Here is a 72089-nt window from a genome sequence, read left to right on the forward strand (position 1 = left end):
TATTTTAAACTTTGACATGAAGCCTGATGAAGATGGTGGGAGGATAGGGTTTTGATTTTAGTGTGAGAATTCAGCCTATTTCTACACTCGTAGAGTAATAACCTACGCTATTTGCTCGTTCACAAGACCTCATCTATCTCTCTCCATCTTCCCTCTTCATTCCTCCTTATAGATTTCTGTTCCTTTCTATTTCAAATATTTTTAAGGAGGAAGGACATATCCCTCACTCATTATCATTAATTTGAAATTTTATTAGCGACTCCTTCCAAACAAAGAAGCAAAGATTAATGCTCTCCTCAATGGCCACTAGAGAAAATATTACTTAGATTGACCTTCTTCTTTTTTTCCTTTCAGTTTGGTCCCCTTTTGAGTACAATCTTGGAGCTCGCCTATATCTCCTTGACTTGTTAATAAGAAGATCATGCAAAATAAAATCAGAATCAAAACTTTAGCTGAAGTCCAGGTCAATTACACGTATTACTTCCCCCCTTATCACCCTGGCATGTCAGTGTCACTCCAGCACAGAAAAAAATGAGACTGGTCTGAATAATGTGATCTTTGCGAAGCTGTTGTGGTGGCAGCTCAAGATCTTGTCTGCTGGTGGAAGATTGCAAGTGGGTAGTTTGATTATTTCTTCAAATCGCTTTACAGGTCTTGAAGTAAGATGCAGAGCTTGGAGTCACCAAGGATAATGCTTTTTCTCTTAATAAATTTTGGCAACTTATCTGTATTTGCTGGACTTCAGAGTTTTTGCTCTGTACACTACAATTTTTTTAACAAAGTAGAAAGCTCAGTTATCCTCAGCTACTCCCTGTCTCGAATACACAAATATTAGAGTTATAAGCTATGTCAGCTCTGCCTTTTAAATATCTTTCACAGTGTTGTCTTCTCATCTTTCTAATTTTAATACCTAAGTTTAGGCCTTTGCCGTCTCTCATCTTTATGTTTTATAGCTGATAATGGATCTTCCTCCTATAAAATCTCCCTCAATTCAGTCCATCCTCCACACTTCAAATAAAAACCAAAAACCAACAAAAAATAAAATTCCTAAACCAAAAACCAAAAATCAAAAACCAACAAGAACGACAAGCAACCAAATCTAGTCATGTCATGGTCACATTGGAAGATTACATTGTCCCCTTAATGGTTGTAGCAGAAGGCACAAACTTCCTGGCATGGCAGATAATACCTTTCAATATCTAATTCTGTGGCCTCATCTTCTACCATCCCTCCCTAGCTCCGTACACTTGAGTAGAGCCAATCTTCTTCCTATTTACAAAGATATGACAGTACCACAGACAGTTTTTCAAGTTTCTAAAAAAAAGAGGGGGACATGTTCCCCCATAACTTCTTCAGTACCTGGGGAATAATAGACGCCACGATAACTGATCAGAGGATGGATAACCCAAGCTAGATGACTTATGTTATCAGCTCCGACTCCATGAATACATTCTTCAGTTCTTTAAGACATACTCAAGCAGAGTGGTCTCTGGTGTAGATTGGCTTTCTATCTCCGATAACTCTGTGCAATGATGTGACTCATTTTATTTTGGCAGGACTGGGAGAAAGTAGAGAGGGAGGGAGGAGGTGGTTGCCTGAGATGAGTGGAAAGGCATAAAATAAATTTCATTGCCTTCTCAATTTCACTCTAGGTTCATCTGAGGACTCAGGAGTCACCATTTTGATCTACAAAAGGTGACATCTAATGAAGAAAATTCTAGGTAAGCGAGTTAGAATAGGGGTTGATGACAGCTTCATTCTTTCTGTCCACCAGTTCAGGAAATCTGACTGAGATCCGCTACAGCTGCAAGGGCCCAAGCTAGTCCAGTTTTGCCACCACCATGAATAACACACTCTTACTGCAAGTGGTGTTCCCTGCTAGGCTGTTGGGGTAAGCTCAGGATATAGAGAGATTCTGACACAAGTTGACTTGAAGAGATCTGGCCACTTGACCACTGGACAGGTCTGCCTTCTAGAAACACAGATGGAAGCTAGTAAAGCAGGCACATGACAAAGCTGGTATTAAAGCAGCTTAACCCTTTATTTAATGAGTGTGTGATCTGATTTTATATTACCTCATTAATCTTTTCAGATTTTAACATGGTTCTACTCTGGATGTGATAAAGGCAAAAGTTGCAGTGAAGGTGGTAAAAATGGAAAGTCTTTTGGGGCTGGAAGAAGAGAGCTTTGGCGATTGCCATGGGCCTAGGGCCAGGCCAGCTCTTCATTAAACCTCATCGTTTCATTTCTCAAGGCCCAGTAAGGAGAGATCCTTTGCTTCTCTTTTCCACTTTTGTGTAAATAGACAACTCAGCAGCAAGTGTGTTGGGAGGGGCACTCACAGGGCGCCCATGAACCCAAAGGGATGGCTTTGGGCTTCCTTGCTTGGCATGTAGTCCCGCTTGTTCTGTTCTCCTTGGAGACAGCACGTAACTGCTTTTTATTCTCTTGTGATGTCACTAGGCGACTTGAAAACCTTTGTTCACTACCCTCTCAGCCCTTCCTGACTGCCTAATTAAACCTCTTTTTCAGTCTTCCTTCATGGGCGCCAGGCCAACCCCTTAGTCACTGCCATTTGTACTTCACTGGACCTGCTCCAAACTGCTTAGGCACAAGGTGGCTCACAACACACGGGCTTCCCCCAAGGGTCACAGACAGACTGAGATCTCAGTGAGAGAAACAAAAGAACAGGACAAAGAAACGAAGGCACGCAGGCTGCCGTTCAGGGCAACAGCTTCCTGGTGAGGGCCTGATCCCTCGTGACACTCCCTTGGCATGGCTTGGCTATTAGTCCGACTGGGATATTGTTCAGAGCTCCCTCCAGGTGAAAAAGCAAGCCTTGCTTCAGGCTGAGGAGGTGCCATTAAGCCATTTTCCTATTGCCTTTCAGATCAGCTTTGAACTATAAATAAACCAAGTACCCAGGAGGAGCCACAATGCTTGCTGTAAGGTTATTTGCATCCCTGTCTCTATCTGAACTCCCCTTATGCCAACTCTCTCTTTTAGAAACCCCACAAGGTTGGCAGGTCCACCACTCCTGCTGCCAATGTCAGTGCATTAGCACTTAGCTTAAGTGAACACATGTGCCAGGCAGGCTCACAGCTTCCTCCTCCCCTCTTTCCTAATGGAAACACTTCAGATAAAGAATGACACCGCTAATATATTGCATAGACTTATGTATTGATCCTATTTTAGACTACTAGCTCTTGAAAATAGCAACTATATTAGCTAAGATGTTGTAGAGTGACCAGCACAGGCATATAATGATGATGGCGACAATGAAGATAATGATGATAAAATAATAATAATAATGATAGTAGTGGTAATAATAATAATTTAGTGCTTAGTGAATGCTCCTACTGTTGGTCAGGCACCAGGACAGTGCATTCTATATTATACATTGTACATATTGTTTCTAGTCTTCACAATAACCCTGAGAGTTATTTCTAATCTTTAGATGGAAAAAGGGAGGTTTGGAGCAGCAAAATTACTTGTCCAAAGGCCTACAGGGGGCAAGTAGGACAGTCTGTGTGACTCCATTGTCAAGTGGACTTTCTTCTCTTCCCAAGTTACCTCTGTGTTTAACTTCGTGTGACGAGGAAAGCCAGAAGGGTGTAATTTTTAAATTCATTCAAAAAGTGTTAAAGCAGTCTTACTTCTCTTCAACTTCACTGGAAAGCCATAGAGACAATATATTTCAAAATATGAGAAGCTAAGGCCACCTTTCAGTAGATTAAGGGTGATTTTTTCACAGTCATGACAGCCTAAAATTAGAATGTTTGATATTCTCTCAGCTCCATTGTCAAAAGTATTTACTCTCCATTCATCCCTTTTCTTGTAAGCTCTAGAAGTGTCACTGGTAATATAAAGAAGATAACATTCCAAAGCTTTACATAAGTTTAAAACTCCATTTCCTTCTCTTTCACAATTTTTTTCAATGTGGAAAAACTGAGTTATTTTCTTAGTTTCTTTGACTTCAAGGATCTGGAGAATCTGGGGTCTTTTTGTGGTAAAATCAAAAGAGAAGGAAGAGATTGTAAACATTTATATGATCTGTGTGAACTTGTAAAAAATTATTCACATTTTGACCATAGATGGAATGAACCTGGATATGACAAGAGCAGATTATTAACCCAGTTATCTATCCAAGATTTTTTAATCAATATGCTCTCCATTGGACCCCTTTCCATTTTGCCATCTTGTTTCACCAGTAAAATATTAGACTTGCTAATTTCCAAGACTTGGTAAGATGGTTGGCTTCTACAGAAGTCAGGGAACCCAAACAATATCATGTCTAAAGAGGAAATATTGGCCAGGAAAGGAGATTTTCTAAATGCTACCTTCCAAAAACTAGACTATTGACCATGAGGTCACTCATTTGATTTTGTGATTGGAAATATCAGTGTTTGATATCTAACAGTGTGGTTCTGAAAGGGAATAACTAAGATTTATTAAACATCTTTACTAATTGCTTACTATGTGCCAGTCATTCTTCTAAATGCTTGAGATACATTTGCTTCTATTGAATGCTGACAACGATTCTATGAATAGTTATTTTCATCATCCTACTTTATATATAGTGAGACTGAGTCAGAGAGGAGTTAAATCACGCAGCCAGAGTTACAATAGTTGAGGAAAGGTCAAGCTGGGATTTGAACCTGGGTGTTTGGGCTCCGAAACCTCTGCTTCCGACGCTCTTCCACGCTGCAAGTACCCATGGGGCACAGACTGTGAGTTCAGGTTATGGCAATGGTCTCAGGTCTAGTGAAGTGCAGGTGTGGCGCTAACTCCAGTCTTCCTCTGTGTGTGGCAGGAAGGTGCCTGATCTCAGGATACCCTGAATTCACAGCCCTGGACCCTGAGCTCCTTGAAAATCTCATCAGCGTCGTCCCATGGGATTGTTTGCCTGGCCTACTGGGCAGAACCATCCTGACCCTACTAGGAATCCAAGATGATGGGACCTCCTCCAAATCTGTAGTTTTCTCAAATCTTCTTCTTTCAATAGAATTTAATAGGATTAAAGATTGCTGATTTGCTTAAGCCTGATTCAAAAGAAACTGAATTCTGAGCTCGCAGATTCTAGCAATGGACTTCCACGGGGCATGGAGCCATTTTTCCCCAATCCCCTTTTTCCCCTTATATAATCACACCAGATGACTAACAAATCCTGGGAGCAGGTGGTACCCTTTAAATCGGAAGTGGCATGATCCTAGCACACGACCTTCCCTCCCCCAAATCACCTTCTCCTTGTTCCAAGTCACTAACAGCAACTGTTTTTAAAAAAGAATCTTTTTGAATTTTTTCCTTCACTGATCAAAAAGGAACCTTCTGATGGCCTTCTGCATATTTTAGCCTTTGACAACAGTCTTAACGTCTTTTTTGAAGCTTTTGTGCACTATTTTTTTTAAACAGCTACCTACTAAGGATGGACCAATCTCACTATCAAATGAGGAAAACTTACTCATGATACACTCACAAAGCATGTTGCCTTGAGAACCTGCAAAGAAATTACGGGAGGCTTAATCAAGTCTGTGGTGCCTTGATAGCCATGGATGAAAAGGGCTGGAGAAGCACAGGCCATCATTTATAATTTAGCAGCATTATTTTATTATGATCACCTCTGTTTTCCTAGGTTTGTCTCACATCCTCCTTGGCATTTTAAACAAAAAGATACTTTCCTCCAATTCTCCTTCTGTTTTTTACCAGGTCATGTTATGTCTTGTCACATCAAGTCATGTTTGATGTGACGTGACACGGGGTGCCATGTAACTCAACCCAATCAATAGAGGCATCGAGAACAGGCCTGGTGGATCTTTGCTGCAAACCTGGGGTCCGGGGCTGCTGACTGCTCTTTGTCACCCCACAGTTCTTTCGGTAACCAGCAAGGACAGGGTCAGCAATGTCCTCATAAAATGTGACAATGTTCTATTTGTCGTTTGCATTTTCACTGCTACTGATTACCTAGTCAGAGAAGCTGTGGGTAAAATATTTTTCATTTGGATATTCTCCAACTAGACAGCTATATATTGTCCACCTAAGACTGGCTACCTAATTTGTGGGACCCAGTGTAAAATTAAAAAGCACATCCCCTTTTTCAAAGTTATTAAGAATTTCAGTTTCAAGATGGCCACATCAGAACATTTAATCAAGTGTGGAGCCCTATTGAGCACAAGACCCTGTGTCACACAGGGTACGTGCCTCACACACACAAGAGTCTCTTGGTCTTGGGATCACATTCAGGGGTCTTCTTGTCTTTAGAAAGTGTACCCTGCATGATGGTGCACATTTCTGATGATGGCCTATCGTGCCAGACACAAGAGGGAGAAGAGGAATGTCATTATAACTGCATTCAGGGATATTTCAATCGGGGCTGATTGCTCCTTCTCCTTAAAGCACAGCAATTTGCCGTGCAGATTCTGTAGTGGTGGGAACGGCACCCACTGCTATTTCCTACCTCTGTCTACCTCTCCTCCTTGCAATGGTTCCTTTATTCTCTTTCTTCTGTTTTGGTTTGGATCTTAATGCTTTGGGCAAAGATTGCTTTCTTTACATTTTGCATTGCAGCCTTTATCCCGAGCCTAATCTACCTGCTTTATTTTGTTTTATTGGTCTTCTGCAAAATGGCAGCAGCATACTGCACAATTAACTGGTGTAGTTTATAGACTCAAAGAACTGAGCTTTCAGTTGTATGCATGTGTGTTTACATTTACATCTATACCCAAACACATTTTGCAAACTGTAAATGAACTAGAACAAATGCATTTGGTATACAGTTTTGATGTTTGTTGAAACCTCTAAAAGTGCAGTGTGTGTGAAACTGGAAACAAATAAGAGAGAGAATGGGGACAAGAGAGATCTTTTTGACAAAATATTTTCCTATTCAAACAGCTTGGCGTAATAGACCCAAATCTCTATCTTAAAGCATATTAAGTAAAATTGTTTTAAAATTGTAAAAGATTCAGTCCATGCATGAGGTCGTGGGTCCTCTTGGAATTGCCAGCATTTTAACACCAGTTGGCACCAGAGGCCGTACTCTGAGGTGCCTTTGACGCAGCCACCCTGCCTTTTGGGATCTAAAAAAGAAATTACCCAATTAAGATGTAATGGCCCTCCAGCCTTCCCAGGCTGAGAATGAGAGGAGGCATATTTACAATCACAGAGCACCATAAAATTTTATCCAGTTGTATCAAATCAGCAGGGCTAAATTAGCCAGCACTGTCCTGATGCGAGGACCACGTATCCACATGCAGACGAGGGTGGCGGGATGTATGACCAGGGAGGTCAACCTGTCAGGGAGATTTAGGAAGATGCTCACTGGACGTGGGGTTGGGATGAAGAAGTATTGGGGTGTAATAGAGTTTACCCAAGATACATGTTATAGAGATGCAGAGTTTACCCAAGAGGTTATTATTTCTCTCCAAAGAGATCCCACTCATTGAAAGCAAGGTTTTTTTTTTTTTAAAAGCATCAGCTAGGCGGCATAGATATTTTTACACATTTTCTAGTAAAATTAACACATACTAATTTTTAAAGATTCACTTTGAGTAGTTCTAGGATGACTTGGTTTTAATCATCTTTTAATTTTACCATGCTTCCCTAGAAAATTTCATTTTTTTCAAAACATGAACATCATTTCTGTTTAGGAATGCTGGAGGTGTGGATTTGCTCCTCTCAGCAGAGTCTTCTGTTCCTTCAAAGGTCAGGGATGATGTGGAAGGATGGCCTAATTCTTCCTCAGAATCTCTTTTTCTCATTCTTCTTCTGCCTTCCCCTTTTGCTTTAACAAGATCAGGGAAATGGTAAACAGAAAGGACTCCAAGCCTCTAAAAAGGCGACATTCAGTCTTTTGCTTTTGAAGAAGACAGGAGCGCATTTGGTGTGGATGCAGTACATTCACTAATCCAAGCCTGCACCACGCTTCCGTTTACTGTTCAGAAGGTACAGAGGCCTCGCTCCACTGAGACAGACGGCAGCAGCGTCTGAAAGGGGAGGGAGAAGAGAAGCGTGGCCAGATGATTGTGCCCGACAGAAACACAGTGAGTGTAAATGTGAGTGTGTGTGAGTGAGTGCGTGTGAGTGAGTATACGAGAGTGGGAGTGTGTGAGTGGGTGTGTAAATGATTTGTGATAGAGTGTGTGAATGTGAGCGTGAGCAAGTGTGTGTGTGAGTGTGTGTGTCGGGGCAGGGGGAGAGGGGAAGAAGAACAATGTGGGAGAGAAGAGAAGGGCACACAAGCAGCAGAAGTAGTCGCTCAGACACTCTGATGGGCCTCAACTTCTCTGTAAGACTGTTGATGTCTTGGCAATCTGCATTTTAAAATCAAGATTCTCTAAACCTCCATCATCCAATGCAGTAGGCACACTCACTCTATGTGGCTATTGAGCACTTGCAATGTGGCTAGTCCAAACGGAGATGTGCTCTTCTGTATACAACGAGCACCAGATTTCAAAGACTTAGTATGATAAAGAGAATGTAGACTATTTCATTAATGTTTATATCGCTAACGTTAAACTGAAAATAGTTTGGCTATATTGGATTGAATGAAATATATTCTTAAAATTAATTTCACTTTCACTCTGAGAAACACTTAAGCGACATATGTGGCTTGCATTATTTCCTGTTGGAAAGTGCTTCTCTAAGTCTTTCAGCCCCTGACATGAGTATGTGGGTGGGTCCGTGGAGGAGGGGGTGAGACTTGGAGCGAGGGTGGTAAGTTCCCATCCACATATGTATAATTCTTTGATCTTAGCATCCTAATCACCCCGAAACTTCTCACTCGATTACCCCAAACCCAGGAAGATATGACACATTCCAGAAAGGACTATCTACGGTTGTCAGTTTCTCCATGTCCTGTAATCCTGCAAAGGAAATATATTTACAAGGCACTTATGCCTGGCAGCTCTCTTATCTTTCTTAAAATATGGGTAAGGGACTGGTTCTGTGATTGAGCACAAAATGAGAGTGGCTCTCTCATGCCATCTTCCAAGCAGGTGGTATTAGGCGCCAGGCTATTTATACAGTGAGTCCAGAGCCCAAATAGGGAAAGAAAAAAGAGAGAGAGAGAGGAAAAAACTCTTTACCAAAAAATCCCTGATTTCTCCAGGAGCATACAGAGCAGAAAAAGACATCTGCTGTCAGCAGGAGTTCATTATCTAAATCCTTTGTAATTACTCTAAAGCTACCGTTAAAGATAAAAAGTGATTATGTTATTAATGGTATCTTCTTGTATTTGTGTAACTCTTTATAATTTAAAAAGCATATCCTCAGCTATCATCTGATCTCTTATGATGACTCCCATGACTTAGATGGTTTTATTCCCATTTGCAAATGAGGAAACGGAGGTTGCATGAGCTACTGAAGAATATATAGAGTTAGTAGCAAGCCATGAGCAGAACTCCAGTTTCAAAAGTGATTCTGAGAGTATTTCCCCTCAGTTCCTCTTATACTTATATCTTGGTTGGTCTTGCTTAAAGGTACTTTAAGGTGTTCTTCCCTCCAAACTCTGTAAAATTCATAAGAATGAATAAACTCTTGAGGGGGGGCACACAGATCACTAAAGCCACTTGTCATAGCTGTGTCACCTGAAATCAGTTGGTTTCACCCATGACTGTGGACATGATATAGATTTGATCACCAGAATGGGCTATTTGTGAACAAATTGAGGTTCAGAATGGTAGTCCCCAAGCAGCAAGCATCAGAATCACCTGGAGGACTTGTTAAGACACAGATCACTGGGCTCCATCTCCAGAGTTTCTGGTTCTATAGCTCGGGGTGGGGCTGAGAATTTGCATTTCTAACTACTTCCCAAGTGATGCTGATGCTCCTGGTCCAGGGACTCCCCTTAGAGAACCACTGCTTTAGGGTGTTAACTACATGGCAGAGATTCACAGGGACAGAGGACTAATTTCAGTGACAGGAAGGAGTCAATGAAAATGGGGATGTTTAGAAGTTGAGCTGGGTTTTCTCTGAGGACCCTTTGGGACAGGTACGCCTTACATTAGTGAATTTCTGGGATATAGGCAATTTAGGAAATTGGATCAAGAGGCAGCAGAAGATAGATGACAGCAGAGGAGAGAGAGAGAGAGACAGAGACAGAGAGACAGAAAGGAGAGAGAGAGGACAGACACAGAGAGATAGGCAGAGACAGAGAAAGACACACAGAGAGATGCTGATTTAAAACAAAGAACCTTTGATTGCCAACTTACCAGAGAATAAAAGAGCAAATCAATACCACAGTTTCTTCTTGTACACATATTAAGAATAATCAAACAATAAAAAGGTCATTAGTTAGCTATTTAAATGTTTGCAATGTTTTCCCTATGAATGGAAATGATCATTTATCATCATGGTTGAAGTCACTTAAAATGTCTAAATACACAGTTATCCAAATTGGCAGTGCAGGCAGAATCTCCTGCCTCTCCAGATCATGATCAAGCAGTAGGACTTCAAAACAGTCATTTATGTAAAATTCTGAAATGGAATTACCATTCAAGGAATGTCATTAACTAGAGATCTTTTTCCTATGACGTATCATTGTGTTAAGTAAATAAAGTCGATAACCCCTATGTTCCCCAGCCCCACAGCTCCCCTGAGCAGGGCAGGGGAGAGAGTCTCATTCTTCTCAAATGTCCTCTCCTATCTTCATTACCCCCCTCACTTTCTCATTTGTTTTGTCTATATAATTCTAAGTTAAAAAAAATATAATAATAGAATGACAAGTATTATGTAGCAATGGTCAAAAATTAAATTATCCAAAGTACGTTAACAAAAACCCTTGCTTTAAGAAAATCACTCTCTTATTTCAAATCTGGGACAAATGAAATTTTCAGCCAAATGGTTTTTGAGGCATTAAGTTGTTCATAGTGACAGAGCGAAACAGTTGGATAATTATAAAGCAGCGTGTCGCTTCGGAGAGTAATTTTCCATTTAAGAGAAAGCAAGAAGCCGGTTTTCACAGGAAGTCCTGTCTGCTTTGGTGGTTTGGAGGAAGGAAGGAAAGTGGTGCCTGGCTCCTGGTTGTCATGCATACACCCCTGCATACACATTCCCCACACTTGCACGGTCTCAGCACAATTTTGGAATGGGCTTCTCTTTTGCCCTGCTCAGTTAAAAGTTGGGAGAAGCGTAGCTGTAGAAAGCTATGGCTAGCACATTTTTTTTTTATGGGTAAAATTTATAGAGTAATGTATCTACTTTTAGCATGACTATTGTTAAACCTGGAGATCAAGCAAAGTGACACTGAGTATATTGCTTTATCAATTGGATTCGTTCGAGTGAAAAATGCTGATCAGGCCATGTCTATCCCTTGGGTGCAGAAACCCTACTTCAACTCTTGAATGGTCGATACATAAAAGTCAAATTCATTATAATTTGTTGCCTTTTTTTTCTTGAAGAAGCACACAGTTCTCAGTCCATCAATATCAACTCTTAAATCCACATCGGATGGAGAGGGTACAGCACAGTAATTCAATCTCTTTACACTTAATATGGTCAGGAAGGGAGAATGAAAACAGCCTCTTGTAAAATGATGGAAAAAACAGGATGCAATCACTCTGATAGAGCGGTGCAAAGGAGTCATTTTACACCATCGGTTACCAGGGCAACAAAATACAGTGAGCCCTATACATCTAACAGGTGACATTTTAGCTAAGAAATTGCTTCTTTGGTATTTTTTCTGTCTATGAAAAACAATGTTACCAGCGTTTTCACTTGTCATGTACTATAGGGCAACATATTCCTGCTGACAGACCCATAATGGAAAAATCGAGCAGTTAAATAGTATTACAGTCTAACTTTTTGCATACATGTTAATATGCTCTTTAAAGAGATTTCAGACATTTTCAAACACCCTGGAGATTCAAGGACTAGAACTCTCTGCGTACATCCATGCATTCGACTTGGTTTTTAGATAAGAGAGAAAGTACTTAATTTCCAGAATCTGCTGTGAAGTCCTGGATATACTTTCAAGAAAGGTAATTAATATAATTGTCTCTCATCATGAGGCCCACGAGCTTGCAAACTTAATGTATCATGCCCAAAGCCCTCCCTTAAGGAAAAAGTAAGAAAGTTATGTTTTCATAGCAGAGCAGTCTTTTCTTTTCAGCTTACCCCAAAAGTAATCTGGTACTGAAAAAGCAGAAAATGGGGAAATCAATTTCCTCAAGAAGACCGAAAAGAGTTTTATAGGATGTGAGGTGACTGTTTTCTTCAGTAACTGGAGGAGATGATGATCTTTTCCCCCTAAAAATTCATGCAGGGTGGTCATTGGAAAATACGTGTTCGTCCTCCCTTGGATTTTGTGTTTTGCGCGTTGTTACTGCCCCAAAGCTACTCTAGTTCCTCTAGGCTGAGATCCCAAAGGGAAGTACTCAAATCTGTGCCTGAGTTATCATTTGGCCTTCTCATGATGTTCTTCCAGAACCACTGATGTACAAGAATAGAAATTAAAAGCTAGGATAAAGTTCAAAGAATATAATACAAACTTTCCTCTTTATAGATCAATAAGCCAATGTCCGAGTGTGCAAAGAGGTAGAAATGGGACTAGAACCCAGGTCCCCTAAATGCTGAGGCCAGCGCTTGTCAATTACTGCAATGTCGTTCAAATATTTACTGAGCACCTGCCACATCCCCGCCTTAGGGGTTGCAAAATGGAATAGATCACAGTCCCGGCCTGCCAGGAGTCCACCACCAGATGGGGGTGATGGATAGTTATAAATGCAACAAGCTAAGTGCTCTAGTGAAGATATGACCAAGGCACTGTGGAGAGGCAGAAGTGGGAAAGCTCCTGTTTAAAGCAAAGGCTATCTGTTAATTACGTGGCAATTTGTTAGCTATCATAAATAAACAGCCCCATCATTGGGCTCAATGGGAAGTGACATAGAAGCCAGCACATCTGTGTCAAGGATCAGAAGCATGTTTTTCCTTTTTTTTTTAAAAATATTTTTATTTTTTTCCTTTTTCTCCCCAAAGCCCCCCGGTACATAGTTGCACATTCTTCGCTGTGGGTCCTTCCAGTTGTGGCATGTGGGGACGCTGCCCCAGCGTGGCTTGATGAGCAGTGCCATGTCCGCGCCCAGGATTCGAACCGGCAAAACCCTGGGCCCCTGCAGCAGAGCGCACGAACTTAACCACTCGGCCACGGGGCCAGCCCCATGTTTTTCCTTTTTTTTAATATTTTTTTTATTGTGATATAAAAACACATAAGATTTACCAGCTGTCTTAGTCTCTTTGAGCTGCTATAACAAAAATACCCTAGATTGGGTGGCTTGTAAACAACCGAAATTTATTTCTCATAGTTTTGGAGGCTGGAAGTCTGAGTTCTGGTGAGGGTCTTCTTCCAGGTTTCAGACAGCTTTCTTCTCACTGTGTCCTCACCTGGCAGAAGGAGTGGGAGCTCTCTGGGGTCTCTTTTACAAGCGTACTAATCCCATTCTTGAGGACTCCACTCTAAGGACCTGATCACCTTCCAAAGGGGCCCACCTCCTAATGCCATCGCATTGGGGGTTATGATTTCAACATATGAATTGTGAGGGGACACGTTCAGTCTCTAGCACCATCCCAACTGTTTTTAAGTCTGCAGTTCAGGAGGGTCAAGTATATTCACATTGTTGTGAAATAGATCTCCAGAACTTTTTCATCTAGCAAATCTCACACTCTGTATCCATTAAACAACTCCCTCCTCTCCTCCTCCCTCCCCCAGCCCCTGGTAACTACTATTATACTTTCTGTTGCTATGAATTTGACTACTTTAGATACCTCATATAAGTGGAATCATACAGTATTTGTCTTTTGTGACTGACATTTCACTTAGCACAATGTCCTCAAAGTTCATCCATGTTGGAGCATGTGACAGAATTTTCTTTTTTTTTTTTTTTAGGATTTTATTTTTCTTTTTTCTCCCAAAGCCCCCCAGTACATAGTTGTGTATTTTTAGTTGTGGGCCTTCTAGTTGTGGCATGTGGGATGCTGCCTCAGCATGGCTTGAGGAGCGGTGCTGTGTCTGTGCCCAGGATTCGAACAGGTGAAACCCTCGGCCGCTGAAGCAGAGTGCACGGACTTAACCACTCAGCCACGGGGCTGGCGCCGAATTTTCTTCTTTTTTAAGACTCAATAATATTCTGTTGCAAGTTTGTACATGCATATAGTGGATTGTGTTTGTCCATTCAGTCAATGGACGTTTGGCTTGCTTCTACCTCTTGGCTATTGTGAGTAGCTCTACTATGACCATGGATGTGCAAAGGGGATAGAAATATCTTCACAAGGAGAGAGGCCAGACATAGCAAGGAGAACCTCAGAAAAGAGGAGGAAAAAGAAGAAAAGAAGTGTGAGTGTGTGTGTGTGTGTGTGTGTATAGGGAAGTGAGATAAAATGTCAAACAATGGCCTTAAGAAAATAATTCTCTCACTTCAAATTTGGGATAAATCAAATTATTTGGATTTCATTCATTATGGTCTCACCAAGAAAAGATAAATACTGAAAAATTAAAGTGGCAACATTCAGTAAATTAACGAGTAGTAGGTTGGGACAAGAAAAAAACAGAAGACATTTTCTTATCTTATGGCTTATGTCAAATACTAAAGAATCCCAATAAACAAAAAGGACTAAGAAGGAATAAAATGACTGAGAGAATGTGAAAAGGAAAAAAGTTGTGACCCAATGGGGGAAAAAAAACCAGAGAAAAAAGTGGAACATTTTAGATAAATTCTCAAACATGTTTTGCCCTCTGTGGGCACTGCTGAAGTTACCAGTCTTAGACGCTGAGCATTCTTTGACTAAAATACTGCTGATTATGACATGAGAAATTAGAAATGATAGATAGATAGATAGATAGATATAGATATAGATTACAAAACAGGACAAGAGAAAGTCAATGGATGCATTATGAAGTTAGATATAGAGGAAAGAGAGAGGTTTACTGGACTGGGGCCAAAACCCAGAAACCCAAGGGACAGTTACATATGATTACAAACGGGAGCAGACGTAATAGGCCCAACTAGACAAAGATGCAAATTTTTTTTAAATTAGAAATAATTAAATACAAAAGTAAGAAGGAATATATACTATTTTTTTGCTATATATACGATTTTCCATGCTATCTTTCTATGGTTTTCTGGAATCTCCTTTTCCGTTTCATGTGCATTTAAGTGGCTGACCTAACATGAAAGCTTAAGCCTTCCCTGTGTGGTGAAACGCAGCATGCTGTAGGACAATAGAGGGCTCCTTGTTCACAGCAGCCCTGGGGTTAATGAGAGCCACTCCCTGGGTCCTAAGGCCTCCCTGGAGGTAGTGGCTCCCGGGTCAGCATGGATTCTGTTTAGAATCACACGTTGTTAAAGGAGACGGATGGAATTGACAAGCCCTTGGATAAGCTCCAGAACAATGCGCTGAGTTACAAGAAAGACATAATATATGTATGGCAAATAAATGTAAAGTGATTTTTCCCCAGGGTTATAACAAAGAATCCAGGAGACAAGAATTTGTGTTTCCTGAATTTTAAACCTTGTCAGTCACTTACCTTTTGTTTTTAATACCTGATTTAGAAGGTTTAAGGAATTTCGAAGTTTAAATTAAAAAATTTGGATGATTTCATTAAAATAAACAAAAACAGACGAAGAAACTTTGTTTTAAAACAGCCAATGAGAGATTGTTCCCTAAAAAGGACTTGGAAAGGAAAGATGTAATGCTAAAATAATTGCTATAGTGTTTTAAAATTAAAAGTATCAAAAATAATTTTACATATTTGTATTCGTTTGGCATATACCGTTTTTTTTTAATCCAGCTTTGTTTTTTCATATTAAAATATATTGCTTTCGGGGCTGGCCCCGTGGCCGAGTGGTTGAGTTCGGGCACTCCGCTGAAGGCGGCCCTGTGTTTCATTGGTTCCAGTCCTGGGTGCGGACATGGCACTACTCATCGGGCCACGCTGGGGCGGTGTCCCGCATGCCACGACTGGAAGGACCCACAACGAAGAATATACAACTATGTACTGGGGGGCTTTGGGGAGAAAAAGGAACAAAAATAAAATCTTTAAAAATATATATATATATTGCTTTCATGCGTCATTATGAATTCCTTACAAATATTACTTGTCAGATCTATAATATTCCTATAACTGTGTGGATTATAATTTCTTTAATCCACACTGTATTATAGTTCTCCTATCAAAAATGATGCTGTGGCTAGGTGTGAGGTTTATTGTTTTATTTTGGTTTTCTGATAGCAAATAGAAGCTGTGAATTGCACAGTTAGATCTATCAGTGCTTTTCTTCGGAATGTCCTTCATTGCTTCTAAACTTGGGAAGTTTGCCACATTTTCAGAACTGTAATAAGCATTCACTGTCTTTTCTTCTAGCTTCTTTTTAACAGTTTTGAGGATTTTTTTCTTTTACTCTCCAACCTATCTGTAACTTTTCACGTCTCCTGTGAGGTTTGTGTGTAGATAATCCTTTATTCCTAAATATATAACAAATTTTTAAGAATAGTTTATGGAGTAATCATTTTCCCCCATTGATTTGTGACATCACCTTCCACATATATTAAATACTTGCATATTCGAGGATCTTTTTCCAAGCAAAACAATTGCACTTTGGATAGTCACCAGTCTATTCAAAATGTAAGCAGGAAGAAATTCTGAGTGAGATAACACAGCTTTGTGCATTAGTTAATGAGAATCTTAATTATCACTCATCTAGGTTTTAAATAATTTTTTCTGTTCTTTTTCAAGTAAACAGTAATTTTATGAACCTCCATTTGTGCATTCGTGAACTCTAATGATAAGCCGTGCCTTGTCTCTCAGGTTTATATTTTTTTATTTTAATTTTTTAGGTATAACTCCCATTCCTCTTAGAGTTCTTATGAGTAATTATAGTTAAAATATTCATCACATATTCTGAATATAAAGATTTTATGAAAATGTAATCTATAAAATAGAAACAATAAAATCTGGGATGAAATGTGTGTAAAGATGACCACAGTTCATGTGAACACCAGATTGCCAGTATAGTAGGGAGAGTGGCATATCATTTAATTGATTATTATTCAAAGTTTTTTATGTTTCCCAAATGAAAGCTGTGAGCGAAGTAAAAAGTGCTGTAGTCGTTAGAAAGGAAGATGACGCAAAAAGAAAGAAGCAACTCATAGAATATGACTCAATTCCTATGGAAGTTTGATCATTGATTTCCTGACCTTTCCATTTTGTGGAGAGGGGAAGGTAGAAATATTCATGGAGAAAAATGTGAGAGCAAAAGGTAGGCTGCAATCTTCAAATTGTATGTCAGTAAAAATATATTTTTTGTCAGTATGTCAATAAAAAGATATTTTCAAGCTGGCACTTTAATTCTAGTAAAATTTATGAATGATGCAGCCATTACTTTTATCTTTTATAGCAAATGTATAATTTCAGTTACCCATAACAACAAATATAAAGAATAAATGATGATTATTTAAAATTAGACCAACATTTCTCCTTTCCTGTACCAATTTCTGTCTAATTTCAACTATTTAAAAAGAAATCCCTACCACATTAGAAGACAAATGGAGATGGATTAATCCCTAGTGACTATTTTAATAACCTCCTTAACACTAGTATCCCTAACTCTGTTGCCATTTGCCTTCTTCTAATTGATCCTCTATTCTGCTAATGGAGTGATCTGATTCTCATCAGTCACTATTCCAGTTATTAACAGAATAAAGTCCAAACACCTTGTCTTTCTGTATAACCTGACCATTAACTACTTTTCCACTTTGACCTCGAGCTCCTAGCAGCATTCTGCTTTACCCACTCTGACAACCTTGTGTTCTGTGACAGGTCTTTCCAAACTCTGCACCTTTGCTTATCTTTCTACCTGGCCTGCCATTCTGCAAACCTGTGTTCCTGGAGAATTGCTGATGAGATGTAAAATTTCAAAAAAAAAAAAAGAAAAAAAGCCTCCTAATAGTGCATTAGAAATAGACGTAAGCAAAGAAAAACCAGCCTTGCCAAATAAGCTGAACCCAAAGTACAAGGACAGTGAAAAAAAAGTCAAGTCAGCTTAACCCCAACTGGCATTTACAAGATTAACAGTATGGTTTGCAGTGCACTTGGAAGGAAACCAACCAGCTTTAAGATAATTAAGTGCTACCATCAAGGGAGGACTATGCAGGTGCCAAATAAGGTTGTCTGGGACACCGAATCTCTATCTTACAAATGCCATAAAAATACAAAGAACTTAAAGACTTGGAGCCCTAACAGTGTTTATGATGCCATAATTCTGACTGAAGCAAGACTGAGATAGGAATCTGGATGGAGGAAAGAGAGCAAATGAAATAAGAGATACATGTGACTATATTTTTTAATTTTAGAATGTAAATCCAAACATTTCTTCAGTACTGAAGATCATTTTATTCTCCCTCTGGCTCTTGTCAAGTTAATACGGACAATAAATCCTGTAGCTGCCCAGCCTCATTGCCTTACCTCTTCTGCAAAAAAGACACTATAGACAAGAAAGAAAAAGCTTACTCTTCTGGTATGAGAAATGAAAGCAATCTTGTTGGCATGCCGATGCCCGGCAGGGTTGGGACCACCTAGTACGTACCCATAGTAGAATCAGCTGCTCCTCTCTCATCCTTTAGGCCCAGCTTGAAAGTCTTTGCTCTCTGGAATTTTTAAATTTTTCTTTGATTCTTCCAGACAGGTTTAACTACTTCTTATATTTTTAATGCAGCAGTTTATACAGGCCCACAACATAATTTGCATTACATACTTAGAAAGAAACTATTTGGATTACTTAAGGGTAGGGTCTAGAGCTTCATCTTTTATAATTCCAATGCCTTGAATATAGTCTGTATTAGAAAAATGTTTTTTAAATTGAATTGTCAAATTAAGCTATGAATCTATAAGTTTCTACACTGTGTTCAATCCTCTTTATTCATCAAGTTTATTTCAATGGTTTCATGAAGGCCTTTTTTGCACCACAGCCTGTGACCAATGACCATCTTTCTCTGAACTATCATTGAATTTATTCTTAGTATCTTATAGTTTAGAGCTTAATTATTTCTCTGTCATTCTCACTTCCTTGGTAGATAATTGGATTCTTTAAGATAGTAATTACATTTTATCCTAAGAAATATCTGGCACAATCCTGACATCTGAGAAGTATTCAGGAGATACTGTTAATTAGTGTACTTGGGTCAATATCCTAGTTTTCACTCTATATAGTAATATATGATATATAAATTTCAATAGTAATGGTAACAATAAATGATCTATACATCAAAGTCAGAGATTATGGAATTCTGAATTACTTCCTCTCCTGGCATCCTGGTAAAGAGCAACACTCTGGAATCAGACTGACATTGACATGAGTCACATCTCTGCCCTTGGTTATCAATGGGCCCTTGGATTTAATCTTTTTGAATCTCAGTTTTCTTGGGTATAAATTGAGGATGAAAGGGAGTATTAATGATTTTTGGTTTGTGACCTCTCTTTTTTCATATCTTATTTAAAAGACAATTAAATAAAACAATTATAAACCTATTTTGATGAGCACATAATGTGTAAAGATGTAATTTGTGAAAATAACAGCTCAAAGAAGAAGAGGAAGATAAAGAGCTATATAGCATATTGTATATAATTAAAATTAATTTTGTATTAATCTGAACTCTTAATCTAGATGTTAAAACTAAGTTGTTAATTGCCAATCGTTAAGAAAATAACAAAAAATACAGTAAAAAGAACAAGGGAATTAAAAAGACACACTAGAAAATATTCATTTCACTCAAAAGGAGGCAGTATTGGAGTGACTGAGGAACAAAAAAGATATAAGACATACAGAAAACAAATAGCAAAATGGCAGAAGTCCTTTCTTGTCAGTAATTACTTTAAATATGAATGGATTAAACTCTCTAATTAAAAGGCAGAGATAGGCAGCATGCATTAAAAAGAAATCATCCAATTCTGTGCTCTCTACAAAAGATTTACCTTGGATCCAAAGACACAAATAGGTTTGAAGTGAAAAGATGGAAAAAGATATTCCAGGTAAACAATAACCAAAACTGAGCTGGAGGGCTAATTAATATTAGACAAAACAGACTGTAAGTCAGAAACCACTACAAGGGTCAAAGATTATGATATTATGATAAAAGGGTTAATTCATCACATAACAATTATAAATATATATGCACCTAACAACAGAGCTCCAAAATATATGGAGAAAAACTAACAGAATTAAAAGGAAAAACAGTTCAAGAACAATAGATGAAGACTTCAATATCCCGCTTTCAGTAACGGATAGAACAGCTAGATGGAAGATCAACAAGCCAACAGAAGACTTGAAAACACTGTTAACCCGGTAGAGCCATCAGTCAATTATAAAACACTCCACCCGACAACAGCAAATAAATATTCTTCTCAAACACATGTGGAACTTTCTCAAGGTAGACCATGTGTTAGGCCACAAAACAAGTCTCAATAAATTTAAAAAGATTGAAATAATGCAAATATGTTCTTTGACCACATGAAATAAGATTATAAATTGATAGCAGAAAGAAATTTGAAAAATTCACAAATATATTAAACAACACACTCCTAAAGGACCAGTGAGTCAAAGAAAACATTTCAAGGGAAATTAGAAAATACTTTGAATTGAACAAAAACTAAAACAAAACTAACTAAAACTTACAGGGTGCAATGAAAACACTGCTCAGAGGAAAATGTATAGCTGTAAATGCCTACATTAAAAAAGTATTAAGATGTCAAATCAATAACCTAACCTCCTCTTCATCATGTAATAACTAAATATATGACAGAAGTGTTATTATAATTAAATGGGAAAATCAATCTTCTTTTTCCCCTCACTTCTTTGTTCTGGCAAAATTAGTCAGAATTGGACAAAAACAATGAAGACAGGTTCACACCTCACAACGTATACTAAATTAATTCCATATGACTTGAGGAGTCAAGTACAAAAATGAGAAAGAAAAGTAGAAGATGCAGACAAACCTGGAGTAGGTCTTGCAACAAAAAGAAATATAAAGCAACGGAAAATGCTACACACTTAAAAAGCTGATATATTGTGTCTATACACAGAGTTTTAACTTTTGTATACAAAATGAAGACCATAAAGATACTTAAAGGAATTTTACAACATGTAGTAAAATATACACTACAAATTTGACAAATTAATTTGTTTCAAGATTCCTATGATGTTAAAAAAGAGCTCTTAAAAATCAGGAAGAAAAGAATGTAAGATGCGGTAAAAATTGGTCAACGTATAAAAAAGAAATACAAATTAAAAAAGTTGGACAAAAATATGAAATTATTTAATATGGATTCATTGTTTTATGAAAGGAGTAAGTATAAAGAACCAAAACAGGTTTCTTCCCAAAGGTACCACCAGAAGGACAAGGATCATAGGAAACAAAAAGATAAGTTTCCCCATGTATAGCATCAAAGAGTGATAACTTAAAGGGAATTTCTGGCTTTTAGCATGGTTTTGATCTCAGAGGACATCAGATAGTCTAGAAGAATAGCATGAGAGTCATCACTACGAAGAACTTCAGAGGTGCTAAAGCAAGGCTGGGTCACTGAAAAAACACTCCCTATATTACAGTGACAGATATTGAAAGGCAGCCACAGTGAGGAACTAATACAGACCCACATGTAATATGTCTTCAAGGGAGGGACTCAGTAGAAACCTGGATAAATTAAGGAATGGGAACACAGGAAGAAGAGGGCTTTTGGTGTGTACAGCAGACTCTCATCATCCCCAGGGGATTAGTTCTATAGAAAATGGCGTAATATTTGCATATAACCTGTGCACATCCTTTCGTATACTTTGTCATCTCTAGATTGCTTATAATACTTAACACAATGTAAATGCCATGTAAATAGTTGTTATACTATATTGTTTAGGGAAAAATGACAAGAAAGAGAAGTCTGTACATGTTCAGTACAGATGCAACCATCACAGGCCTTTCAATCTATAGTTGGTTGAACCCGCGGATGTGGAACTGCAGATACTGAGACAGAGTCAGCCACTCTATAGATGTGGGAATCCAAATATGCCTATCTGGGAACTCTTGGTTTCCCAAATTTGTTGCCTCTCTTGCAGACACTGAGCAATGTAAATAATCGTGAAGTCGCAGAACCACTTCTCCCTGACACAGTCTGTGAGAAATAGTGGACAAGGAAACCGTGAAGGTAACCTCTCTAGTGCTCTGTTACTGAAGACCACAGGTACTTACATTTCTCTCTCTCCTCTCACCATTGCACTACTGTGGGATGAATTCCAGAGACAGGCCTAGTATGCTGACTGAGTTTTCTTGTCTTAAAGCAGGAGTAATCCTACTTTCATAATTTGTATTTTTCCCATCCTTAGACTTCACCACTGACCACCAAAATAATAATTAAAATAATCATGTGTCACTTTTCCCTATAAAACTGGCAAGCAGTTTTTAAAAATATATTATATAGATTTGGCAAGTGTGCCTAGAAGCAGGCACTTTCGGTATATTGCTTTTTCAAACGTATGTTTATAAAAGTTTTGTGTTGGATAAAATACATCAAGAACCATATAGAGTCAACCCACAACATTTCCAAAAGGAGGAATTTACTCTAAGACGATAATGACAGCTGCAATAAAGATTGGTGTTAAAGCATTTGTGTTTCAATAATAGCAAAAATACTAAAAAAAACCTGTAATATAATGAAAGTATATTTAAATATGCCCTACAGAAAAGGAGAAAAAGGCTGACTATAAAATTCTTTTCATTTTTTCATATACATGCAATATTTTAAATTGGAAATCCCTCGGTCGTGTTACCTTTTCTCTCTCCCTCCCCAGTGGCAGTTACTATCATGAACTTAGAGTTTCATAATTTAATAAATATGTAACTCATACTAAACAATAACTAGTATATAATATATGCAATTTTAATTACTTTAACTAAATTATGTGTAATTAACCGCTTTGTTATTCAATATTAAATTTTTGAGACAACTATATTGACACATATAGATCTAATTTATTTATTTTTCACTACAGTACTCCATTTGATAAATGTATCACAATTTATTCACCCTTTCCCTTACTGTGAGCCATTTGAATTGTTCCTAAATTTTCACTATAACCATATCATCATAAACAACCTTTGTTATGTGTCAATATTTCTCTGAGAAGACAGTTCACAAACAATTTGGGTCCAGGACCCCTTTACATTCTTTTTTTTTCTTTTAAAGATTGGCATCTGAGGTAACAGCTGTTGCCAATCTTCTTTTATCTTTTCTGCTTTTTCTCCCCAAATCCTCTCAGTATGTAGTTGTACATTTTAGTTGTGGGTCCTTCTGGTTGTGGCACGTGGGACACCGCCTCAGCATGGCCTGATGAGCAGTGCCATGTCCGAGCCCAGGATCTGAACCGGCAAAACCCTGGGCCGCCGAAGCAGAGTGCACAAACTTAACCACTAGGCCATGGGGCCACCCCCCTTTTACATTCTTAAACATTCTGGCTTCTGCACTCACCCTATAGTGATATGTAGCTTTGGTTGAAAGAATTCTTACATCACACAAACCTGTTGTTGGAAAGGGAAATATGTTTCAGTAGCCTTTTAAAATTATTTTAGATACTCTTCTTTGATACTACACCAAACCTCAACAAGTGGTAGTTGCTAAAAACTTTGTTGCAATATGGAATCTGAAACCGTATCAATGAACATTTCATATTCTGTCTTATGAAGATCTATTGGTGTAGCTTGAATGTCGAATTGATCTTTTACCTGTGGCATCATTTTAATGACATCAGGCATTGGTCATTTGGAAAATATTGGTTCACTGAGTTTGCAGACCTTTCAAATGAGGAATTTCATTATACATTGTATATTTCATTACACAATATTAAAAAAAATCACATTTGTTAATGTCACATCAGTCTCATCAGGAAAGATTTTAAATATTAGAAGGTTGTTAAGCTCACAGTAGCTAATACAAGTTTTCCAGAATTCTAATTTTTGCCTAGAAACTTGAATTTTATCATTGGTACAAATATCATCAATTGTTTTCCTTGAAATGACAAACTCACTTTGTTCTTTTTCATGAAAGTGTCTGCCACATACATTCCTGAATAACGGTAGTTTGTCTGTCAGTCATTCTTTCAGGTAAAATTGGTGTCCCATAAATAAAAACAGCTATTTTAGCTCATAACTTAACCACACAAGTGTTGTTCTATGCTCTTCACTATGCAGCAAAAATACTTCATACTTAATTGCAATTTTATCACACAGAATATTAAAAAGATACGCACTCAAGAGTCAAGATTTAAGGAATTTAATACTTTTCACTGATTTATCAAGGACATTCTTTTTGTAAAACTAGCTTTTTGTTTTTTAACTCTAAGTGCCTAGTGATGAAGAATACAGTAACAATTAATTTTGATGCTTCTGCCTTGATTTGTGTTAAGGCATCAGCAAATTTATCTTTCATTGCTTTTACACCATCAGTGCACAAGTCAGCACAGACAAAAAGACAAAGAAAGTCTTATTATTATAAAAGTAACTTTGACTTGCAGACACCCTGGAAAGATCTCAGGGACCCCTAGGGATCTGTGGACCACACTTATAAAACTGCTGAGATAGAGTGAGAACTTGTTCAGCCTTTTTATATTTGCTAGACTAATTTTTTTCTAGCAGACACACTTGAATATTCCCTTTTTCTGTCCATCCTTGAGAACAATTGCATTATCACATTAATAAAATTTTGCCAAGCCCATGGGACTGTACTGTGACTGTGTTGTCTTAATTTCACTTCTATACTCATTAGCTTTTGATAATTTTTTATATCTATCATCCTTTTTGGTGTCTTCTGTGAATTTTGTGTATATAAACCCTTTGTCAGTTTTCCTTTCTTGTGGTTCGTTTTTCTCTTAGTTATCCTGGGTGTTTTGTATACGCTTTTGTTACTTCTAGCCCTTTGCATATTTTACATTTTGAAAATATATCCTCCCAGTATTTTTCAGTGTTTACATTTTTTGTCTCCTCCTTCTATTGGTTTTGGTAAGAGCAATGTTAAAATCCTCCACTATCGTTGGAAATTTGTTTCTTTAATTCAGTCAGCTATTGCTTTATACAGTTCAAAGTCTTGTTGTTAGATGCACATGAGTTACTGATTCTTATATCTTCTTGGAGAAGTGCTTCTTTTTAACAATATGTGGTGCTCCTCTGCACCCCTAATAATACTTGTGGAAAGTATTATTGTTCTACACACCTTCATTTACTTAATATTTGCCATATTTCTTACCCTAATAACATTTAGTGCCTTATACTCTGTCTGATGTTAAATTACCTCTACCGGGCCATATCTTTCATTAATTATTTGCCTGAAATATATTCTTTGTCTTTTACTTTCACTTTTTCTGTGTTCTTATGCTTTCTGTGCTTCTCTTATAAACTGCACATAGCAAAATTTTATATGTGTGCATGTACATGCTCATCCAATCTGGGAATATCAGCATTTTAACTGGTGAGTTAAAAGACATTGACTGTGAAATTGACGTTTTTAGACTTATTTATATCATTTTTATTTAATGCTTCCTATATCCCTTGCATTTTTATGCTTTGCTCATGTATAATGTGCTTTTCAGTAATTTTTTATTTTCTGTATTTTACTTTTCATTCTATTGTCAGCTGTGGTTTAGAAGTTATACAAGATATAGCCATTCCTTTAAAAGTAACCTTAGACATTTTAACACAAATATTTAAGTTAACGTACTGAAGTGGCAGTTAGTCGATATACTTAAATTCTAAACAATACAAGAATTTTAAGGTTTTTTTTCCTCATCCATATGGTCTTAAATGATATTTTCTCCAATGTTTTAGTTCTATCTTGATTAATAACTCTTAAATTATTCAATATTATTATTTTATATGGTCAAAGCTTGTTAGACGTTTAACAGTTTCTCAAAGTTTTAAAAGTTTTTCAACAGTTTCTCCAACAGTCTATCAATGTTAAACAGTTTCTTTGATAACTATTTTTTTCTTGAAACTCGATTCTTCTTTCTGGGTCCAATCACTTTATTTCTGAAATCCATATATTTGTAAATCCTTCCCCAAGTCTGTTGCTAGTAGTGTTTGTCTGAAAGTGATTTCATTTGGTCTTGTCCTTCCTTGATAGTTTAGCTGGAAATAGAACTTGGATTATAGGTTGTTTTCCCTCGTCATCTTTTGGCATAACTTCATTATCTTCTGGATTCTAGTTTAGGTGAAGTTTAGATCTCTGGTTTTTGACTAACTGTTACTCTTTGAAGGGAATCCCTTTTTATGGTATTACCTTTAAATTTTTTTCTCTGTCTGTGTTACAAAGTAGAGTGAGTCTAGGAGCACGTTTAGTTTTCTTACACTAAAGAATAATTTGTGCTGTTTAAATACGCTTCTTCATGACTTTTCTTAACTCTAGAAAATAATCGCTTTATAACTTCTCTCCTATTCTCTCTGTTCTGCCCACTAAGAAACTTCATGAATATATATTGGATTTATTCTATATATTCTTAATGTATGTCAATCTCATTTTAATTTTTTTCATTTTGTCTCTTTTCTGCTTTGCTTCTGGGTAATTTCCTAAGATCTATATTCCTGTTTACAAATTCTTTGTTCAGTTGTGCTTAACCTGAACAAAGTTCAAAGTTTAAATGATTCATTGAAGTTTATTTCATAAACTGTGTTTTTCATTTCTAAAAATAATCTATGCTTTGTCCATAGATCTTGTGGTTGTCTATGTTTTTATCCTCTTTTCATAGCACTAATCTTTTTTTACACATGTTTATTTCATAGGCTCTATTATCTGAAATTTTTAGAGGCCTAATTCTACTGTTTGTTATTGCTTTCTTTTGTTTAAGGTGAATTGTTTTTGCTTATGTTCTGTGATATTAGATAGTGAGCTCATCTTTAGCTGGGTTTCATCAAGTAAGATCTTTCAAGGAGTGTCAACGTGTAGCCTTCCAGGGCAGTTTCATATTTAATTTTTCCACATGGTCCTGGTGTATTACAAGCCTGGGTCACTTTTGGTTCATTAATTTCTTAGACTGTGGATTCCACATTAGGACTTGAATCTCAAAATCACATGATGGTAGGCCCTTGGTTATAAAATCTTTATGGGAGGTTTCTTCCCCTACATGGAACCCTAGCGTGGCAAACTTCTTCAGTGTCTTTCTGAGCCAGCAATCGGAGGAGTTGCTTAGCCTTTCTTTTTTACCAAGAATACATTCCCCAGATTTATGTGAGTTTTCTATTTAAGTTCTCCATCTTTTCTGACCAAGTCCTCATCTCCAGTCCCTTTCTGTGCATAATTAAGTCTTCAGAAACCACACCTGTTTCTCTTCATTGCTTCTAAGACATTGTGCTTATCCCCAAGCTCCTGTTGCCATTTTGGTTTTGGTTCCTGGAGATATTCTTATTTATGAGTTCTACTATGTGTTCATGAAGATGTTTGCTGTATTTATCTGGAATACATATAAATGTTGTTTAATAATTGGGGCTTTTTCATACTATCTAGTATTACCTCTTAAATATGTAAAATTATTGTTACTTTCAGTCAACAACTAATTAGATTTATAAACATTTCTCAAATGTCCATGCTTATCATTGCTTTATTCACTCTATTTCTTTTCTGTTATCCTTTTCTGTAAAGTATAGTAATTATTTCAGGATCTTTTCAGGGTTTGCAGGAAATTTTATTATTTTAGGTATGAAAAACAAATGGTTATTATTTTGCCTTCACTCTTGAATGACACTTTAGCTGCATATTTAATTCTAACTTGACAGTTTATTTTTCCATATGCTTTGAAGATATTACTTCATTGTTTTTGGCATCTCTTTTTATTAATAAAAATCTTCTGTCACTGTAATTGTCATTTTACTATGTAATTGTGAAAGAAAAATCAAGATATAAAACTGCGTTTATAGTGTAATTCTAAGTTTCTGAAAATATATGTGCTAGAATGCTTTGCTATCTAATTACTAAATTCTCATAGTGAGAGTTCAGATAGCAAAGGATACTCATTATCTGAATTCTTTCTGTTCCCAAGATTCACATTATAACTAGTAGATATTTACATAACTTTCTGGAAGCCAATTTAGCAATATGTCAAGGGCCTTCAAAGAGCTTAACCCAATAATTTCATTTGTAAGAGATACAGATAAACTTTTATTTATAAAGCTATTCATTGCAAGATTCCATGTCAAAAAAGGAGATAATATAAAAATCCAAGCTATTTATTAGCCTTCAAAATGATCCTTTTGAAAAATTATTGATTATATGTAGACATATCACAATATATGTAAAGTCACTGTTAAAAAAGTAAAAAAATATATCACAATCACATGAGTTAAGGTCTAAGTGTGTGTATATTTCTATGGATATAGCTCTACAATTTGTTAAGAATGCTTGCTTCTAAACGTTATGGTTGCATGTAATATTTAGTTTCTTTTTAATTTTACAAAATTTTCTTAGTTCTATATAGTGAAGAGACATCACTTTTATAATTTAAAAAAATGAGAAGTTATTCAAATATATGCACATAATAACGCTTGCTACATACTAGCTTAGAATGTAATACTGTTTGCCACATCATTAAATTACAGCAATGGGAATGCAGTTTCTCTACAAATTTTTTTCCTCATATTCAAATGAACGCAGGCTTGCAACAGTGCCTTTATGGTGTTTCCACCAATGCTAGACGTGCGCAGCCCATCGCATGCCCTCTTCACACACGTAGGATCCTGAACCCCTGTCTCATTCTCCCTTGTTCCAAGCCTTCTTGCTTGATCTGTTCTTTGCTCCTCCAGTTACATAACTTGGATGCTACCTTTTACCTTTAATCCATCACCGTCTCCATTATGTTCACGTTCTTGTCCTTCTCAGCTAAGCCGGCCCATCTCTACTTGGATTTTCTTTTCTCTGTATTTCTGGTTCTTCTCCACAAATTACCTAAGGCAATCCCCCCCTGGATTACCAGACTGTCTAGACCATCCCTGTCATTTTATACTCCCATTTTCATCCCTCCTCTCCCACCCACCTCTCTTTTCGGCTGCTATCATTATAGAAGGGTATATTATGCACGAAACCAAGTTATCAACCAAATGGTTTTTTTAATTAAATGCTTTTAACAACTGAAAGGGAAAGTTACTTTATTCGTGTTTCTATATTTTAAAAAAATGTGCAACATCTTAAATTTTGAAAGTGCTCTTTCTTTAGTGAAATATATAAATGAAGTGAAAGATTTCATTTCTGTTAACATTACAAAACTTCTCGTCTTTCTTTTTGCCAAGGTGAACTGATGTAATCCAGGATTTTGTTCTTTTCAAGAGAAGATGAGCAACTTTATAAGAAACCTTAAGGGAAAAGGAAAAAAAGCTTCTTGTATAACAAGTACAGCTTGGGTAACTGATATTTTTACACGAGGATTTTTGGCTCAATATGAGGAAGAGGATTTTATAGCCCCAAATGGCAATCTAAAATACTTCAAACTCATATGAACAAGTTTGAATATTAGGGATTCTGCATGATTTCTTTTTAGAACTAGACAAAATTGAATTTTGATATCTCATTTTTAAAAATTAGTCTATCTTGAGAGAATACCAAACAACTATACGCGCACTATATGTAAATCTGAGTATTTCTATGTTTTCTATTAGAAAACTGCATATTATTTTGATATAAATGATAAGATTAGAGATGCACAATCTGGATTCAAGTTTTGGAACCTAGTTGTTATATGTTCTTAATCTTTCAAGGTGCTTCTTTAGAAGGGGATATTAATGTCTATCTTGGCTTTTGCACATCATTAGTGTGAGGGGAGAAAATCAGATAATGCAAATAAAAATGCATCATAAGCTCTCAATCACTGTATTGATCCGTGACTAATATCCAGACAGGACACCCTTGCTTATGAAACTTTAAGTAACAATAATATACCTCCTCAGTGTTTAACCAATTCTCCTTGGCCAATAAAGTTTTTATGCATCTGGCTATAATATTCAAACATTGATCTTATTACTAGAAATATTCTATTACTTTCTATGGACCAAGAGGATTTTCCTTTAGCTGTCACTTTTGTGCTTTCCAAGCACTAAGATAACTGCAGATAGCAATGCCCCAAGGCACCAGGATTACCCTGGAATTTGCCTAGCAATGATGTTAATAGTCGTGACGATGACAGCTCACCTTTGCTGCATGCTGCCTGTGCTTCGGGCACTGTCCTAAACACTTTTACAGGTATTATTTTAGTTAATATTCAAACTCAATCTATGAGGTTGGAATTATAGTTACCCTCTTTCACAGAGAGCGAACTAAAATTCAGGCGGGTTCATTCGTCCATTTGTTTAAAAAATGTGTGTTGAGTGCCGAGACCGTACCAGATACTGAGCTGGATGGGGGAGAAATAGCAGTAACCCAGATTAAAAGGGTACCTTGCACCCATAGAATTTACATTATGGTGGAGAGAAAGACAAAAAAAAAAAAACAAAGAAATGTGTACATCTCAGAAAGTAATACGTACTTCGCAAAACACTGAAACTGAGTGGCTGCTTAAGAAAGTGGTTAGGGAAGACCCTTCTGAGGAAATGTCCTGGAAGACAAAACCTGAATGACAGGAAGGGCCAAGTCAAGTGAAGAAGGTCAGCAGAGAGTCTACTGGGCTGAGAACAGTAAGTAGAAAGGTCCCAGGATGGAAATAAACTTGAGGTGATGATAATGGTGGAGAGATGTGGACAAAATTAGGATATATTTTGGAATTAGAATTGACAGATTTTCTCCTGGATTGGAGATGGGGGTAAGGGAAAGAGATGAATCAAGGGTGAATAGTTTGATGGTTTGTTAAGATTAATAGATTGCTGATGTGCTAATTTGGGGAAGATGGCAAGGGGTGAGCATGTTTGGAGAAAGATCAACAGATATCATTTTTTTTTACTTTTTAAACATTTGCTTTTATTCTGGTAATATATATATATAACATAAAATTCACAATATTAACTATTTTAGCACACAGTTCAGGGGCATAAAGTACCTTCACATTATTGTGCAGCCATCACCATCATCCATCTCCAGAACTTTTTCATCTTTCCAAACTGAAACTTTGTATCCATTAAACAATAACTTCTCATTCTCCTCCCCCTCCAGCCCCTAGCAACTACATTCTATTTTCTGTTCTATGAATCTGACTATTCTAGGCACCTCATACCGGAATCATATAATATTTGTCCTTTTGCTACTAACTTATTTCACTTAGCCTGATGTCTTCAAAGTTCATCCATGCATCAGAATTTCTTTGTAATAGATTTTATTTCTTAGAGCAGTTTTAGGTTCACAGCAAAGTTGAGCAGAAAGGATAGAGTTCTCATTTACTCCTTCCCTCCCTCTCCCCCTGCCTACCCTACTAACAGCATCTGCCACTAGAGTGGTACATTTGCTACAGTTAATGAACCTGCAATAAGAATTGCCTTTTGACTTGATAATATCAGGAAGAATGAGATACAAGGTGTGTTGTGAAGTTGTGTTGTGCTCAGGATCAGAGATGATATTCAAAGCTTAAGGTCTAAATGAGATTACCCAGAGAGTGTGTTAAGGAAAGAAAGGAACTCAGAGTAAAAAATTTGTGATACTTCTATATCTAGAAGTCTACTAGAAGTGAAGCAGAGACAAAAGAGACAGCAACGAAGACAGAGAAGGAAAGGTGAAGTAGAGTATAGAAGAAAAGCCAGGAGGAGACAAAGTGTCAGGGAAACCAAGAGAAGAAGCCCTTCTAGAAAAGCATCATCAAATGTAGCAAATGACAATGGGAGGTCAGTCAAGTAAAATTTGCAAGAGAAGCTACCATTGAACTTGGGCAATGTGGTCATTATTTGTCACCTTGACAAGAGCAAATTCAGTGGGGTGAGAGGGATGGATGCCCAATTTAACCAGAGGCAAATAGCTAGTAAGTGGAATAGTCTGAATGCCAATGTAGGCAGTCCATCTCTAGAGCCTATGTACTTACCTTATCATAATATAACCTCTCAATAATAGTGTATCATTTAGTGGTGAGCACACTTGATGGTAACGCTCTTTGAGTATCAGTAGCTAGATACAGTGTACAGGATACCTGAACAACCAGAACATAAACAGTCTCTCTGCATATGCTCTGCATTGCCTTGTATACCTCTCTAACAATTGTGTTTGCCATTCTGGAAGAGGTTCCTCCACTCTCCAGTTAATCTCCCCAAGGCCATGGCACCTTTCTGTGCTGCGATGAGCATTCTCTTTCAGTATTTCATTAAGATTCCTGCAGACTTCTCTTACTTTTCTTTTTATTCTACCAGTTGTGATGGAGAGTTTCAGTTGGTTCTCAGTTCCACATATACCCTTTTCTACCACCAGAAGTGGAAGCTTGCAAACTACATTTCCCAGACTCCTTTGCCAGCTGGCTTCCTGCTAGGTTCTTCCAATGGGAGATATTGTGAAAGACTGGAATTGGGAGGGGGAAAGCCACCATTTTCTTTCTTTTGTCAGCACCTGTGGGCAGCACAGAGGCAAGCACCTGTAGGGGGATGTGGGCTCCAGTAGCGTCTGTGGGTTCGAGCATCATTAGCAGGGTTACAGTGGCAGTGGGAGGTGTGGATTCCTGGGATGCAGCTCGGAGGAAAAAGCAGATTCCTAACCTTTTGACAACAGCATCCTTCTCTCTTTTGCTCCTCAGGTTCACTTTCTAACAACTGTGTAGTCAATTTTCTGTATTAAATTCCTCTCCACTGGAAATATCTAGATTGATTTCTATATTCCTTGTACACACTGACTTATGCATCAATATAACAACATAATAGAACACTAAATTTTTTTTAAAAATGAAAAAATTCACATGCTTGCCCCAATGACAAATAAAACTACTGCATTTTCTCACATTTCCTTCCAGGCTTTGTCCATAAGACTGAATACATTTTAGGTGCTGCTCTAAATGTATTCAGCCTTACGGACAAAGGAAAAAAAGTTGAAGTTCAAGTTCTGTTTGCAAAGACTATCTCAATTTCTACAGCACATGAAAGAAGTAGCAGTCGTATAGGTATTATGACCCAGTATGTAGATTTTCCATTACCAGGGACACATCACTTAAGTTAAGGAATTAAAAATAACAAACAATCGGGGCTGGCCCCGTGGCCGAGTGGTCAAGTTCGCGCGCTCCGCTGCAGGCAGCCCAGTGTTTCGTTGGTTCGAATCCTGGGCGCGGACATGGCACTGCTCATCAGACCACGCTGAGGCAGCGTCCCACATGCCACAACTAGAAGGACCCACAACGAAGAATATACAGCTATGCACCGGGGGGCTTTGGGGAGAAAAAAGGAAAAAATAAAATCTTTAAAAAAAAATAACAAACAATCTTTTGCTTCTTTCAGGTTTTAGATTAGGCTGTACCTGCATTTGGATATCTGATATTTCTTTTGCTCAACAAATTGAGAAATTAGGTTAACATTCTCGTTCTTACATTTCTTAACTATAAAATGGGGATGATAACGCCTAGCAATGGGATTGTTTAGAGAATTATGTAAGATATCTGTGTGCCTGGTGACTAGTATAATTAATGTTATCATATTTCCTCAGTTCTAAATTGCTATTGATTTTAAGATGCATAGCTGCATTAAAATGTTTTTAGGACTATGAAGTGCTATGAAGAACTCCAATGCAGTAAATGAATACATAAAATACAAAAGGGGTCATTTAAGTATCATTCAAATATGGAAAAAAAAATAGACCCCGGGGTAGGGGAAGGAATGCATCAGTTACCTTTCTGGAGGCAAATATCTGATTTAATTAACTTAACTTTGCTTACTTTCACCCCGCCTTTTATGGAGGATAAACAATTCTACAGGTTAAAAAATTATTGGGTCCAAAATAGAATGTAGGAAGAGGAGAGAAAGATAATTTAAAACATTTTGGTCATTTTCTTTCTCTGGACCAGCTCTGTCCAATATAGTGATCACTAGTCACATGTAGCTATTAAATATGTGGAAAATGCCTAGTCTGATTGGCTGTAAGTATAAAATAAACACCAATTTTGAACACTTAGTAAGAAAGTAAGAACATAAAATGTTGCAGTAATGTGTTTTGTATTAAGTAATTGCTGAAATGATAATTTATTTTCATTTTCTAATTTTTAAAAATTGTAGTATAATACATGTAACGTAAGCTTTACCATCTTAACCATTTTTCAGTGTACAGTTCAATGGCGTTAAGTACATTCACATGGTTGTGCAACCATCATCATCGCTCATGCACAGAACTCTTTTCATTTTGCAACTGAAGCTCTGTAGTCATCAAACCTCCTGTCTCCCTCACAAGCCCCTGGCAGTCACCATTTTACTTTCTATCGCTATGAATTTGACTACTACAGATTAAAATGATACTATTTTGAGTTTATTGGGTGAAATAAAACATAATTTTAAAATTTACTTTTACTTTTTATTTTTTGAAATGTGCCTGTTAGACAATTTAAAATTACAATCTATTTCTGTTGGGCAACATTATTTGCCATATATGGCTATTTACATTTAAATTAATAAACGTTAAATAAAATTAAAATTTCAGTTCCTCATTTGCACCAGCCAAATTTCATGTTCTCAATAGCCACATGTGGCTAGTGGTTACCATATTGAACAATGCAGGTTAGAATATTTTTATCACGACAATAAGTCCTTTTGGACTGTACTGCTCTAGAAAATCCAACTCAATAAAGAAAGAACCAAAGAAAAACAAGGAAATCTGAAACAAGGTCAGGGTGGTTGCGCAAATAGTTCTTGCAGCCAACAAGGGAAAGTGACAATTAATTTATTATGCAAAGATTAAAGAGTATTGTGAAATTTGAAAACTACATTATTTATTCTAAAACACTATTGCCCAACAGACAGCTTCAGATGTTTCTCCCATGAAATTTTAGACGTTGCCACCAAACGTACAACACACTGCTGTGTACTGTCACAAGTCAGCTAAAACACATGTAAACATACGTCATGTCACGTCATGTCAGTCATTAAGAAGAAGGGTATAATTACACTTTTAAATGTGGCAAAGCATTTTGAAAGTAGCGTATAATTTTCTAGAGCAGGAACCTTTGTGAGCATATCTTTCCCTGAGTGTTTACACAGCCTGACATCTTCAGGTTTGTTCATATCAAGAGCCCCACTGTGAACAAGCCAGCTGCAGACAAAGGAAGCAATTTGTTCTTTAGGTGCCACTTCATGGAGAGAACCAGAAGGAATGGTGAAGTAGGCACAGAGTCACAGACAGAAAATCAAGGCAGGAGAGGGTACCACCAGATTAGAGTGAGCAGCTGAAAGCTTTGTAAGGTCTGCTCATATTAAAGGAATACATTTTTAATAATTGCTTGTGACCAAGATAACAGATATGTAGTTTATCCTATAAAAGTTGGTGCCTTTACACTTTTTTTTTTTACAGCTCTATTGAGGTATTATTGACATACAAAAGAACCGCACATATTTAATGTATGCAATTTTATGAGTTTGGACATATGCATAAACCCATGATACCATCTCCACAAACAAGATAGTAAGCATATCCAACACCTCCCAGAGTTTTCTTGTGTCCTTTTGTCTTTTTCGTGTCATAGTAAGAACACGTAGCATGAGAGCTACCTTCTTAACATGTTTTTAAGTGTACAACACCATACTGTTAACTGTAGGCACGATATTGTACAGCTGATCTCTACAGCTTCTTCATCTTGTACAACTGTAACTTTATACCCACGGAACGACAACGTCACATTTCCCCGCCAGCCCCTAGCAACCACCATTCTATTTTCTGCTTCTATAAGTTTGGCTATTTTTAGATACCTCATATAAGTGGAATCGTGTAGTATTTGTCTTTTTGTGACTGACATTTCACTTAGCATAATGCCTTCCAGGTCCATGTTGTTACAAATAGTAGGATTTCCTCCTTCTTTAAAACTGAATAATATTATATATATGTGTATATATGTATACGTACTATTACATACATATATAACATTTTCTTTATCTCAGATCCCTCTGAGGACACTAATTATACTTCTATTATACTTTCTCTACACTCTCCTTGGGAGTAGAGTATAAATTCTATTTTCCTCAAGTTTTAGTTCTCCTCATATTTCCCATTTGGTCTATTGTTTTTTCTAAAATTTTTGTGATTCTTGATCAGATGCTCACCTTTTCATCTAATATTCTTGATGTGTGTGTATTATTAAGGATGGCATACAGACTTCCTGTTTCTTTCACCCTTAGGACATGGTCATTGAATTAGACAGTCTTGGGTTTGAACCGTGACTCTATTAATTAAAAAAATTTATGTAAATTACTATAACTTTTTTAGAAGAATAAAATCAATTGCATCAGCTCTAAAATGAACCTACAAAGAGAACAAGATTAATTATTATAACCCAAGAATTTGAACTTATATTAATTTTCTGATATGTGGAACTATAGAGTAAGAGAAATTGATTACTGGAGAAATTCAGAGGAATATTTACTATATAAGTTCTTGATAAGTATCAGATTTATTTAGTAGAAATGAAGTGAATAAGTAAAACAATTAACAAACATGTACTGGAATTCAAGCTGGCTATCACAAAACGGAGACAAAACGGGAAGTGAGAACAGCCAGAATTGTGGAATATTTTGTTTCACTGATGGCAGGAGTGAAGTGAGCCGAGAGCTCAGCGGTACTTTTGCCAAGTGGAGTTAAGGTTTAGTAAAGGTCACACCACATATGAACCACTCTTGTTATCCCTGGTAACAGGCCCATCTCTATAGGCTCCTAGCATGTGAATGAGAAAAAAAGACTTGTAAATTAAATAAGCAGTGATTAGTTGGGGAGGCTTTTTTGGGGGAAAGATCTGGGGAGGAATTAGGGAAGAGTTTATGTCACACAATGAAAGTCATGAGAGAAAGAATCTGTCATGTTTATAAGGGTTAACCAGGGACTGCAGACCTGCCAAATGTTGGGTCTGGTGTGTATCTGTTGCTTGAAACACAGGGTTGCACTTCGTTATGGTATAATCTGTTCTATACGTTGGCCCAACTGGCTGAGGGAGTAAGGTCCTGAGAAATGGGAGCACTCGCTCTGCCGGTGGCCTGTAGAGGTTGCCTTGAGTTAGGTACACTTGTAGCTACCCACTGGATGCACTGCTCTTCCTCTCTGCTCCCTTGCCGTGCAGCAGGAAGATTGCCCCTGTCCAGGATGTTGGGAGAGAGAAGGCGTAGATGACAGAGAAAGATAAGAGTCTAGCGTAGAAACCAAAAGTCGCGTAAGACTCTTCAATCTATAGGCAAGAATTAAGAAATACCCTTTCTTTCACAAACAGTATTCTCTTGACCTTCTCTATCAGACGTTAAGATTTTACTAAGCTGTGTTATCACACCCCAAAATTTCTAAGTACTACTTCAACGTTGTTAGTCCTATTTTTGTTCCAAAACAAATGCCCTTCAGCTTGAAGAATGACTTCCGTAAGCATTCTGGTCAGAAACCTGTGGATTTGATATGTAACTGGTTTCACAGCTTAGATCACAGCTTATCCTCACAGAAGCCTGGTTTATAAAAGACCCCTGGAAGCACATTTTCTTATCTATAATGGCCAAAGAGCCATTGATGCTTGTGATGCTTGGAGCATCTCCATGGATACGTCAGTTATTGTAACAATCTGTATAACGATAGGACCCTTTGCAGAGATATTATTATCTGCGACTTAAAGTACATGGGACTATCTTCTGGAATACCTCTCTTTTTTCCCCTTACTTTGTCCTTGGCTTTTCATTTGTTTGTTTGAGGAAGATCAGCCCTGAGCTAACATCCACCACCAATTCTCCTCTTCTTGCTGAGGAAGATTGGCCCTGAGCTAACATCCATGCCCATCTTCCTCCACTTTACAGGTGAGACGCCACCACAGTATGGCTTGACAAGTGGTGCTCAGGTCTGCACCCAGGATCCAAACCAGCGAACCCCAGGCTGCCGAAGTGGAGCATGTGAACCCAACTGTTATGCCACAGGGCAGGCCCCTGTCCTCGGTTTTTTGGGGGGGATGTGAGCTATGGTCATAACTGATATTCCTCCATCTACACTCAATATTCTGGATTATTCTGTTTTTATCAGGTGAATCTGCATTCAACAACCTTCAATGGTTCCCCAGTGTCTACAAAATAAAAACCAAACTCCTTGCTCTGTGTTGAGTGGATGCACAAACCCTTGCTCCCCGAAATACAGCTCTTCAGCTTTTTCCTCTGGGTGCCTTATAGTATTTTCCCTCCTTGCTTGTCCTGGTAAATGTATTTGAGTGGAAGACTCTAATGCATCCCTTCAGTCTACCCACACTTTCAAGCTTATACCTTCTTCCCTAGGCTGTTGTGGTCTCTACTGATCTCTCTTTTTTTTCAACTGAGACATAATTGACATATAACATTATATTCATTTCAAGGGTACAACACAATGATTCAGCATTTGTATATACTGTGGAATGATCACCAGAATAATTCTAGTTAACATCTGTCACCACACATAGTGACAAAATTTCTGTTTCCACTGATCTCTTTTAACATCCTTCCACATAATACCTAATATAAAGAGCTTAAAATAGTGCTTATTAATAAAATGATCACAAACAGCCATGTTTTCTACTTTTCTCCCTTTATGGTTACGTGTTCTCAAGGACCATCTTTAACTCATCTTTGAACCAGCGCAGTACCTAACCCAGTGCCCACTCACAGTAGTTCCTTGACAAACATTTGTTAAACAACTTAAATAGTGCCATGTGTTAATCACTGGCAATTGTTTTTTGTTTTTTTTTTAAGATTTTATTTTTCCTTCTTCTCCCCAAATCCCTTCAGTACATAGTTGTATATTCTAGTTGTGGGTCTTTTTAGTTGTGGCATGTGGGACACCACCTCAGCATGGCCTGATGAGTGCGGCCATGTCTGCGCCCAGGATCCGAACCGGCGAAACCCTGGGATGCCAAAGTGGTGCGCGGGCACTTAACCACTCGGCCACGGGGCTGGCCCCTCACTGGCAATTGTTTACAGATGTTTTTCACTGGCACAATTGGAAAAATATTTACGAGAGCTGTCTGTTCATTGAAGACATAGATAGATACGCCATTGCCATTGGCAAGTAAGTTGCCCTTTGGTACCAATTCAACATATTGGCTGAGTCATAATAACCTTTTTTTTTGTCTCTGTTATTTATATCTCATCTCATTTAGCTTTTGACTTTAGTATCAATTATGTTCTCTTCATATTCTTGTCTCATCCTTTACATTTGATGCCTTTGTTTTTTCCCCAAGAATGGCCTTGTTTCCTCCCAAGGAGGATTTTAGAGAATCGCTCCTTTTTTTGCTGTGTTTCCCATGGCCTCAACACGCTACATCCTTTCAACATTCCCCAATCCTTGTTTTCCCAGTTTTGTTCCCCTCAGGGACTCTCAACTGACTTCCGTTGTCCAGAGGTGAGACCCAGTGAATTGATAAACTTGGGAGAGAATTACCTTCCCATATCTCTCAAAGAGGGATATATCCGCTTTTTTCATAGAAATATCAGGGGATTTAAATAAATCAATGTGTAAGATAATGTACAAACTCTAAATTGAGAGTCATACAAATCTAGGGTTATACAAATAATTAAAATTATACCGTTGAATGTATTCTTTCTTCCTTGGTAGCACATCTTCTGCAGGACCTAACAACACAATTTATCCTTAGCAAGACAAATACTTTAAAAGAGATGCAATGTTTTATCTTGCAATGAAATTCTCTGTTTAGTTTTGTCTTTCTCATAGGGTCAGCCCCAGGCGTTAAAACTGGCATTAGTCAAGGTAGTAATGACAATTACAGAAACTGAGCAAAAGGGAAAAAAAGGCCCTTCCCCAGCCAGATTAATGGGAGAAAGCTTAAACCTCTGAAGGGAAGATTTTGAAAGTGTTTGTGAAAATCCCTCTTACTGGGTCACCATTACTCAAAGAAGGGCCTGCTGAAAATAAGAAATTCACAGCTATCCTGCTGACACGGAGAGAAAGAAAACTTCAAAGTAAACCTTGAAGAAATGATTTTTAAAGTAGTAGAGTTGAGGCTTGACCCAGTAATAGATTTTGAAAGGGTGTTTGGTATCTCTGTGGTAAGTCGGGATGTCCAACAGACAAGGCTCCAGACCCGAATACAACGAGGCTCGAGGCGCCTTCGTGGTGATATTGATTGACTATAAACAAAGACAGACGAAAGTAACTAGAGTAGCAGAGAAAAATGTATTTTGGGGAAAAAAGTTATTATCCTCCTTCCAGATAGCTAATACTACAGCCGTAGAAATTCACTTTACAACAAATGTTTTTTCAGATCCTGCAATGTGCCAGGCACTGGATAAAAGACACATTTCTAAGCCCCAAGGCATTTTCAGGCTAGTTTAGGTTAAAATTTTAGAGAGGTCGGTGGAAGGAGGGAATAATCTATGGCCTCTACACAAAAAACAAACCTGCCACTTTAGCATTATCAATACCCCACCCCCTATCGAGTTGCTCTGAAAAAAGAACTATGCCACACAAAATGACTCGTTTTGTTTCTGCCACAAAATAGGCGGGTAACTTAGAGCAGTTACTTCACTTTCCTGCGTCTTACTTTCTGCTTGGCCAAATACCACCGGGCAGAGTCAGGGGCCACAGGGGGAGGAGGAAGACTGTAAACAAAAATTATTTCTAAATCGTCTTTTAATTCTGTAACTTAAATTTGGTCGGGAATTGATATGCAACACAGCATTAGGATGTGATCTTTGATGATCTCTGTGAACAGAATACGAACTCTCCTTCACGAGAATCAATTTGTATCAAACCTGTTGGTGGAGTTATTGACGACAGGAGGGGGTTTTGCCACAATGTCACTTTCCTTATCACTCACTCCTGGTCTCACGGTTCCTGGCTCTGAGACAGGTGGAAGTAGGGCAGTATCGGTCAGGAGAAAACATAGAGCTGAGGGAAGCCCCTTGTCCTTTGCTTCCCCTTGATGGATATTTTCCAAAGACTAGGATTTAACTGGTTATTTTGGAGTCATCCAATCTGGAGTAAGTCTAGGGAACAGAATACTTAATGGTGGCAGGGGTTTCTCATGATCTGTGTGTATAGGTGCCTTCCAGCCCTGGCAGGGGTCTCCTATCCAAATGCTGTAGCATCTCCTAAACAGACACCAGGTAAAACTAGAGAAAAACCGAAAAACCTACTTGGAATCACTGTCTTAAAGAGGCAACCTTGTCCATTGCAGACATTTGGGATTTCACAGTTTCCCATCAATTCAAAAAAGTTTAAGCACCAAGTATAAGGCAGGTATTGTTCCAGAGCTGAGGTCATGGGCAGTAAAGCAAGACAATTTGATCTTGCGATCTGAAGGGTGAGAGAGGCAGTACACACACATCAGATCCAACAAAAAGTAACTTCAGGGGGCGGCGAGGGCCGTCACAAATCGCAGCTCCACACCTGAGTCTGCTATGGCTGTGGCGACAGCTTCCACGCAAGCTTGCCAGCTTGAGCCAGCTTGAAATAAGCACAGCTTGCTCGTGCCTCCCCTTGGGCTGGAGGCCTGCCCTAGAGCATCTCAGCTGGGATGCCCCTGGGGGCCTGTGGGGCACTTATTCATGGGATTGCCACCCTGATCCATGGGCGATGGAACATAAATGTGCTTCCCATTTCATCTCCATGGAGGAAAGATCTGAGATGCATTTCATGAGGCACTTCAGAGGGTTCTACCGAAGTGAAAATGCATTCTTGTATTTGCTTTCCTTCCCTGTTTCACTCTCCTGTCCCTCAGTCCTGCTCCTTGAGATCCTTCCCAAATAAACTGCCTGAATGCAGGCTTCCGTCTCATATTCTGCTTTATGGGGATATCTAGGCTACTGAACCATACAAAACACTTGTGCTTTTGTGATTTTATCCAGATGTACTCCTTACAGCAATGCAGAAAATACTTGATGCAGGGCAGGCAGAGAGACAGGTGTGGTGAGATGGCTGGAGGAAGACACTTGAGGATTATATTGCAAGGACAAAACTTTTTGGAAGTCAAGTGGTTTATATTAAAAATTCATGTGAATTTTGCATTCTTCACAATATTTTCAAGTACATTTTAATATAAAGTTATTAAGATTGTAACACCTCCATAATAACTAAAGTCCTACAGCAGCTTATTGGCTGGCCTACAGTATTGTCACATCCAAACCTTGCTTGATAGCATTCTAAAATGCAAATCTGATCAAGTCGTTCCTTTGCTTATAACTTTAAAAGGGACAGACCATTTGATGAAGTTCTGATGACGTTTAAACTCCCTAACATGATTTATAAGCTCTTGCATAATTTGGCCCCTGCTTATATCCCCAGCCATTTGCTATCCTCTCCTTGACATTTATCATCCAGCCATAATGAATTCCTTTGAATCCCTTAAGCGCTCTGTGTTCTCTTGCCTCCAGGCATTTGCTCATTCTGTTAAGTCAGTCTGTAGTCCTCACCCCACTGCTCTACAATCTGCTCTCAAACCAGATCTTCATTCCTCAGCTTCCTCTTAGAAAAATGAATCTCTGTCTGGGTCTGAGTTAGATGCTCAGCCATGTGCTCCTTCTGCATCCTCATCTTCCTCCGTGGTAGTACATGTTTCACCCTTTTATTCTTGCCTGTTAGCCTGCATCTCCCATGGAATAGAAGTATAGGGCCACAGGTCACTGCATTGGTCCCTGTTGCCTGGTGCCTTGCAGAGTACCAGGAACAAAGCTAACGACTGTCAAGTTAAGGTCCTCAGAGTCACTGAGTTCAACTATTGTTCCTCACACTTGCTGGCTGTATGACTTTGGGCAACTCTTGCAAGCTCTTTTAGTCTTAGTTTCTTTATCTGTAAATCGTGGGAAATAATAATATCCTGATTATAGGATGATTGAGAAAAATGAGATGATTCATGCCATTTAACACAATGACTGACCCATAGAAAGCACTTAATAAATGACGGCTACTATTATTCTAATAATTATTATTATAATTATTAGGTATTCAATATATACAAATGAAATGACTGAATGAATGCAAAATAAAAATATTTCATACCTTTTCTCATTTGTTAATGAGCAAGTTATTTTTTCATTGTCTATCAATTTCTTAAAATCAGAGCTGAACTGAAGAAGCTATTAAAACGTTTAAGATTCAGCATCCAGGAAATTTTTCTTCACTGCTCCATTGTCACAAAAGCACATACATATGTGGATATGACTGGCACTAGTTTTTTCAGCCTCATTATAACTAGGTAATTAGGATTATAACAAAGGAGAGTGTGGCAGGCTGAGTAACGCCCCCTCCCCTCCTGCCCTCCAAAGATGTCCATGCTGTAAACCCTGGACTCTGTGACTATGTTATTTCACACGATAAAAGGGACTTTACAGATGTGATTAAAGGAGGGATCTTGAAATGGGGAGATTATCCTGTATTATCTAGGTGGGCTCACCAGGATCCTCATAAGAGGCAGGCAGGAGGACAGAGTCAGAGAGAGAAGGTGATGCGATGATAGAAGCAGGTGGCCCAAAGGTGATGTGATATGAGACCAAGAGCCAAAGAACGATGATGGCCTCTAGAAGCTGGAAGGAACGGCTCCTCCCCTGGAGTCTCCAGAAGGAACCAGTCCGGCCAACACCTTGATTTTAGCTCCATAAAACTCCTTTTCTCAATTGAGATATAACTGACATATAGCACTATATTAGTTTCAAGTGTGATAAGACTCATTTTTAGACTCTGACCTCCAGAACTCTAAGAGAATAAATTTGTATTGTTTTAAACTACCAAATTTGAGGTAATTTGTAACAGTGGCAACTGGAAGCAGCTACGGATTTGAAATGTACAGAATATTGACTAGAAAGTGGTTTAACATGGTATTTTTGGATTTCTGAGGATGGGGAGAATGACAAGCATAAATTTATACTGAAGAGATAATCTCTTATGATGTAAAGAGGACGGAAGATAGAACTTTTGCTGGCTATTTAAACCAGTGAGAAGTGCTAACCTTTTCTTATTCTAAACTCCAATAGACATTTATATGTATTTGGATCTGTAACCATGCCGTTTTAAATATTGTGGCTCTATAATATATTCTACTATGTGGTAGAACTCGCCTCAACTCGCTGTTTTTACTTTCAAAAAATTTTCAGCTGTTGCACATTTATGCTTCCAGGTTAATTTAGGAATATTCTTGTCACCTTAAAGTAAGGATATTTTAATTTTCTTTTGGTTTTAGTGGACTTTGGAGGATTTTTAGGAAATACAAGTATCTTAATTTTATTGTCTTCTTATTCATCAATAATGTGTATTTATGTATTTAACCAATTTTTCCCATAAGTGCCTCAGTAGAGTGTTATCTTTTCTTCAAAATGGGTTTGCGTATTTAACACGATTTATTTCTAGGTATTTTGTTGTTGTTCTTATGAATGGAAGCTTTTCTTCCACTGTCACTGCTGTAAACTGAATGCTTGTGTCGCCCCCAGTCCTACTCCCCCAATGTGATGGTATTTGGAGGTGGGGCCTTTGGAGGATGACTGTTCATGAGGGTGGAGCCCTCATGAATGATTATTAAAGCTTATGAAATAGACCCCAGAGAACACGCTCATCCCCTCCACCATGTGAAGACAGCGAGAAAACAGCCATCTGGCTATGAACTAGTGAACTAGGAAATAGACTCTCACCAGACACCCAATCTTTTGCCACCTTGATCTTGGACTTCCCAGTCTCCAGAACTGTGAGAAATAAATTTCTGTTGTTTGTAAGCTACACAGTTTATAGCATTTCGCTATAGCAGCCCAAATGGACTAAGACAGCCACATGGCCTTTTTCTTAGCTCGATCAGCTTTCTTTTCATCTCATTTTGCTGTCAAAGGAGCTCATGTTTGCTCTCTTCCTGTTCCACCTTGGTCCACTATGTCACAGGGTCTATGTTCTCTTCTATTTCCATGAGAAATGCATTTGTTGTCCACAATTTTCTTTTGTTTCCTGGGATAAATATACTGCTAGTGTAGATTCTTTATCTTTCTCTTATACATCATATTCTTTTCTTTTTTGCCTTTTTATTTCTAAAGAAAATTTGCCTTCAGTGCATCGGTCCATTGAAAAAAAATAAGCTTGTTTATTTCTGATGGGTGCAATTCTGAGCATTCTATTTGCTCTCTAATAGTGTATGATTTTCCTCTTGACTTCTCCCTTAGATTTCATACTCTTTTGCTATCCTTCCTTTAAAACAAAACTTAAACGATGAACTGGACCTTTTTTACCCCCAAGATATCCAGCAGCTTGGGAAGGGCAAGTGGGGTCAGAATAGCAGATCTTGGCAGCTGCAATTGGTAAAACAGACTGCTTTCCCCAGACAAGTAAAATTAGTATAAAAAATCTTGTTTGTGATATCAGATTATGGAAGGCACATGGAAGTCTGTTCTCACAGCTCCAACTACTGTGGAAATCGGTGTGCACCCACTGTTGGCAGGATATGTTACCATCCCAACCAATTATAGAGGACCCTTGGCTCCTGACTTCGACCACATAACTTTACATGACAAAGTAACAGTATTTTCAACTTTTATCGAAGATTTATTTTTTCACCTGACCTAAATTTTCTTTCAAAAAACTGCAACCTTTGTGTTACCGCATATATGAAATTGAGTGAAGAACATAAAATCTTGTTAAGGGGCAGATGCTGTGCCATAGTTAGTTGCTTTGGCTAGTAAAGCGACTTTCGTACAAACTAGCTTCTCAGTCTATGCCAATTTAATTTCTTGTGGCAGCAAAATTATCAGGCACTCTGTGTTATGGACTTTTGAGTATTCCACAAAGATAATCAAAGTTGTAAATGCTGAATCTTGAGTGCTGATGGTTCACTATATTCACTGTAGCTTTTCAGACTTCAAAATTGCATAAGTAGGTAAGACGTTTCGTGATAAGCCCTGTAATGATGTCAGCTCAGATCATTTTGTAGGTAGAAAAGAATTTCGAACATAAATTTTATCATTTAAGGTAAAAATCATTATATATACAGAGATAGCTCTCCTGTAACTTGGCCCTTCTGAAAAACTCCTATTCATAAAATAGGCCCACTTTTCCATAAAGTTGTGAGGAAAATATCTGAAATGCGGTTTAAGGGCCCAAAGACTAAATAGAAATGGTAAAAGACAAGATGGGGGAAGATAGAAAAGATTTAGACTTCGTAATTTTTTCATGTGGGTACTGACGTTTTGCTGTTCACAGGCCCAAGGAAACCACTTTTTCCTGATACCTCACCCACTCAGATTTGCACATAGAGCTAAAATAAGCCTGGCAGAGAGGGTGTAAAGGTCATTGAAGGAGAAAGCCTCCAGAATTCAGCTCACTGTGCAGGACCACTGCTTAACTCCTTTCCTGTGTCACTGCTAACAAGTTTTGAAGTCCCACATCTAAAGGAAATAAAAGGATTCCTAAAGGAAGTTTTCCTTTGCTCCCCTTAGAAATGACACTCCACTTATTCAAGAACCCAGTGAAGTAGGTATTTGAGCAAAGTCACTACAAAGAAACAGTCAACGGGATAGGACAGGCGACATTCAGTAACGTCCTTTGAGACATTCAGTAAGAAGGCAGTTTAAAGATGACCATTTTGACTTGAGAGAGGCAGCCAACTAGTTTTGAAGTCGTATAAAATATAGAGAAATGTACCCCCAATTTTGATGTTATCTTAGTCTTTGTCCTGCACTTGCTGTGCTCTCTCTCACTCCTTACACATATCCTCATTCTCCTTTATTGTGTACTAAAACAAAAACAGATCTCATTCAACACAAACGAAATCCTCTACAAATCTAACAGGGATAGAGGGTTATAAGCTTTTGGACATCCATTCCAAGCATCCTGTTACATTGTAGGACACCTCATTGCTGGAGGAGAAATTCTTACATATCAGCAGGTGAAATCTTATTTGGGTGGTAATATCCTTGACTAAGTAGATACTTAGAGTTTTCTGATATACCAACCTGACAGCTGCTTCTGCGACCTTTAGTTACCTCAGTGCAGTTCCCACTGATGCCATTTCTTTGACTCCCAACACATTCCATGGTTGTGCTCACCATTGACAGATCTGTATGGATATATGGCTTCCTTCACTTTAGAATGAAAAGATGAATCTTGAAGGTAAATACTCTTGGGTTGACATTTAAATAAGTAATTTTGTTTTGGGGAGAAAATAATTTTAATTTATTCTTATTTTAAATCTGTATCATCCTAGTGAAATTGATATCAAGGCAAGATAAAGGTCTTCAAAAATACTTATGTCTTGTATGGAGGTTATTAAGAATGTCCAGGGGTCGGCCCAGTGGCGCAGCGGTGAAGTTCTCACGTTCTGCTTCTCGGCAGCCTGGGGTTTGCCGGTTCGGATCCTGGATGCTGACATGGCACCGCTTGGCAAAAGCCATGCTGTGGCAGGCATCCCACATATAAAGTAGAGGAAGATGGGCATGGATGTTAGCTCAGGGCTAGTCTTCCTCAGCAAAAAGAGGAGGATTGGCAGTAGTTAGCTGAGGGCTAATCTTCCTCAAAAAAACACCAAAAAAGAATGCCCCTGCTTTTAAAGGGTGAAATGTACTGCATTAAGATGATCTCATACATCTATAAACAGGTACATGGGCATATATGTGTATATAGGCACATGTTTATATTTGTGCATCTATAGAATGTGTATGTATGAAGAACAACTAGGAAATGTTAACGAATGTTAAACCTGGGTATGGATATACAGGAGTTATTTGTCTATTTATTTCAATTTTTGAATCATTAAAAAATTTCAAATATTGATATCCATATTAAAATTTCAAGGCACAAACAATTTGCATTAAGATTTTCCCCCCTTTATATGAGGCCTTGGACTGTAGGATGAAAGGTATGAAAAATCAGGAAAGCAACCAGCCAGACCAGTCTGCTTTGTGAAAGGCTGCAGCACGGCATGGCGGGACTGGGGATCTTGAAACAGCAGTCAAGTACACATCCTTCCTTTCTTGCCTCTACGCTTCCTGATTCCGTCTGCTGCCTGCTTTTCTGCAGTCATAGCCAATAACATGCTTGGGATAGAATCGGAACTTTTTTCAACTGGAGTCTCCCATATGTTCATTATAGAAAATGTGTTTGCATTTTCACTGCAACACACCGCATATACTGACGCTGCCTGACTGTGAATTCATGGCTGGGAGAGAAGAGGGACTGGCAGATGAAGTGAAAGAAAGTTGGTGAGAAGTGGAATTCCAGCCCAAGAGAGTTTCAGAGTTTCACAGGACTTTGAAGCTCTTCTGCTTGGCATAGCTCTCATTACAGAATGTCTGGTTGTTGTTTCTTCCCTCGCTGGGGCCCTTTTCCATTTAGACATGGCTATAATTTCATCAGTTATAGCAACACGTGAACTTTCTCAGCGTGGGACCCTACGTGAGACAAATGTGTCTAATTTCTGATTGGTTGAGGTCTATCTTTAAAGTGATTTTCTTTTTTCCTAGCCACTGATGGTATTGATTCTTATTTCATGGATGCCGGTCGATTCAGTGTCACTAGCATATTCTGTTTTTCCCTTATGTAGATGAATTAATGGATGGATGGTTGAAGAATGGATGGATAGAGAGGGAGAGCCAGATTGAGAGAGAGAGGTAATCACATTTTTGTCTTACTTTTGGCTGACCTTAGGGCCGGCTATTAGAGAACACGTGGGAAAGGTCTGGGACACAAATAAATGAGAAAGCTTTATGTACTGAATCCACATTTCTGTGCTGCTTGCAATAGACAGCTGTTTGGAGCTTTGGAGCACCTGTCTTCATAAAAGCCATGACTTTCCTAAGGTTTCTAACTCCTATTAATCAGACAGTGTTGCCATATTATGACCAAATTTATTTTGTTATGGATTAATTGAGATTTTCAGTTGACCACTATATTAGTTTGCTAGACCTGCCATAACAGAGTACCACAAACCAGGTGGCTTTAAACAACAGAAATGTATTCTCTTATGATTCCTGACTAAGAAGTCTAAAGTCAAAGTATCAGCAGGGCGTATTCCTTATGAATATTCTAGGAAAGACTCTTTCCTAGCCTCTTCTTAGCCTCTGGTGATTGCTGGCAATCCTTGGTGCTCCTTGGCTTGTAAATGCATCGTTCCAGTTTCTGCCTCAGTCTGCACGTGGCCATCTTCCTTCTGTGTGTATTTCTGTATCTCCACATGGCCTTCTTATAAGGACACCAGTCATTGGATTTAGGGCCCACTCTAATTCATTATGATTCCATCTTAATTTATTACAGCTACAATGACCCTATTTCCAAATAAATTCACATCTTGAGGTTCTAGTTGCCATGAATCTTGGAGAAACCCTATTCAACTCCCTCCACCCAGAAGAAATAAGTATATTAAAAAGGTTAGTCTTTGACCTCGGTGTCTTTGAGTCATCTCCCAGGGCCACCATTCTCTACCTGTGTGACTTCAGAGAATTTACTTAGCCTTTCCCTGGCCTTGGTAAACTGAGGATAATAATATCTACTTCTGGGTAAATTGCTTAAAATAATGCTTGGCACAAAGCAAGAAGTCAATAAACGTTAGTTCTCCTAACATTTTCTTCTTTGTCCTGCAGTTATTTGTGAACTAATATGCATGCTCCACTAGGCAGGGAACTATTGGAAGCCAGGGTCTGGGCATTAACTATCTTAGTGTGCCATATGCTGTCAAGTAGCTGCTTGTTATGTGGCTGTGCTCAGTACACGCTTGCAGATCTGATAGAGAATGGAACCCTTTCAGATTCTATCTGAATTCTTAACTAATATGACAAGTTTTCTCTTGTTCTTTAATGGAGTTCTGGCAGAAGACTTTTCCACCTGCAGAGATCACACATGAGATACACCAGTCAAATATTTTGTGCATTTTCTTTTTTGATGTGTGCACGGAAGAAACCTTTTAACATAATTGTAATACCGGGAAGTTTTTACTTATTGGATACTTAATGTGTGCTAGGCACAGACAATATATTATCTCAATTTCTCATCCTCACAAGAACCATGCGATGTGTTTGCTGTTATTCCAGGTTTACAGAAGAAGAAAGGAAGCTCAGAGAAGCTAAGCCAGCTGTGATACAGAAGCCCACAGTTGTAAGAAGGGACAAGGCTGAGATCTGAACCCACTTTAAGCTGGCTCTAAGGTCCTTAATCTCCCCCCTCTATTGTGTTGTCCTCTTTCTTTTTTATTATAACCATATGAAAAACTTGAGAAGTAAGGAAAATTGTCTACTATAATTCCAACACCTCATCACAATTTGCTATATACGTTTTGCGTGTTATCTTCTCGTCTTCTCCATTTGCCTATTTTCCATCCTTGATATCATAGTAGACTCACGATTTTGTGACTTGCTTTTTTCATCACCTCAAGTGCTTTTTCACCACATATTTGTCATATACCATGCACCAATTATCACCATTTTTCTTTTTCTTTGAGTGGCAAATAAAATATGTGGCCAATCAAATAAAAATCTTGGTATGTTGTTCGTACTCACCATGTCTTGACCTAATTTGGAAGATATTTTTTCCTTCAAGGAAGAAGGAGAATTCAGGGAAATCATAAATGAGAGCATAGCCATAGATGGAGACAAGTTAATTTTTATTCTGAACTCTGAAGTGATAGTTTCCTGTCATTGTCTGAATAATATTTTCACCTCTTAAACACTTCTGGGTATCATGCTCTACAGAAAAGCCAAAACGGAACAAACTATCACACAGCACACACACACACACACACACACACACATTGAAATCAAGAGGGAAAGAAAGAGAATAAAGATCCCAACAAAACTTAAAAGAAAAATAGAAACTACTGAATCTGTTGGGTTAGCTCTATTACAAAACTGAACATAAATTGTTAGACACACAAAAGGAAGAGAAAATCTTAATCTGCGCAGCAGGTAACTTACTGAATTATGATTTTTGACTTACATGCACTACTAGGAAAAAATCAGGAAGGCTGCGTGCTCTTTGTATTTTTCCTTTTTTCATGTCAAGACCTTTGATTCAGGGGCATTTGGAAAATAAGATATTTGAGGACAAACTCTTTTCTAGGCTTGGTAAAAAAAAGCCTAAATCTATGGAAGACATTGTGCCAGGAGACGCAGAGAGAGGCAGTGCTCTTCTGGGGTGAGTGGAGGGGAGAAAAGAGTGATGAAAGCCAGACGGTAAAGAGAGAGGAGAAGGGAAGGAAAGGGAGGAGACAGGAGGTGGGACGGAGGAGGGAGGAACGGAGAAGATGCTGCCTTTGTGGTTCTCTACTTTCTTTTGAGCAGCTCCAGTTAATCAAGATCAAAACATGTTCTGTTTTGAACTATATACACACTATATATGTAATTTTAATTTTCATTTTCTAGTAGCCATACTGAAAAAAAGGAAGATGAAACGGGTGAAATTAATTTTAATAAGATATTTTATTGAACCCAAAATATTATCACTTCAGCATGTAATCAATACAAAAATTAGCAATTGGATATGTGATATTATTTTTGTCACACTAAGTATTCAGTATCAAGTGTGTAAGTGTAACCTACACAAGATTTCAATTCAAACTAGCCACCTTTCAGAACCACATCTGACTAGTGGTTATTTTATTGGACCACATAGCTCTTTGTAATAGATATCTGAATTTTTAACTCTTAAAATTACCCTAAAGATTATTCTTAATCTAATTATCGCACTTTAAAAGTGAAATAAAGGGGCTGGCCCAGTGGCACAGCGGTTAAGTTTGCATGCTCCGCTTCGGCAGCCTGGGATTCACCAGTTCAGATCCGCGGTGCAGACCTACTCACTGCTTATCAAGCCATCCTATGGCAGGCGTCCCACATATAAAGTAAAGGAAGATAGGCATGGGTGTTAGCTCAGGGCCAATCTTCCTCAGCAAAAAAAGAGGAGGATTGGCAGCAGATGTTAGCTCAGGGCTAATCTTCCTCAAAAAAAAAAAAAATACTTAGAGAGGTTCAGCAATTAGTCCAAGGAGATGAAGCAAGATAGCTTAAATCCGAGAGTCTGGGGCTACTACTACACAAGTCTATTCAACCCTGGAGTATGCCATGTTTGCTTCTCTTTTGCATAAATGCTGCTAATTCCCTATCTAATATCCCTTCTCCTCTTCTTTTTAATAACTAAACTGTAATATTGGGGAGGGGAGAAGTAATATGCTCAGGATAAATCTACATTTCTCAGCTTCCCTCGTGTGTAGGGCTGCTCATGAGACAGTTCTGGCCAATGAGTTAAAAGCAGAAATATGAAGGCAATTTCAGAGTAAGAGTCACTTTTCTGAAATAATGCCTCATCTCTTGTTCGTTATCGTTTTCTCGTTATAGAATGCAGTTGTGAGACTAGAGGTGAGGCTGCCATCTTATGACACTGAGATGACCACGGGCCTGAAAGCCACACTCTACAGATGATGGACGAGAAAGATGGAAGGAGAGTGTCGATGACACGGAGCTGGTGTGCCAGCCATAAACCCTATGCTATCGAACTTCGTATTATCCAAGTATAAACCCTTGTTTGGCACTCACATGCCATACACGTAATTCTTGACTGATATTTTCATTTCAAACATCGTTATTTCAAGATCAGTAGACTTTTACAGTAAAAATTTCAACCAAATACTGATCATTCTCTGAAGGCTAATATTTGTTAGTAAATACGCCAAATATAGGAACAAAAAATAAGAGAAAGATATTATTTTCCCTTTGTAATATACAGAGGTCTTGAAAAGAATTTTTTTAATCCTCTATATTGCTGTACAGTTTATTAGAACAAAATATGTTTATATCATAGCCGTGGTACAACCCCATGTTCACGGACGTTAATGCTTGTTAAAATAGAGAAGGAGCTGTCTTCTGGAATGATGACTGATGGTGTACTAGGAATGATGTGATCTTGGTTCTTTTCATAGTTCTGTCACAAACAAGTTGTCTTTGGGCAATTCAGGTGTAAGTCAATTTCCTCATCTGTAAACCACAGAGTAAGGTAGCAGCACCCTGAGCTCCTGTGCAGCTTTAGCGTTCTGCGCATCTATAGCGGCGTTTCTTCCAGGAGACAGGATTCACAGGCTGATTCCCTCCATGTTTGGCCCTTGGGGCTGTGCTAGTTTAAATTGTTAGCTGAAATTTTTGGCAGTGATAACTCTTAAACATCCACCATTTGCAACTCTGACAGTATTCCTTCTGCTACGGAACCTACCCTTTTAGAAGACTCAACTTATTCAGTATTGCATAAAGCACCTTCACAAAATTTCAAACGAAAAGGATTTCAAGGAAGTCAGATTTAGTACCTATTTTCTCTTTCAGAGGTTCTGGGAAATTATTTTTAGTGAGCTAAGAAAACAGGGACTATTCATACAATTTAACATACTCCGTGTGTGTGTGTTTTAAAATATTAGAATCATTTCTTTAGTTCTATTTACTATTAGGCATTATTGAAAATTCTGCTTCTTTTCATTTGCTCTTAAAAAACCCCCAAAGAGTCTTTTTCCAATTTTAAAAACTCTTGGCTAAATACTGGTGCTATTTTCAACTTAGAGTAACTGGCAACCTCACATTTTGTAAAGTTCAAGAAGAGCAGAAACTCAGCTTCCGAATATGCTGCTCTGTCAGCCAGTTAGGATGAACAGGAAGCAGACAAGGGAAGACAAATTTCTGGAAGCCAAACCTTCCTTTCCTGTGAAGAGCAGACTCAAATGAGACTGGTTTTCAAGTCTCCTGTTTCAGATGATCATGTTGATGGGAGGGTGGGACCCACTTCTATTCATTCTTTTTCCATCCGGGTCATTTATTACACTTCTCCTTAAACCTTCTATTATACTTAACATTATTTTTAAAGCTATTGCTATCAAAAAACACGTATTTTACCTCACAATATGCCTGCAAACCATGATTCCAAGGAGGCAGAGTTGCCTAATGGTTAAGAGTGGAAGGATAATGGAAAACCAGATCTGTCACAATTAAAGAAATCACTCACTCTTTCCTAACCCTCAGTTTCCTATTTTCCACTGAAAAATGGGGATAATTATAGTCTCATATAGGATGATTGTGATGACTCTGTATGACAATAACATGTAGAACATTCAGTTACTCTTGGTCATGGTCAGTATTCAATAACTGATAAATGTATGTCAGTATCATTATTAGCTTTATCATTATTGTTTGAAGCAGTAATAATATTTCTTAACATAGTTTTCCTTGGTGATACCATTAAATACTTCTCTGCTATTACGCAGAGGAAGTAGATTTCTAGAGTCACCCCAATACATTTAATTTTAGTGAGGTTTTTTTCCCCCTTTTTGGTTTCCTGAAATAGTCCATGCAGGATTCTTGAGAGTGTGGACAAGGTTGTGTTCATCATATGTTCAATGTCCAGCGCAGAGCCTCATGAATAAACGTTCATGGAACAAATCCCTTTTGGGTGAGAAGCAATAGAAATGCTTTCTGGTGCAACCCTCTGCATTTTTACTCTATTTCATAAAAAACTATCTGTTGATCCTAAAGTAACAAAATGTTAAATGGGACTCTTTCATTGTCTTATAACTGACGCAAAATCTCCAAACCGAGAATAACACATACTAAGTACCTCCTCATTCGCAAGAGAACAACGATCTTAAAAACATCCTTGGAGTTCTTATTAAAAGTAACAAATCTGATACTGTGACCATTACTGCCCGTCTTCTCCAAGCCTCTGTAAGAGACCGTACAGAGAATCTGAGAGAATGTTAAAGGCTTGAGTCAGAGTACTAGGGCACATGTACTTCCAGGAGGAGGAGGGTCCGCATCTCCGAATAAGCCAAGGGAGAGGTCTGCAAGGGGATTACTTGCAGCGACTGATGTTTGCTAGAAGGTGAAATGAGCATCTCATTCCCTGATAGGTGTCTGCTCAAACAGTGGACTTTCTGTGCCTTCCTCTGCCTTACGGGAGAGAGAAAGAGGAAAAAAATAGAGATAAACTGTAGGGCGAAGTGGAAGAGGAGAGCAGCAGGCTCCATTATCACCTTCTGACAAGACAAGGCATAGGAGTTTCCCATGAACCAAACGGGCCCCTAGAAAGTGACCCACCTTGAGCCATCTGCTGATGCCCCACTCAGGAGGGCTCCAACTGTAAAAATTGAGAGTGGGGAGTTTCTCAGTGACCTGGAGCTGAAGAGGGTGTCTGAGGAGGACAGCTGGAGAACATAGTCACAACAGGTCCTGTGAAGGAAGTGACCATTCTGAGGAACCCACCTCTGGCAGCTGCCCCTGCCAGAGAAAGCAGCCCTGGGATGCTGCCCCAAGGGGAGCACCAAGTAGTGAAAGACTGGCTCTTTGCTTGAATCCTCCTGATCTAACCCCTCTTTCAGAGGGGCGGGCAGAAAGAAAAGAAGAGGCAGAGAGCCAAAGGGCATGGAAGAGAAAAGGCTTGAATTGGCTGTAAGATGGAGGTTTTAAGACTGGACTGGAGTTTTTTCATACTTCAGTATAAAACGATGAGACTTAAACCAAGGCTGACTGGCTCCTTATGGAACACGCTCGATGTTATCAAGGGCTGTGGAAAGTTCGTTCAAAAAGAGCAAGCACGAAGGCAGTGATGGAAGGAAAAATGAATCTCTTTCCTATGTACCCTTGTGTAGAAAAGGCTGTGCAATGCACCATTTACATTCACAACCCTGTGAAGTAGCTAGGTGGGTAGGTAGGCCAGTCAATGGTCGCTGTGAAATGCACCCCCTATCTTCACAAAGTGAGTCGGCACAAGTGGGGATTCTGAAGCAGAACCTCTGATGGTGCCGAGTTCTCTTTGCACTGCGCTGCCCTGCCTCCTCTGTAAGAGCTTCGCTTCTATCGCACTTTGAAATTAACGAAGCGCTTGGGTGAACCACTGCCTTGCCAGGAATGTTTAGTCTGAACAAAATTCTGTTTAACAAGGTGTCAAAACACCCATTAAAGATGTTTCTAAGAGCATTATCTTCACACCGCAGGGAGTTGACGCGATGTAGAGAAAATACAGGATTGGGAATCCGGAGGAGGCACGCATCCCGGCCACAGCTCAAGGAGAAGCCCTGCAAGAGGGCCATGGCCTTCGGAGTCAGATCGAGATCCAAATTCTGGCTCTGTTATTTAGCAGCTGTGTGACCTAAGGCACAATTGTTAACCTCTTTAATCCTCGGTTTCTCCACGCATACGATGGGGAAATGGCACCTACCTTATAGGACTGCTGGGAGGATGAATGAGATGAGAGGAAAGTGGCTGGAACAGAACCCAATAAAGGTCCAATAAGGCATGAGTTTTATCAAATCCTCATCAGTACATTTTCTGCTCTGCCGAACTAAGAGAACTCTTGTGATGATGAAATACAGCAATACATACGAGAAAGCTTTTTAAAGCGAAAGTTATTTTAAAATATTTATTTTTCTTGTTCTCTTCCTGGGAGGTATCTCTCTTTGAACTACAGGGACACAGGGTGAAGATGAAATGGGGAAATTCCTTCTCCTCTTCTTAGAAAACAAATTCTAATCTCTCAGAACCAATTTGCTTTGTATTTCCTAGGCTACAGTTACTTTTATTAGTATTTATATATAGATATCATTTCTTCTCAATTTTAAAAGACATGCATATTCATTGCAGAAAATGTGGGAAATATAACAAAGTATTTCCTTTCAGTTTTTTTCTAGATAAGAATATTTTTAAGAATTGGGCTTATGTGCGTATACAGTTTTGCATCCTGCTTTTTGAAATTTAAGCATATGTAATAGGACTTTTTGATTAGGATCATTTGAAACTTGGTTGAGTATCTGAGCCAGTAAAAAATAAAAAGCAGAACTGTAATTCATTAACCAGAAATAGAGAAGGTGAAGACAGTTCTTGAAAGGTGTTTATTATTGTGAATTATACAAACTCACAGAAGAAAATGCAAAACGTATGTGTACAATTTATAGAAATATAAGAAGCCCAACACCCTCTGTACCTGTCTCACAGATTTGGGAATAAAACATCTTTAACTCTTTTGAAGGCCACTTAGATGTTTTCTCCCCACTACACCCTTCTTCCGTACAATCCCCCAAGAAGTAACCTCCGGCCTCAAGAATGACACTCAAAATGTTTAATAAGTATGTGGCATGTCATTTGTCACTGCCAAGGGTGGTTTCTCTCCATCCAGGGTCTCAGAGGCCAGAGGCACCAGGATGTAGGAGCAACCTCCCTGCCACTTTTCCTGTATTTTGGTTTTGCCACATCATTTATTTAAACTTCATATTTAATTGAATTAGCAATCTTTTCTCTATTGCCTCTGTTTCTTTAGGAATAGCTAGAAATGCTTTCTCCACAGCTAGGTTATAAAGGAATTCACTGATGTTTTCTTGTAGTACTTGTATGATTTCATTCTCTATGTTTAGATCTCTGATTGATTCGCAGTGCATGCTGGTATATGCTGCAAGATGTGGATAGAATTTTCTTTCTTCTCAACCATTTGAGATGACACTCTTATTATAAATTAAATAGCTTGGGTCCATTTCTATATCTCCTTTTATGTTCGTTATTATGTTTGTCTATTCATACACCAATACCATTCTGTTTTAATGATAGGGACTTTATACTATGTTTTAATATCTGGTGGAGCTAATTTCCCTTATTGTTCTTTGTGAGAGCTTTTCCAAGTGATTTTTAAAGTTTATTTTCCATCTGAACTTTATAATCAAGTTTTCTAACTACAAAACAAAACCAAGTGAAAAAAGCAATACATGTTTGTGTTTTATTGAGATTGTGTTAAATTCATATATTAACTTGGGGAGAACTAACTTCTTTGTAATGGTGAGATGCCAACTAAGAGCAAGATAAATCTTTCCATTTATTCAAAGCTTGTTTTGTGTCTTTCAAAGATGTTTTGAAGTTTATGTCTTACAGATTTTATCTATTTCATGTTAACTTTATTACTTAGAATTGTGACTATTATTCAACAGGACTTTTCTTCTGTTATATCTTCTAAAGGGTTATAGTTTATCCATAGTAAGGCTAATGATTTTTTATTAATTCTACAGTATACTACTTAGTGATTTGTTTATTGTGTCTGTTAATTTTGTCATTTATTCTCATGGATTTTCTAGGTATACTGTCATCTCATGTACAAATAGAGATAATTTTACTTCTTTTCCAATTCTCACACCTCTAATTTTTTATACAGTAGTAAAGATAGTCAGTATCCTTGCCTTTTTCTTGATCTTAAGAAAATATTTCTAGTATTTCCCTATTAAATTAGATGCTGGCTTTAGAATGAATAAAGTTAGCTCACACACACATATGCACACACAAATCTGTATACCAATCTTAGATGTGCATATATGCAAAATTTTTAAATAAAATATTAACCAATGGAATTCAACAATACATTCAACACGTGTATTTTTCTATAAACCAGGAATGGTTCAAATACAGAAAATCCTATGATACATTTACCATAATTATAGCTTAAAGAAAACGGTCATATGATTAGTTCTCTAATGCTGACAATAAGTTCAATAAAATTCGACCATAATTCCTGATAAAATGACTCAATAAAAATAGGAATTTATGAATACTATCATAATGTGATTAATCTATCTATATCTATAGTTATATTCACAGATAGATATAGATATATAGAGAAATAGGAAAATAGAGCTCAGCTCTAAATGGGGAAATGCTAGTTCTCAATGGGGAAATACCACAGACATTTCCTTGAAGTCAAGAATTATTGTTTAACATTGTGTTAGAAATACAGCCAATGCAATCAGATGGGGGGTTATGATATTATTTAAGCCTAAGTAGCTTGAATTTATGGAAATATGAGCAATTATGACTGTTTCATCTGTGGGTTGGTTACAGGTTGAATGATACCATGTGAGTAGTAGTAGAATGGGGATGGATTTATTGTGAAACAAAGGAATGTTTCTACCTTCCACAGATTAGAAGAACAATTCATTCCAGGATCTAAATCACCCAAGGAGCTTATATATATCTGCTGTCGAGTGAATGTTTGTGTCCCTCCAAAATTCATGCTGAAAACTACACCTTAATGTGACAGTAATAAGAGGTGAGCCTTTGGAAGCTGATTAGGTCATGAAGGCAGAGCCCTATGAATAAGATTAGTGCCTTTCTACAACAGACCCTAGAGAGCTCCCTTGCCCTTTCCGCCATGTGAAGACACAGTGAAAAGACAGCTTTTATGAACCAGAAAGTGGGCTTTCACAACATGCCAAATCTGCCAGCACCTTGATCTTGGACTTCTCAGCCACAAAAACCGTGAAAAATAAATTTCTGTTTCTACAAGCCATCCAGTCTATAGTTTTTTGTTATAGCAACTCAAATGGACTAAGATAGAAATTGGTACCAACAAGTGGGATGTTGCTATAACAAATACCTAAAAAATGTAGAAGTGATTTTGGAACTAGGGTAATGGGTGGAGGCTGGAAAAGTTTTGATGAGTCTGCTAGAAAGATCCTACATGGCTCTTAACAGAACTTTAAAGACAATGAGCTGTAGAGGAAGCATCAATCTTCTTACAGAATACCTAGGTAATCCTGAACAGAACGTTGGTAGACGTAAGGATCACAAGGCTAAACTGGTGAGGTCTCAGATAGTGATGAGGAACATGTTATTGGAAACTGCAGGAAAGGTGATCCTGGTTATAAAGTGGCAAACAACTTGGCTGAACTGGGTTTGTGTTCTAGTGTTTTAAAAAAGGTCGAACTTGGGAGTGACGAAATTGGATATTTAGCTTAAGCTATTTCTAAGCAAAGTGTTAAAGGTGTGGCTTGGCTCCTCCTGACTGCTTACAGTAAAATACAAGAAGAGAGAAATGACTTAAGGATGGAATTTTAAGCAAAAAGCAAGCAGAACTTAAATATTTGAAAAATTCTCAGCCTCTTCATATGGTAAAAAATGAAAAAGCATGGTGCGAAGACAACATTAGGGGTGTGGCTAAGTGACCATTTGATAAGGAGGTTAGTGTAATCAGCCATCTCAACAGAAGCTAGGAACCATTCTCTAAGACAATAGAAGAATAACCCCAAAGGCAATTCAGAGACGATCAGAACTATCTCCTTGGTTTCAAAAGTGGAAGACCATGGCTTAGTTTTCAACAATCCAGTTGACCTCCATCCAAAGCCATGGGGGCAAGGCTACCTGGCACCTTGAGGGGCCCAGCTCCTGGATGGGTAAAGCTGTGGAAGCAGAACCACTACCCCAGTGGGTCCAAAAGGTAAGACCTGTACCACCATGGGCCTGTAGGGCAGAGCATGGAGTCAAAAAGAATTTTTTTTGAGCCTTAAGATCTCATGGAATTTGCCTTTTAGTTTGGACTTACTTGGGATCAATTATTCCTTTCTTCTTTCCTATTCCTCTCTTTTGGAATGGAAATTTCTACCCTATGCCTGTCCCACCACTGTATTTTGGCAGCTCATAACTTATATGATAGTTTCATAGGTTCACAGCTGGAGAACAATTTGCCTCAGGACAGATCATACCTTGAATCTCATCCATATCTAATTTAGATGAGATTTTGGATTTTAGACTTTAGTTGATAGAGAACAAGTTAAGACTTTTAGGGTTTTGGGGATGTAATGAATGTATTTGCATGTGAGAAGGATAGGAATTTAGGGGACTAAGGGTGGAATGCTATAGGTTGAAAGTTTGTGTCTTCCCAAAATTCATAAGCTGAAACCTAACCCCTAAAGTGATGGTATTAGGAGATGGAGCATTTGGGAGGCGATTGGGTCATGAGTGTAGAGCCCTTATAAATGAGATTCTATAAGAGAGACCCTGGAGAGCTCTGTCATCTCTACTGAATTGTAAGGACACAGCAAAAAGACAGCCGTCTATGAACCAGGAAGCCAGTCCTCACAAGACACCAAATCTGCCAGCACCTTGATCTTAAACTTCTCAGCCTCCAGAACTGTGAGAAATAACTTTTTGTTTTTATAAGCCACACAGTCTATGCTATTGTTATAGCAGCCCCTAACAGAATAAGATAATGTCTATATATCATATGTCTCATATCTGCAAGTACAGATTTCCGGACCTGATCACTGAAGAAGTAGGTCTGAGAGGCTACCTTGGAAGACCCATTCTTACTGTATATTTCAATGGGCAGGCATGGTTTTAAATACCATTGTGCTACAAAGCTTTACTTATTTGATTGATTGTTTGTTTATTTCCCACCTCGTTTCAGAATCAATTTAAGGTGGCTTACTGGAACACATAAAACATAGCAAGATCAATTTAAAGTAAACTTAAAGAGAGTGAGAGAGAATTAAAACTATGAAGTGAAATGTTGGCATAGATGAAGCTAATACAAACATGTCTACACCAGTGAACTAGAAGTACCAGGGTTATTTGCAGAGGTTGGGACACAAAGCCAATCCTCAGGTGTTGTGTGGAATAAATTGCATGGCACTCTCTCTCTCTACAACTTGTAGTGTTTGCACGTGCATAAAATGGTTTAAAATAAAAACCAAGAGGGGGCATAAAGGTTTATCACAGTCTGAGAAGTGCGTGTGTGAAAGACTGGAGGAAATCCCCAAACCTTGGTTGTTAGACAGAGGTCTGGAGCCTGGATCGTGGGCATAACACCTTAGATTTTTATATATTCAATGTTTTAATGTGGGTCAGCAGGGTCAACTATTTTATCTCCAGGGTCTGTATCTATGAAGCTTTATTTATTATCTGTGCCCTATGGATACTATACAGAATTTAAAGAAGGTTAAATGACAACAAGCACACAGACGCATGTGTGTATATATACACTTAGAACACAACAATTAATATACAGATGGGAAAAGCAATCAGAAATCATTAAAGCAGGGGGGCCAGCATGGTGGCATAGTGGTTCAGTTCTTGCACTCTACTTCGGTGGCCTGGGGTTTGCAGATTCGGATTCCAGGTGTGGACCTAGCACTGCTTGTCAAGCCACGATGTGGCATCATCCCACGTAAAATAGAGGAAGATTGGCAACAGATGTTAGCTCAGGGTCAATCTTCCTCACACACACAAAAAACAAATCATTAACGTAGGGAAAGCCAGAAAAATCTGCTAGATATTCTTCATACAGTTTTGACTGCAATTGATTATTAGGTTAGGTTTTCATTGGCTAGCCACTAAAGACAAAAGAGAAACGCGATAGAGATTGTTCTTCTCTGATAAAAAGAATCTCGAATGTCTTTAGGAAAGAGATTTTTTTTTTCTGCTATTAAATCCTAAGAGGAATTTATCAAATGGAGTAATCCATGAACAGTATGGCGGCATAGTCCTATAGCCTTTGCCACCCTCCAACGTATTAGGAGACTGGCTTTTATCACACTGGTTTCTAGTTGGGCCTTTAGTTAGTTCATTGAATGTTTCTTCTTATTTAGATAAGAGCTCTGTGAGAATCAGAATATGTCTGTTCATCTTCCTGATGTTGCACTTTTCTTGATATAGTGTCACTAATAAATGCTTATCAAATGAATGAATGGATAATGAGTGAATAAATGAACAAGCAATGCTTTCTGTGTCCAGCCAATTGCACCTTTCAGCCCTTACCCAAAGAACTGGGCTTGGGGGCGTTATTGAACAGCTCATTTATTTACCAAGACTTTATTGAGCACCTATTGTAAGGCAGGCACTATTTATACTACTAGGATGTGGACAGTAAATGAAAGAAGTTTAAAAAGTCCTTCATTCATAGTGCTTATATTCTAAGATGGGTTGGGGAATACATAAATGATTAAAAAAATCTAACAGGTTAGGTGGCAAGAAGTGCTCTGGGCAAGAAAAAACTGACAATGCAGAAAAGAGGAATAAGAAGCTCTGGGCTCTGTGGAAGTGTGTGTGTGTGTGTGTGTGTGTGTGTGTGTGTGTGTGGAGATAGAGAGAGAGAGAGAGCCGTGTGGAATAGAATCCAGGACAAAAGGCATTACTTAGGGATCCTGGCTTCTTATGGAGACTGATCTACATAGGAATAAAAACATAATGAGTTAGCTCTAATTTTTCCAAGGCAGGTAATAGTATTGATGGAAAGAGGTTTAACTTATATCTAGAAACAGAGGATTATGGGTATTTCTTACTTTGATGACCAGAGAGACTTTGCGTATATTCAAATCATACCAAGCTGGTTAAGTGCACACATTCTGGAGAGCAGGCTGGAAAGAGTGGCTAGGGTGAAAGCTAAGAGGAAGAAGAAATTCTTGGGCACATGAGGACTCCTTGCAGCTCTGTAACAGTCATCTTTTTCAGGAAAGAACTTGAGAATTAATTTCCAATTGGAAGTCTAAGTGTAATTTAGGTAGGCAAAAAGTAATTTCCTGGGTTGGATGTGGGCCAGGGCATTGGAATTAACACCTCATCTCTTACAAAAATTGCCAGGGGATCCTTACTAATCACAAGCAAGGCTGGCCTCAGATTTACAGCTCCAGTGTAGGCTGATATCTTCAGAGAGCAGAGCCACTTAGCACTCTGAACAAACTCCAGGTGATGAATGACACCTAAATGCCACTTACTGATTTACATGCACTCTGTGCTCCCAACAGCCCCTGTATTTTTCCTAGAGAGCTCCTGTGCCTAAGGACCACCAAGACATTGCTCTGTCAACTAATACAAGATCAGATCAACTGATACGAAAAGACCTATGCAGCTGAGAAAACTAAAAAATAAAAATAAGTCCAGCAATTCTTGCCGAGGTGATTATTATTTTTAAGCAGGTAAATACATCAATTTGAATATTGCAAAAATAACACAGGTGGTGAACACTGAATTATGAATTCCAGACTGAATTTCATCTCTCCAACTATGAAACTATTTAAAATCCAGCAAGTCACTTCACCTCTTGGAGCCTGAGCACCCTTGTCCATATTCACCAAGGATGAAATCCAAGCAACTTCCTTGTCCTAAAAAACCACCACCTGATTTATCACCTGATGGTCTCTCTAACTTTACAATTTGTCCCTATTCCCCTCTTCCTATGATCCCAGCCGCATTGGCCTTCTTTCTGTTCTGCAAATCTGCCACACTTGTATGGAATCAAGCACTCACTTTTCTTGCCATGTGGAACTCTTTCTTGTATATCTTTCTCACCAATCTATTCCCAGGATTTAGGACAGTATCTAGTGGAGAGCAGATCCTTAGCAAATATGGCTGAATAGAGGAGACTGGACTCCCTGATGTCTTGGGCCAGCCCAGCTCCAGGAGTCTGGGGGCTCACACATCTCTAACTTGGATAATTCTTAGCTCCAGGCAATACCATGGAGCTAGGGAAGTTGTTTTTAGTTCTTTCCCACCTGTCTCCACCCCCCACCTACTCTAGATGTAACCTCTTTCTCCCGGAGGCACTGTTCTCAGTCACACAGAATGGAAGATTATGGGGTGAGGGTAACATGAGATGGAATGAATTAAAACACCTAAAACAGTGCCTAGCTCGTTGCAAGCACTCAATTCCTCATTTCTCTCGACTTAGCAATGGTGACATTTGACATAAATTTTAAGTAAAATGTAGAGTAGTTGAGTATGTTTTCATAAAATAAGAGTGAAAACTTTATGATAACTTTCAAAATAATGAATTTTTAATAGATGATTTTCAAATGCCGTACATTTCTCATGATAGTATGGGGAAAATAGCGCTTGAGGAAGAATGAATGGGGTTGAGAATAAGGGACAGGACATAAGGGTGGTAGGGTATTAACTGACTGGGGGATGGGGTAGGACCCATGAATCCCTGAAATTCAAGGCAAGAATGTGACTGGTCATAGTGGTGGGAAGGGTGGCAGAGCAACAATGGGAATATGGAAGACAGGCAGGTGATTGCTTCTTGCCAAATGGAGCAGTCAAGGAAAGGTCTCGAACTGGCAGCCCAGAGGGTCAGATTTGGCAACGGTTGTGTTTGGTGTGACTCATATGGAGTTAAAAACAAAAATTGAATTACCTCTAGTCAAGGCACATCATTTTATCAAGATCCCCTCCACCACCTTTTCACTGACTTCCATTATTTATTGTGCCTGAAGTTAGTTCCGATTGTAACTATGTGGTTTGAGAATGGTGCAATGGCAAGCCAGCAAGAACAAAAGTCTTACAGTCGGGCACCTCTGAAGGCTGGAGATGTCAAAGGAGTGAGATAAGACAACAACAGCCACTGTTTCCATTAATGAGATTTCTGGAGCGATGCTGTCTTTTTAAGCAGTTGGTCTGAATATCTAGCCTTACCTCTGTTCTGTCTAATGTAATGTCTAAATTTGCCTCCTTCGTCTTAAAAAGACACTAATATCAGATGGGTTCTAACAGATTTAAAGTGAAGTCACAAGAGACATTTTGTAGGGAATAGGAAAGAAAGCAATTACATCTTTGAACCCACCTGGACAACTTCTTCAGCTAAGGGAACTTCCATATGCCCGTTTTATTGGTCGGAGGCCATCCAAGAAAACAAAGCTTACCACACTAGGTAATTCAAAAGGGTTACTTTAATCCGGGCAATTGCTTACTACAGGTTAGAAGAAATGGAAGATCAACCAAGAGAAGATGAAGGAACACAGAGATGAGCAAATGCAGGATGTTGCTACCACCTGAGCACTGGAGAGTAGAGGCAGTGTGTCTGGAGCCCAGGATCCTAGGCCATAGATGGATGTTGGAACCATGCAGATCTGTGGCATGGGCTAGAAGGTGAGCCAGAGGTGTGTTGTGCTACCACCATTGTTGGATAAATGCCCGAAGCAGAGAGAAAAGAAAAGAAATCTGATGTCTATCTTCTTTCTGTTGTCCAGCCTCCAGCCAGTACTCCCCATGCCCATAAGGAGGCAGACACTAGCTGGTAACAGAGACTGAGAAGCATAGAGCAGGCGGTGAATCCCTATGATACAGTGGAAGAACAGGAAACAGATCTGAGAGCTATCAGCTCCCACAACGGCACAAGAGAAGGCTGAAACACTGGCTCTAGTTCACCAAAGCGTAGTCTGCCCACAGTTGGCTGCTCCATCACCCCTCAGGTGTTCTCTTTTTTGTTTACTTGTTTTCATTTATAAGATGCTTTTTGTGGGTACGCTGTCAGCACAATATTGCCATCTCACTTTAAAAGTTTCCTTCTCACATAAGTGAAACCATTCAAGGCCATTCTACCTAGATAGGTAGTTTCTTTCAATGCCAATTTATTTTCATAAATATATATGCATTTGAAACCAGGGAAGAAAAGAAAAGGAACAAATTTGAGAAGAGAGTGGAGTGCTAACACAAACCAGAAATCCATTACAGTGTACTTTGCAAATACTGTAGGTAATTAAAGACTTTCAAGGGCAACTACAGTATTATTTACTTGACAGCGGAACTCTTACAGGCTATTATGTAAATACACATTGAGCACATTTTAAAAGTGCATGCTATTTACTATTCATAAGTGTTGTTAATATGTATTTCATTTAACCCTAAGGAGCCATTTCAGTCTCTTGTGTGAATTTACATTTATGAATGTTTTTATAAAATGCATACTATTTACCCAATAGGCAGCTCTGCCATAAGAAATGCTAGAGCTGATTGCCAATTTAACTTCACATGAGTTTCCATGCAATTGTTCCTGAGGTCTGCCTGCATGGCTGGGCATCCCTAAATAGCCCTTCCTTTCAGAATCCTGCAAGTCAAGACCCATGAGCTGTTCGAATGAAGGAATTTTCCAGTCTGTTTTGGTGGTTCCGGGGATTTTAGTATCACATAAAAAAGGCCAGGATATGTTTCATCTTAGAAAAATAAAGATTTCAGCACTGAAGATGGCAGTCTATAAAGTATATGTGTGCGATCACCTTTTTTGCTCTGTGCACTGATGTCAACAGCCACAAAATAAAGATGAGCGGGCTCTAGAATGAGATACTAAAAAAGTGAATTTCTTTCCTTCCTTCTTTTCTTCCTTCCCTCCTTTCTCCCTTCCTTTTCCTTTTTCCTTCCTCCCTTCCTCTCTCCCTCCCTTCTTTCCTTCTTTCTTTCCTAACAGGGTGGAATCCTTCCTGCCCCAGTCATTCTCACTGAGACACCAATATGATCCGCCCCCCGCCACACACCATATGCGGAATTTACAAAGGGAATAAAGGTTCCCTGCCAATACACACACCATATGCAGAATTTACAAATGGAATCTGTTCCATGACTCCTGCACCCCTCAGCCAGATCAAAGACATTAAGAAGGATCAGAAAAAAAAAATGAAAGGGAAAAAAAATTAGGAGAGAATCTCTCTAAGCTGAAAGTCCCTACTCCTTCCTTCGAGAGAAGAGTGGATGATAGCGCCATTTCCTGACCCAAAGCCTGGAGGCACACACTGGAAGCTTTGAAATTTGTCCAAATGGGAAAAACAGAGCCTTGGTGCTATTCTTCTGACCGATGAAGCTAACATAGATTGAGAACTGAGGTCTGAGTCCCATCCAGGAAATCTAGAGGGCAAGAGCAAGGCTGCTGAGCTGTTTTGGTGGCAGATCACAGAGACTGTTGCTGTATTGAGATTGTCTTGCAGTTTTGGAATTTGTAGAACAAAGACAGAGTAGTGTATTCTACCGACCTGATGGGGGCCATGCTGCAGAGAGAGAGCAGGTATCAGGTTGTCTTGGGCTCTATTCAAGAGGCTAGAGCTATAAAACTGGATGCCTGGGGCCAAAGGAGAAACTATAATCAACTACCCACCCTACAAGTGCCTCTGGCCAAGGTCAAGGATGAGAGAGATCCCTAGTAAAAAGAACCACTGAGGTGCCGGCCCCGTGGCCAAGTGGTTAAGTTCGCGCGCCTCGCTGTGGCGGCCCAGGGTTTTGCTGGTTTGGATCCTAGGCGCGGACATGGCACCACTCATCAGGCCATGTTGAGGCAGTGTTCCACATGCCACAACTAGAAGGACCCACAACTAAAATATACAACTATGTACTGGGGGGATTTGGGGAGAAAAAGCAGAAAGAAAAAAAAATAGATTGGCAACAGTTGTTAGCTCAGGTGCCAATCTTCAAAAAAAAAAAAAAAAGAACCAGTGAGGGGGACCAGCCTGGTGGCGTAGTGCTTAAGTTTGCGTGCTCTGCTTCAGCGGCCCAGGGTTCGTGGATTCAGATCCCAGATGCAGACCTACACACTGCTCATCAAGCCGTAATTTGGTGGTGTCCCACATCAAAGTAGAGGAAGACTGGCACAGATGTGAGCTCAGGGCCAATCTTCCTCACAAAAATAAAAAAAGAAAGAAAGAACCACATGACTGTGTCACATATGAGTCAACTTTAACTATCTGCCAGATCCAGGCAAAGAGAAGCCACCTAGCTGAGTAAACACCCATCCCCACACCTCTCTTCCCTCCTTTTTTGACCCTGGCAGAGAATGTATAGTAGCTAGAGAAATGAAGAAAATATGAGAGGGCAAAAATATTGAGTAGAAGTTCAAATTCTTTGTGGTAGATTGTAAAATTGGCTACATGTCCTCCCCCTTGAAATGCAATATTGCAAATCCTCTTATCAAAAGGTGTGGTCTGTTTCTCCACATCTTGAATCTAGGTTGACTTGCTCTGGCCAAGTCTGGAAGATGCATAAAGCATTTGCACATCGGGGGCTTGTCCTCTCTTGCTGGTCTTGGAAATCCTGTGATCACCAACCCATGAATGAACTTGAGTCAGTCTGTTGGAGGATGAGAAATATGTATCACAGTGCCCCAGCCAATAGTCAGCCAACAACCAGATGTGCAAGTGAAGTCATTGACCACCAGCGGACGGCTGACCCATGAGTGAACTCAGCTGAGAACGTAAAAGAACCACATCGCTGAACCTCGTCCAAACTGCTGATCCACAGAATTGTGGACAAGTAATGATTATAGCTTTAAGTCACCAGGTCTTGGGTCAATGATTATGCAGCAGGAGGTAACGGCTAGAGCCTCTCTCTCTCAGGCAGATTTTCAGTCTAAAGCAGGCCTGAACTGGGTAAAAAGAGAAGTTCAAAATGTTTGTGGGTCTACATATTTGAATTTCTGAATTGAGACTGTGTTATGACTTAATGTGACTGTAGGAGCATCTATTATCCTGCATGAGTTTTCGTGTACGGGCAGGGGAAAATCAGTCCCAGTGAATAAAGTTCAGAGTTGCTAAAACACAAACTTAAAATTGCATTTTGATGAAAATCTACATGCAGGTTTGTTTGGTACCTTGATTACACTTTAATGAACATGTGTTACATGCCCAATATAACATATTCTGCATGACTTCAGAACTAAATGCATGGCATGTCAGAACTTCATTAAATTGAACAACTTCATCATTCACTTACTGTTTATCATGAGGACTCAAATATGGACTTTTCTTCAAAGATACTGGAATTAAAATGGACTGTGTAATATTTGACATTAAGGCTTTCTAGCTTATTATCTGGGTACTTGGTAATAAGAGAGGTATCTCCATCTACAGCTTTTAATGTAAGGATTAGAGTAAGCCACATGGAATCGTCATTTTTATAAATCAACAGTGTATAGATATTAGAAATTTTATATGGTGCAATCTAATATAATACTAACAATGCTTAGGTTGCCCAACATGAGAAAAAATAGAAAAGAAAAAGAAATGAGTGAATTTGGCAGACATTGTTCATTTGTTGATTGGTAATCCAACACTTTCCCAGTATTTCTCCACCTCTTCCCTCTCACACTTCCTACAGAGTTTGGAAAAGAAAATTTACCTTTTCAGCCATAGTCAAGTAGAGTCATATGACATTTTTCTGACATATACAACATAAGCTGGGGCTTCTGGAAAGACATTTGTTCTCTTCATAAAAGGGGTGGATGAGGTTGGTACCATGCTGTCCATTCTCTCGTCTTCCTATCCTGGGTTTGATGCTGTAGCCGTCAGCTAACTAAAAGGTTAAAAACGCTATCAGAAGGATAGAAAGAAGCTGGGTCCATGATCGCATCATAATACCATCACTCCTGCCCTGGGCTTTCTACACCCAGACTTTTGACATGTGAGAAAAGCTGATCTATATTTACTTAAGCTATGCCTGCCTGGGTTTTCTGTAACATACAGATAAAAAAAGTACTAACCAATACAGTAGTAAACATGAATGTGTATGTAGACACACACAAGAAATTATCAGGGCCTGAGTAGGTAACTGGAGACGGGTTTGTGTGTCTAAACATATCACACACACGTACATATATATCTTGTGTATTTTATAAAGATTCTCTTTAGACCAAACCATTTTAATTTTCAGGCCACACTAGAATTTCTTCAAAATGAGAATTTAAAAAGTAAATCTCAGCTTATTAAATGCCTGTAATAGTGACACCATCCTTGATGAGACATTGAATGGCATTTTATTGGTTATTTATTAATTTGTATTAAAATACAATAAATATTATTAAAGTGGGGTTTTAAAATAATACACTTAGTTTTGAAAGCTGTCTGGAATGTCAAACATAATGCATTTTGCATTAGTTCTATATAAATTTTCATTGAAATCAAACTTTTAAATAAATCTTCCAATATCGAATGCATCATATTATCAAAGCACAAAAACCATTATATGATTATAAGAAGAACCTCAGAACTCACTGTCTCCAAATTTAATGGACTCCCAATGCTTTTCTTGCCCCTGCAAAGACTGTTTTTAAGACATTTCACGGTATTTTATACATTATAAATGGATTCCATTCTTGGCTTAGTAATTCACCTAATGGACAATGGATACAAAAAGTTGTAACTCCAGGGACATTAAATTGGTTCTAAACTCTGAAAATTACAGCTTTTACAAAAAGAAGAAAATACTAAAAACATGTCTAATGCAACACTGCATCTAATTTTCTACCACCTCCAGATTGTGTCTAAAAGCTCCTAAACTTCTTAATGACACAATATGTTAAAATTGCGTTCCTGTATATTTAGATCTCAGAAAGATCTCATCCATTTTATAACCCCAAGGAGGGCTTCCCAGCAAGAAGGGCATGTGTGTGTGTGTGTCGGGGGGCAGAGAGAGGGAGGAATAAGTGTGAGGTGCCACATCGATCCCAGAGACTGTGAATTCACATACTGAGGTAGGAAACTAGCACCCTTGTATGGCATCCTTTCACTCATCATGGCAATTACAAATCCAAATTCCTATTTTAAGCACTGATCAATGGTATTTCAGTAAAGGAAGAGAAAGGGAACAGAAGAAAATGCTTTTCTAGACATACCTGGTGATCAACGTCAAGACTTAAGACCAGCTTCTAATTTGATGATTCTGTCATTTAGATCCTCATCCATTCAGAGAACATGAGCAATTCTCTCTGAAGCTAAACAACACATTCTAGCAGTGGGGGTAGTTACTACATTGAGCTTAAAAGCAAAATGCTTCACATTTTGTGAATCACATTTGACTAGAATAAAATATGGCTAGCATCTGAATGCAGAGTCTATGAATTGGCACAGATTTTAATAATGCTTAGCATTGGGTTAGTTAGCTAAGTTCTTCTAATTTTTTTTTTTTGATGAGGACGATTAGCTCTGAGCTAACGTCTGTGCCCATCTTCCTCTATTTTGTATGTGGGATGCCACCACAGCATGGCTTGATGAGGGGTGTTGAGGTCCCCGCCCGGGATCCAAACCCGCAAACCCTGGGCTGCCAAAGTGGAGTGCACAGACCTAACCATAATGCCACCAGGCTGGCCCCAAGTTCTTCTAATTTTAAAGAGGACACTTCCCCACTCCCTTTGACCTCTCCCTGTTGAAGAAACAAGTGAACAGAATATTATCACTGTAACATAACTCCCTCCATTGAAACCATTTATCTTTTTCTCTACCTTATTCTGGGATTAGGAAGTTTCTTTCCGGATTTCTCCCACCCTGTCACAGTTAACATAGGAACAGTATGGAGCGATGCCTGTCTTAAATGTTCCTCTGGTATCTTGGGCACTTTACATGGATTAACCGTGTTTTAGAAAGTGCTGTTTCGTTCGGGTTTTCACTCACTCCATTTTAAGCATTGATGGATCTCTGCCAAGGTTTGCACATTTTTTTAGAGAATTGATGTTTCTTTTAAATTAGTGCCTTTTGACCATCTAAGAAAATAAAAACTTCTCATTGCCTAACACCTTTTATTACTCC

The 72089-nt window shown here is 38.5% G+C and overlaps 1 long non-coding RNA gene across 3 annotated transcripts; it reads left to right on the forward strand.

Moving 5' to 3' along the window:
* Window positions 1–7925: 7925 nt before the first annotated feature.
* LOC139041678 (uncharacterized) lies at window positions 7926–58466 on the forward strand. 3 transcript variants are annotated; one of them, XR_011497291.1, is made up of 4 exons: window positions 7926–8036; window positions 48597–48663; window positions 50080–50193; window positions 52375–58466. It is a non-coding gene; the product is annotated as an uncharacterized lncRNA (long non-coding RNA). The 3 variants fall into 3 exon arrangements; XR_011497293.1 differs by lacking the exons at window positions 48597–48663; window positions 50080–50193; window positions 52375–58466 and adding exons at window positions 22089–22213; window positions 37909–38445 and having other exon boundaries at window positions 7942–8036; XR_011497292.1 differs by lacking the exons at window positions 48597–48663; window positions 50080–50193; window positions 52375–58466 and adding exons at window positions 22089–22177; window positions 37909–38442 and having other exon boundaries at window positions 7942–8036.
* Window positions 58467–72089: the final 13623 nt, after the last annotated feature.

This window comes from Equus asinus, chromosome 23, assembly GCF_041296235.1.
Source record: "Equus asinus isolate D_3611 breed Donkey chromosome 23, EquAss-T2T_v2, whole genome shotgun sequence".
Taxonomy (NCBI): Eukaryota; Metazoa; Chordata; class Mammalia; order Perissodactyla; family Equidae; genus Equus; species Equus asinus.